Source organism: Ruditapes philippinarum, unplaced genomic scaffold (genome assembly GCF_026571515.1).
Source record: "Ruditapes philippinarum isolate M1 unplaced genomic scaffold, ASM2657151v2 ctg2228_1_1_1_1, whole genome shotgun sequence".
Lineage (NCBI taxonomy): Eukaryota > Metazoa > Mollusca > Bivalvia > Venerida > Veneridae > Ruditapes > Ruditapes philippinarum.
The window spans coordinates 143,693-215,781 of record NW_026867324.1 but is presented as its reverse complement, the minus strand read 5'-3'; the positions used below and the strand labels follow the sequence as shown (position 1 = coordinate 215,781).

General features: G+C 31.6%; 1 protein-coding gene and 5 non-coding genes across 7 annotated transcripts; 5 read left to right on the top strand and 1 right to left on the bottom strand.

The window, feature by feature from the left end:
* Nucleotides 1–49,242: 49,242 nt before the first annotated feature.
* Nucleotides 49,243–49,315, top strand: Trnar-ucu (transfer RNA arginine (anticodon UCU)). The gene has a single exon. It is a non-coding gene; the product is annotated as a tRNA-Arg (tRNA).
* Nucleotides 49,316–52,638: 3,323 nt separating this feature from the next.
* Trnar-ucu (transfer RNA arginine (anticodon UCU)) lies at nt 52,639–52,711 on the top strand. Its single transcript has one exon. It is a non-coding gene; the product is annotated as a tRNA-Arg (tRNA).
* A 921-nt stretch (nt 52,712–53,632) lies between these two features.
* Trnar-ucu (transfer RNA arginine (anticodon UCU)) lies at nt 53,633–53,705 on the top strand. Its single transcript has one exon. It is a non-coding gene; the product is annotated as a tRNA-Arg (tRNA).
* A 1,544-nt stretch (nt 53,706–55,249) lies between these two features.
* Nucleotides 55,250–55,322, top strand: Trnar-ucu (transfer RNA arginine (anticodon UCU)). Its single transcript has one exon. It is a non-coding gene; the product is annotated as a tRNA-Arg (tRNA).
* Nucleotides 55,323–57,553: 2,231 nt separating this feature from the next.
* Trnar-ucu (transfer RNA arginine (anticodon UCU)) lies at nt 57,554–57,626 on the top strand. Its single transcript has one exon. It is a non-coding gene; the product is annotated as a tRNA-Arg (tRNA).
* Nucleotides 57,627–58,973: 1,347 nt separating this feature from the next.
* LOC132735715 (uncharacterized) lies at nt 58,974–65,481 on the bottom strand. 2 transcript variants are annotated; one of them, XM_060722701.1, is made up of 4 exons: nt 64,830–65,473; nt 63,495–63,567; nt 62,738–62,815; nt 58,974–59,406 (listed from the first exon to the last, which is right to left on the bottom strand). In XM_060722701.1, the coding sequence occupies exons 1-4, from the start codon at nt 65,217–65,219 to the stop codon at nt 59,345–59,347; spliced, it is 603 nt and encodes a 200-aa protein (XP_060578684.1). In that variant the 5' UTR covers nt 65,220–65,473; the 3' UTR covers nt 58,974–59,344. The 2 variants fall into 2 exon arrangements, with proteins under 2 accessions (XP_060578684.1, XP_060578685.1); XM_060722702.1 differs by lacking the exon at nt 62,738–62,815 and having other exon boundaries at nt 64,830–65,481.
* Between the last annotated feature and the right edge of the window lie 6,608 nt (nt 65,482–72,089).

Here is a 72,089-nt window from a genome sequence, read left to right as displayed (position 1 = left end):
ATTTAGAGCTGAAAGGTAATTATTAAATGAATTAAAATTAGTACAGGCATACGCATCCCCTATTTTCCTTCGATTATATTTAAAGAAAATGTAAAGAAGGGACATAATTAAAAAAATTATGTATTTTATTGTTTATTTAAATATTTTCACGCAATTTGTTTTCCATCTTTTAAAGGTATTGATTTAACTATTCAGCCATTTTCAGAGCACGCGCGGAAAGCATATTAATTTTGCCATGACGTCATCGCGAGGCAGACGACCGTCTCCCAGTCAATGTCATCTAAAACCACTGATGAATTTGGCGGTCAGATATCAGTTTATCTAAAATCTTTTAACACAAAAGCTCTTCACCCTATCTGTGACTTCTTTAAATGGCCATTTCACCTCCAATTACCCTGTGAGCACGTCGTAACAAGCGAGTGCACACATTGTGGCAGGAGACGGTTGAAAATCATCTGCCTTGTAACGATTGTATACAAAACTCGCAACAACAATTGTCAGCGAAAGTGACAGATTATTATCGTCTGTTTTGAATATGTTGATGCACTAAAACGTCTATAAAAACTGTTGATGTTTTGTTGTCTTTTTCAGATACTTTTCATTGTGATAATATTTTATCTTATAAAGCCATCGTTGTGTTGCATTTCAACATTCTTACGGCATGATGTTCCGAATTTGAAACCAGAAGTAAAAGACAATCGATGTCACACTACAATAAACAACTTTTAAATCGTTTTTCATTTTTTGTTATTTTATTGTTTGTTTTGATGAATACTTTTATGATATTCTTTGTCTCTTTGTTATTTTCTAAAGTTCATAAAAGGTAAAGATGTATTGAGATAACAGTAGGAATAAAGGTTTTAACTGAAGTGATTCAGTTATATTCTAAAACAAAAATTTGTAAAAGAAAGTTTACACTATCATAAAAGTAATTATACTTCTCCCATTTATACTTTAAACAGTTGTCGAGTCTATTTGAGCAGGAATATATCTCTCATATGAAAATAATTCTAATGTTATATTTTTCTGGTCCTTCGGGATCATTGATTTCAGTGCAATTAAGTATTGAAAATTGAATACCGCTCAAGCCGGTGCTAGGGGCTGAAGTATGTTGCGCTTTTTCATTATCCCTCATGTACATTATTAATCAAACCGCGTCTGTAATTTTCATGTAATTTTGTTGTGATTTATGCTTCCGAGGGATCACATTTTCTCCAGATTTTTATATCTTTTCAGTAAAACGTTATTTTAATGTGAACACTCGTAATGACTTTAAAATCTATTGACCTTCATCTGGTGTTAGCAATTGTCTGTACTCAGGGTTTACTTTAACGTATCAAATTGAATGTTATTTATTGTCTAGTATGACTGTCTTTGAAACAATAGAGTTGAAAACATTCGCTTTCACTTATGTGTCACTTTTGTAATGCATAATTCATATCAAAATTTTATTTTATGAATTTATAGTGATATAATAAAGATCGTTCAGTGCAAATAAATTTAATATCATTAACTGTTGCATTTTGTTTTCTAAACACATTATGAATTGCTTGCCTTTTGTCCTTGTTGTGTATCTATGCTACTGCCTCCATGTTCTGCATGCATTAATGCATTTTATTCTAGCAGTTCTGGGAAGTTTCCTTGACCTTCGTTTTAATTGCTTCTGAGTTTTTCTCTCTTTTTTCCAAAATATAAAATTTTTAGTTTTTAATATAGGAAATAATTTTATGGTTTCCATTTTTGTTCGGGGCATATAGATGTAGATTGGTTACTTACGTTACATGTATAATCATTATACATGTATGAAAAAAACGAATTCAACGTATTCACAAATTAATTATCATTGTTGATAATAATTTTTGCTTTAGAACACAGGGTTAGTTAAGCGTGAAATGTAATTAAATTAACAATAACGAATTTTAAGATTAATTTTTCATAATGATTTATTATCTTCACGGTGAATTAATTCTCATTTGGAATTATCCTTGTGGGAGATATGAACGTAGAATTGATTATTATTCCTTCTAATACAAAACACATACATTATTATTTATTCATCAAAATGGTTCTGTTTTACTTGAAACTGTATCAAAAAAAGAGAAAAAAGGAAAGCAATAAATTACCTACTGACGTTATTTTCACAAAGCATTACACACTCCTATTTAATTGTTTACAAAATCTTTAGTTATTTTTAAAGTTTCGACCGGAACAAATCAACATTAAAATGATAAATTGTTTTTACATATTTTGCTATACTTTGTAGAAAGCTATTGTTATATCATTTGACTGGTTTCCTAAATGTTAACCTATTTTTTTGTCTCATCTATAAAATGCATAGCATAGCACTTTTCATTTTTATGCTTATTTTGTTATTTTTGTCCAAAGGAAGAGTCTTGCATCAGAAATAACATTTTATTGCATTTATTTTATTGCATTATCTAGAAATACAGCGTCAACTTAGAAATAGACAGGACATAGATGTAATATATAATTTTTCAAATCGTTAAATACTATTCTTTTAAATATTGCCAATTATTTGTTAGCATTTTTACTTTTCGAAGCTTGTTCGTTGCGGGTGCGTCGACGCTTTTAATTTTCTTCACATGTTAAGAGTTTAAATTGATGCTGCATGTATAAATGCAACCATTAATTTCAATAAGAAAGGACTATTTTCCTTTGAACAAAAATGCTTACATAAAGTATTCGAGCATTTGGCTTATGCTATTTCATTTTCCTTACGCATGTATTCAATGGTAAGACCTAGTGTCAAGTGACTAACAACAAATTTAGAAAGAAATGTAGTTATTTCTTTTAATTGGGGAAAAACAAAAACAAATTATCTAGTATGATCTCTTTAAATTCATTAAAGATGCTCTGCTAAAAATGAAATGATAAACAAATAAAAGTAACATTGGTTAATAAAATGGAACAGCACATATAATTGATGCTTATTATGTATTAAAATATGAAAAAATGAAAAGCATTGCCAGATATCCTAACATACTTTTTCAGAAACCGCAAATATGATTTTAAAATAGTATGCTTTGTCGGAAAAGTGCAAAATATGACGCAGCAAAAAATCCAATTATTTTTTTCAGCGGGTAAAACATTGTCAAGTAGTTATAGTTATCCAATCAATTTAAAAGCAACAGACATTTCATGAATTATTTTTTTTTGTAAAAATGTATAAATATTAAAGAATCTTGACGACTGTAACGTAATTATATAACATTAATTTGACTTTGGACCACACCAAATATGAATTAACCTTGTAACTTTGGTGAATTTCTATTGAGTTTCGTGCGTAAAATATTTTCGGTAACGCGAATGTATCAAATAACGAATTATCGTGATTGTTTGCTAATAATTTTAGCGCTTTCCATTGAACTGGTATACATGTCTCATAAACAATGATTTAAAGTGGTTTGTGCGGTAGGAATTAGCCAGGCATAACCTAATGAATGCTTATACTTCAATTTTATCACTGTCATTTTAGCTTATCTTTTTCTGAAAGATATACTATGCTCATCTTTAGGTAAAATACTCTTAGTGCAGAAATTTATTGAAATCTATGACATTCTCACTGAATAAGTTTAAATTTAATAAGAGAATGCGCAATTTATGCATTGGAAGCTGCATTCCATATTACAGGCCAAGTTAAGGTGGTCCTTTCTTCTAAAATTTTTTTTACCGTCTTTTACCTACAGCGTGCTTCAAACATTAGACAGTACTTCCCTGTGTGCTACTTACAACATATCTATTTTGCCATTACATAAAAACTCTGAAGTAATTATCATTATCTTGAAATATAAAATAAAGTATACTATATATAAAAGTTTAAAATGTAAACATGTATTATATATCAAACACAAAATTTGATATGTAATTTTAAGCTGACTTGTTACGTTTCTATATACGGGAATGATGATAGTGCATTGTAATTCTATATGCGCGTATTTTAATAACATGAATCCTGTGAGGTACGGAAGCAAAAACGTTAAGAAATATACAGTCATTTAAAATTATACAAAACTGTATTAGGAGTAAGCCCACAAGCTCAAAATAACTTCGTTTATTGAGAAATAGCCATAGAACTTTTAATAAAGCTTTGAATGATACGAATCTTAAAATTGTGCCATAAAAATTAAAATTGTAATAAACATAAAAATGTTTACAATATGATGCTTTTTAATATGTAATAGTTATAGTATATGAAACGAGTTAGTTACAAGGATATAACACTGGCTGGGCGACATCAAGGGATGTTTCTGCTAAAAAATGGCGAGCCGTAAGGCCGAGACAATTTTTATTTTCAGAAACATCCCGAGATGTCGCCCAGCCAGTGTTATATCCACGTAACTAACGAGTTTCATAAACATGTACTACTATAACATTTGTATCGCAATGGCATAATGTTTTCATTTTTGTAATAGAAATAAATAAATAAATAAAGTACAGTTATTTATGATAAGGCAGTTTTTTCAAGTTGTTTTCGCTGCCGCAAAAAAATAAATAATAAAAATACAAAAGACATCCAATGGTAGAGGCGGATGGAAAACTGTTACCAATATTGATCCAAAATTAAAGGGCTTTTTTCAGTGGAAATAATTCATTCAGCGGATATACCTTTTGATTAAATGAGAGTAAATTTCATTTCATTTATTATCTTTGTTAATATTTTTTATTGTACTTATTTATTTTTATTTTATTGATTCAATTTTTTTTGCTGCTACTGGGAATGTTCGTTACCACTGCCCCATTGGAGCCTCTGTGAAATAAACTACACTGATATATACAAGGAGCGAAAAAACTCAACCGCTATATAGCAGTTGAGTTTTTTCAAAAAACTGTACTGCTATATATCGATACAGTTTTCAAATGCTCATTGAAGTTTACTGAGTATAATGGGTTAGTAAGAACAAAGGAAAAGTTCTAAACCATGCGATAAGGAACAAAATCCAAATAAATTATAAATGCTTGGAATATTAAATTTAACAATTATTCGAGAGACTAATGGTTCATCATGTCTGGCTTCCCTCTACATTCTTGTTTCACACTTTGACTTTAAATTGTATCTTGAATAAGTTAATATTCGGAACTATAGAGTTGCATTATCAAGGTTTAGAGTTTCGGTACATAGGTTATTAATCGAAACAGGAGATAGCACAAAGCAAACAAAATTTCAAGAAATAAAAAAAATGTATCACATGTAAAAAGCTCGAAGGTGAATTCCATTTCCTTAAAAAATGTACTTTCGGAAGAGTTATACCATATATTTTTTACACATTTCAATACGTAAACAAAATAAAATGTTTGACAATAAAATATCATCCTGCTATTCTTAATTGAAATTTCTTGCTTGTCCCATTCAATAACAATACAAGTTTTCTATCACTCGTCTGTTATTGGATATTTTGGATTTGTTTTTTCTCTTCAAAATTTAAATGATAATGTTGTTAACCACACACAACATGTATATATTTATAGACATTAACATATTTTGTGTACAATGTTGGAAGGCTGTTCTGAAATAATTATTTGTTTGACATATTTTTAATATTTTCTTGGAATATCTGATAGTTTTGTTTGAAATTCTAAAAACAGACCTTAGAAAAATGAAGACCGCTTTAGGTTATTTCATAGCTTAAGCATCTTGTTCCGTTTTGTCCATTGATAAGGACGTTAGGTTTTTGCCAATTTGACGCCTGTCGACCACCTTGGTTTTGTGCTGTCTGCGACAACTTGATCCCGTTATTAGATTATAGATTTACCATACATGAACAATTGTTAAATAAATCAAGTTCTGACATCGGCACTAATCGAGCACGCCTAAAATTTTAAAATCATACAGTTTCTTAACCTGACAAAGCGAATGCCACGTGCAGACTCGATTTTCTGATAAAAGTTCTATGACAGAAGAAAACGAAGAGAAAAGATTGGACAGTATTAACTGATATCTATTGAGCATCGTGAAATTAACAGAAGTAGCGATATCATCTCAATACAAAAGATCTGACAATCCCATTGATATCTCATTACCGGTGATTAACGATATTAAACAGTCTGTATAAATTCCTTTTATTGAAATATAAGTAACGCGATTCCATGAATTACTTGGACTTATTCTGTTATTCAAATGCTTTGTTACATTGATAACGCATTTGTCATCTTAATTGTGAAATTGTGTTATGGAAATTAACATTTTGTATGGACGCAGACGAAAAGACGAACGCAATATGATATTCAATTACAAAATGGTTATGCTGACGCTTTTAGTTGTTGTCAGCTAGGGGTATTTCACTTGATATGTTAAACAAAGAAAGTTAAAAGGTAAACAGATTATAGGCAAAAACAATTCCTTTTAAATTGAGAGAGAAGGGAAATGTAATTATTGTGTCTGGTGTCAAGTCTAAGTTAGAACAAAGGAAACTAAAAACAGCACAAGAAGTTATATTGCATATTTCAGTGTAAAGAATATTTTGAAAAAAGATCCATTGAGCTGGTTGATCAATTTTAGAGAGTTTTATGTTCGCTTTCCATTTTTTTCACATTTATATGTTTAGAACCGAAAAAAACCATGAAAGAATTCCATTCATTTGATAGTAGATCAGGTTTTACGGAAATACGTTTCACGTAACTAATAAACATAATAATAATTATAAAAGATTCATGTTAGCCATACTGATTGAAAAATGTATATAATATATGCGTAAACACTTGGAATTCTGAAATGAAAAGTTATGGTTTTCGTATTTGGTTGGTAGCTTATGAGTTTTAAAATTTAAAATAGCTGAAATATCAGGTTGTTAAAAATCATGCAGAATCCAAATGTATGACAATTATGACAATAAATTAAAATACTGAAAATTCTCCAGGTCCTGACCCCTCTTATTTCTTTCAAAAATGTATTGTTAAGATGGCAGACCAAACGTTTAATTTTGATCCAATAATTTTAACAATTCAATGACATAATAACTCTACCACATTTTGAATCTGTATTTACTTTTGCTTTTATTTCTCTTTTTCTAAGAGATTTAAACGCAGTAAAGCGAAGGTTAAAGGAAATTCAAATCTCAAAACCTTTGAACAATGGAAGACAAGATCGTTGTCATCGTAAACATTAACGGGACAAAGTAATGTAAATTTTGTTTTATAAGGAGATAATGTTAGATTGCATACGTATTCATGAAATAACATGAAAAAAAATGTTGGAAACTTTTATCAATGTAATCAAATATACATTATTAAAACAAATTGTTAAAGTATCAAGACGAAGGGGAAATGCGAGCACAAAAAAGATATTAATTATATTAATCGCCATTTTTCCTATCTGGCATTTCAGCTCAAAGAATATATCAAAACTAATTAGAATAAATTTATAATTTAGGGAATATGTGAAAAACTAGTCATCTAACCTTATACCCTTAGCAATGAAAGACGTTAAGAATATTTAAGCATTTTGAGTTAATCTTTGAAAAATAATCGGGGTTTATATCAAAATGTATTCTTGAGTTTGAAACAAGTTTGTTGGATTGATGAATAGGTTTTGTAGACAAACTGTTTAATTTTGTAGCTGTAATGTTGAGAAGGGTGTGAACTGAAAATATTAACGAACTTTAACGTTTTGTCTCTAAAAAAGTTGTTATATTAATGACATATTAATGGAATATTAACACATAAAAACTCAGCTTTAACGATTATATGTCCGCCATTTAAAATTTTTTGCAGATAAATGTTGAATATTTAAGGGATTATTCATTTTAAAATGATACGCAGAAATATTTGTTTGTTTTGATGATATCTTTCTGTAAATATGAAAGTATTTGTTAAAACGCTGGCTTTTTATTATTATTTCTGTCAATCATATTTGATGAGTAGAACATAAAAGAAATAAAAGAAAATTTGTGTATGGGTTAATGCCTACATCTTATTGCCATTAAACATTACTTTGTGTACTATCTGGTACAAAATGTATATATTTATCTTTGTTTCACTATTTTTATAAATATTGTTACACAATGTAGATATATTCATCTTTGTTTTACTAATGCTATAAATAGTTTTTACATAATGTAGATATTTTTACCTTTGTTTTACTAATGCTATAAATATTTTTACATAATGTAGATATATTTGTCTTTGTTTTACTAATGCTATAAATAGTTTTTTACATAAGTAGATATTTTTATCTTTGTTTTACTAATGTTATAAATATTTTTACATAATGAAGATACATTTATTTACGTTTTACTAATGTTATAAATATTTTTACATGTCCGAGACAAAACAACACTTTATTAAAACAAAAACAAAACAGATTTAGCCTATGACTCTGCGTTTTATTTAGATTCTAGATATGAGTATTAGAACATAAAAGAAATAAAAAATATTTCTGTTATGGGTTTAATGTCCTACATTCTTACTTTCCATTAACATCTTTTGCTGTAACTATTGTACATAAATGCAATATTTATTATTGTTTTACTATTGTTTAAGACTAATTGTTACACGATGAAGATATATACTTTTTTTACTAATGCTATAAATATTTTTACATAATGAGATTGTGCTCCCATGTCATCTTTGGTCATACAAAATAATCGTTGATTAAAAAAGAACATTTTTTTTAAAATTCTCATAGCCATTTAAGAATACAAAATGAAATAGCATGGTGAAAATACATAATTTATTACATCAATGAGGAAAAGGAACGCAATCAGCAAAACAAAACAATATGTATTGTTCGAGGCTGCACGCAACAATTCTTGTTTATTATTTACTTTAATATTTGATATATGCAACTGTGTCTATATCTGAATACTACAGAATCTCTTAGAAGCCATATACGTAAATTATAGAAAAACTAATATGCTATATAGTGTTTGAAATTATTTTTTGTCCAATAGGATTGCAGTATTTTAAATAAATCTTAACATATTTACTTTGGTAAATCGGCAAACTGTTAGTCAGTCTAGTAAATCGACTGTTTATGCACTAAGCCGGTTAAAATTTATTAGTACATGTACGCATTTACAAAAATAAAGTGGTCGCGCGGCTATGCCGCGCCTGACCAATTTATTTTTGTAAATACGTACTAATAAATTTTAACCTATACAGAGTGCTTAACACTTTTCAATATCGCCGGCTGTTATGTCATTTTCTCTTAATATTTAATTTATTAAATGTCTAAAAGGTACATTAATGAATAACTATTTAATGGACAGACTTCTAATCAAACATTTATTATTAATAGAGATAAAAAAGATTGAAATGCACAATATTACCATATATCACGTTTTATATCGTGCGCTCTTTTTGATTTATGAGAAAGTTGTTCATTCCATAATGCGTCTAATCTTCGTCTTTAATTATTATTTACTAAATTATTATTTTGCAAGTGTCACAAATAAACTTATTCTTTAGAGTCTTTATAATAATGCATTTTAAGTATTAATGATCACGAAGTCTTCTAAATTAACGTACCTTGATTGGTTATAAAGTGATGGCAGTTACTGGATGGCACGGCAGGATAAATATAACCCATTTTATAAAGTATTACCATTCATTCATTAATTATATTGTACAAAAAAATAAAAACTTATTTCAACAGCCCTCGAAACACGTTTAAAAAATAATAATATTTTGTTACTCATTTGAATTTTGTTTACGGACCATATCAATCTAAACGTCAGTAAGTAATTAAACTTGTTAAAGAACTTAATGTTGCAGCAACATCATTTTTATATATCCACTACTTCATTAGTTATTTAAACTTTATTACACGTACATTAAGGGGTATCATTAAAATAAATAAAACTAGATTGAATTATATTATCAAACTGTGGAAGAAGGGTGATTTCAAGTTAATTAAATTTTTATCAGTGAAATTATGAACTATAACATGTGTACACGTCACATATAGCATTCGCTCCCGAAGACAGTCACCATTATATATTAATTATATCTCCGTATGAACATATGTGCTAATATATACACTCTTACTTGCAGAAATCGTGTTGAACCGGTGCTAGGGGCGTAGATATTTAGTTTATCCGTGCAAGAACAGCCGTCTCACAAGTAGTCAAAATTAAACAAAGCCTGTAACATTTTCAGTTTTGTGGTGTGGTAATATGTACCTTTCAATAACTTCATATTGGACCCTTATTCTAACACTTTCTTTTGCAACGGATTAAAATAAAACTACAGTTTCGAAATTTGTTGACAAAAGATTAACACAATTTACTTTTAGAGCTCATCATCTGTTTGAATGAAAGGCATATAAACTATGTAATCTAAAAAAGAAACAAGCATTTATATGTGACTTTAAATATTGTAAACCGTGAAGGAGGTAGCAATATTTTTTTTGTGTCAAACATCTTGAAATAATGCACTGAGAGAGACCGTTGAATACCTGACATCTAAAAAAATGCATATGTAATGATTTAGCTTTTAAACAAATAAGATTTATAGTTTGTCTTTTCTAAATATTTCATAAAAAAATATGATATGTCCCGCTCCCAATTATAATGATTTAGGATAATATGTTAATTTAAAACACTTTCTTAAATGTACCTTAAATTTCAATTCTTTATTTCTTATAACTTTAAATGCAAATGCCTGATTGAATGAGAATGGTTTCAAGCGATCATTTAATTTTCAAATACCAATTGTTAAGAAATTGATATATTTATTTCGTTCTTTTGTTCATTTGAGTTAGATTACGCATGTTCAAACCAATCATGGCGACCATTACTTGGCAATAAATAACTCATTTATTTCCTTAAATGCATTGCAAGGGGTTAGTTTTACCCATTATAAGTTTCACACTAATGCATACACTTTGATCTTTTAAGAGAAATGGATAAAATGGACACACGCTTGTAAATACATCATCTCATAATGTTAGATTTGAATGAAAACATATAAAATATTAATCTTCTAAAAGGACCTTCTATTGTTCACGACGACATACGAATATAAACGGGTAGCCGATTTTTACTGTTAAATATTGAAATTGAATGGCAATAAAATGGTAATTTCTGATTCTGGTCCAGTTTAGATAGACATTTGCTCTTTGACAGCTCCCCTGACTTGTCCATTTATAAGTTAATGTTTGCACACATGGAAAATGATATTATTAATGATAACCTTTCAGTAGTTTGTTTAATTTATTTGAATTTTATGCCGTTATGTTTATCTTATTATTCAATCTATTTCTGTTTTCTATAAATTACAGTAGTTAACGATCTATCTATTAGACACTAAGTAAAAGTAACAATGGATCAAATATACAGATGGGTTGCTAATGTACTCAAAAAACCCAAAGGAATCTGTTTTATCATAATTTCTTTTGATATGTCCTGTGACCAATACATGATGAAAAAATACAAAATTGAAAAAAATAAAAAATAAAAAGAAATGTACACAAATCAAGCAAGTAGTTCTAACAGGTTGCAGAGTTGTTGCGATAGTCGATCGAAAAAGATAGCAAACAACAACAGCCACTACGGCTATAATCATGTAAATGTCATTACATAAAAGCATACATCTTCCCATTAAAGGAAAAGAAAGAAAAGAAAGAAGTAACAAACGGACAAACGAACAAACGGATGAACAAACGAACCAACAATCAGACAGATATACTAATGCCGCACCACCACAAACAAAAGCAACATGAAACCCCTTACATACATCAAAAATAGAGAAAAATGGAATCCATAAAGAAAGCCCAAAACGACAATATTGAAAATGTTGCAGGCTCGGTTTGATTTATATTTATTACAGTTTATAAGTTTACAACTACAGAAACACAGTAAATCTGTGGTTCACTAAAATCCTTAACTCGGTATTCTATTTATATTTTAAAAGCTTTTAAAGAGGTGATTATTTACAAGTACCAGGGTAACATTATTCAATTTTTACTACTTTATAACAATGAGAAGTAGCCTATCTGTTTACAATGAAAGTATGTGTTATGATAAATGGTGTATGCATACTATAATGAAAACTAAATTTATCATTTGCATAGAAAGCGCTATATCATCTTATCTGATTTCGATTTTCAAAGTTAGTATAGTTGAGTTTAGATCTTTAGCGTTTTCATATTGCCTGTTTTAAAGTTTTATGAATCTAGGTGGGAGAACAAGGTTTACAGCAACTTAACATAAGGAAGAGTTTCAAATTTCCGGCATGAGCAGAATAAAATCATTTTAATGGGACACATTTACTAGTTAAATTGACACATTTCGTCTTTTTCCTTTTCTGCTTCTTCTTCTTTTTCTTCAGGAAAAAGAAACAAAAAGGAAAGGAAAAAATATCATAGCTGAAACCGGCGCTGAAGAGGGGGGGGGGGGACTGTGCGGCACATTGCACTATTCACTGTTGACATTAATCATGCTAAATCAAATACAGTATGATAAATTGATAATCGTTCGTTGATCTTCAAATGTCCTTTTCTGTTATTCTATCACCCGTTTATGAATAGGATTTAATCAAAGTTTTACAGTAGTTTTTGTCCTCGATAACTTTAGAAGCACATACCTTAAAATCTTAAATATATAGATAATATTTTTGTAAGTAGGTTCGTATACCTTATACGAATTATAATCAGGGTAAACGTTTATTATAAACGGTATTGATTCTTGAAAAATACTAATTTCTGAACTGACCCTTCTAATGATAGTACCAACAAAGTACCACAGACAAATATATTTTCACAAACAACTACATGTATTTACTTTTTATTAATGTTGATTTTTATTTTCACAATTCACATTTGAAACATCTGCATGTACGATTTGTCTTTTGTTCCTTTTTACTTTGACGCAAAATATCGATTTACTTTTACTAGTGGATGTAGACAAGGTGCACTTTGACACTACATCAGTTTAAGTGAGGTATCACCAAACAATACCGTTCGTCTTTTTTCAATTGCAATGAATAATATTATATTAACAAATACAGGTTACTAAATTCTCATACCATACTATAAGTGTTACTGAAGAATAGATACACACGAATAGTTTGTATTTGGCAGAGTAGATTGATGATACAAAGTAAGTATGTTTATGCAACCAAACCTAAGACTGTATGACATATGACGACAAGTTGACTCAACAAAAAGGCAAACCTGATATGATTTATTTTATGTTACTTTTCACTGTCAGTATTCGGATATACCGTTATCATTAACAAATGTAATTTGATAATAATGTTTTAACAGACTCCAATAAAAGACAAGTTTTCACCATGCTGTTAGAACGGTTTCATTTTCCGAGTTTAGAAATAATGACATCTGTTTTGCATGCAATCAGATAGAAGAAATATGTTTTGGATATCGGTTAGGGTGTTGCCAAGGTAATGTTGATCTTCGAATATCATATTTTACAACTAAGTTTTAATTAGATGCGCACATAATTGAAATTAATGTTTAAAATTGAGATGACTTAGATAAATTCGTACTCTTTGGGAAACAAATAAGTAGACCAAAATAAGAGTTATTACCTAACTGTATTTTTACTAGGTCATAACCTTAGCAAACTTTCTGTTACATGAGCTAGCTGAACGTCGGTGGTTCTACTCACGTACCGCTCTTTTCTGAAATAATGCACAGAGGGGCGTCAGAGCTCTTCTGCTACCAGGAAAGCTGGAAGGTCGCAATATTACCATTACAGTTAACGTAAAACCCAACCAAATATTATCAAGATTTAAAGTTACGATACAAAAGAGTTATTAAAAAAGAAAACATTATCATTAAGAATAATTTGCAAGCCTGCAAAGACTGTCGGTTTCATGTTTTAAGGTTGAAATCCCCACTAGTCAATGTTCATAACATAACCTAAATAGAACGTTAAACCCTATTTTCTCTTGAATCATATGGTTATTATTGATACTCAGACAATTAACCCTTAATTAGTAATTATTTTTACGAATATGCCTGAAATGGTTAAGCAAATTTGCTTTAAACATATGCAAATAATATATGAATGGTATTTTCCTAATGTGCCAATTTCAGTGCAAAGTATAAAGAAGCAAAAGGCTTCTGTTTCAGTGCAAAGTAATTACTGAGCCAAATGCTGCTATTCAAGAGATAAACATACTAGGACATAATTGAAATGTTGAATAAAATAACGTATTATAAAGGTGTCTTGGAAGACAAATTGTCAGTGTTTTTTTAAACGGATGACACTTTTTTTTATAATTAAACACTTAATAATTACCTTGGACATCTACAAAAGGCTACGGAAGACGGCATTAGAGGTGCGAAATTATCTCTTTTTAAACATTCTATGTAATCGCCTTAACGGTCATTGTTCACAAACAAACATTATTCTTCTAACTTGAATGTTGTTTTCATTTCAGCAATGTTTATATTGACTAAATGGCATTTCACAGATGGTGACAACTCTTTGCGTCACAATGTCGCTATGGAATAAGACTATTGATGTTCAGTTTTTTATTTCATTTTCATTGTTTACACAGATAATTCGCCTAACGTGTTTTAAAGTAGCTTTCTAAAGACAAAATGATAACATTTGTATTTATAATTTGGAATATGATGCCAGTTATTGGAAAGCTGTGTTCATTTAATGATAGCTTTGATACAAGTAATCAATTTTCATATCTAACGTTTCGACGCGATGGTTTTGATAAATTCATCTATTACTGTACAAACAGTTTCTTAAATTTCCTGAGGAGAGGAATAATTGAAATTTAATACCTCAGTTGACTGAGTAATTAATTGAAAAGCAGATTACAAAAGGAAAAAGAATAATATCCAGATTTTAAAGTAGCGTATAAATATTATGCAACTAAATATTGTCATATTGTAAAGAAAACAGACATTACCTGTTCCTCCACAAAAATCGACTGGCAAGTTAAAGATTGGATTCAGAATATTTTATTTGGTAACGTAAACATGACGTTTCTCGCCAAATAAAACACATACATACAATGATACAATAAAACTTGTCAACATGACACAAATTTATAAACAATTATATTAACAGAAAATATGATACATACAGTCAAACAAGAGAGGAACAGAAAGACAGAGACCAAGACGACTAATGGAGAAATTTAATTCAGAGGCACTTATAACCCGACAGTTATTTTTTTCTGTATAAATAGGTTATTTGTAAATGGATTTTGTTCAAATTTTGACCATACAAAATTCAACATATCATATGTACTACTTAGAATTATATTTACAATTCATTGATAAGAAAGTAGAGAAAATATCAAAACAAATATGCTATACGTTTGTTCAATTCAGCTGATAAGTGTGATGTTTAGATCTGGTGACTTGGGAGGCAGGATTTGCTGGAATTCAAGCAAGTCCTTATTCAGGAATGGAGAAATATTCTCTAAGCTGTAATGAGAATCCATGAGACAGTTGCTTACGTTGTTATAGCCATAGGAGGACACACAAACTATTAGATCTGTTTAACATACAGATTTAGTGGGATTCAGAGACTTTTCATTTTGTTACGATATTTACAGCCAGTCTGTGATTTTTCATTTTGCAAAAGCATATTTGTTTTGTTATTTTCTCTATTTTCTTGTCAATGAAGTGTAAATAAAATTCTAAGTAGTGAGTATGATATGTGTGAATTTTGTATGGTCCAAAGTTGAAAAAATCAGTTCACAAATAACCAATTTATATCGAAAAGTGTGTCGAGTTAAAAGTGCCTCTGAGTGTATGTTAAATGACTTACTAAAATAAATACATGTAGAAGCTTTAATTTAAAGCAAGCAAGGGGCTTGTATTTACAATTTACAGATGGATTTGAGTTATATTATTTCTAATTTATACGTTCTGATTTTAAAATGATTTTAATGATGTTTTCTAATGTTTTTGTGAGCCTTTGACAGAATCAAAATTCAAAAGAAAGCGATAATTATTAGACATATATCATGTCTTTGTTACATAAGTGTTTAGAGATAACAATGTGAAACTAGCATGTTAAATGTTCATAGACAATAGTTACACTATTGAAATTATTAGGAAACAACCCGCATCTTTAACCGAAATGGTCAGCCTTGTTAAAGTAATAATATTGTTATTGCATATTTCATTTTATGTTGTGGTTCCAGTATTTCATCCATGTTGCATGATTTTAAATTTGTCATTTGACTTCTTGTCTGTATTATTCAGGCTACTTTACCTTTATCCCCTTTTAAAATCCAATTTTATTTAGTTCCGCTCATTGTTTTCTGGTTTAGGTCTGGGGAACGCATGTCACTTTTCATAGAATGGATTGAAGTGTCTCATTGAAGGTTTAATGCTGACCGCCGTTTGAACACATCTGCGGATTGTTCAAAATCCTAAATTTCACAACATTCCAGTACCGTCTATGAAGAGGCTTAATCAAACCGAGCCTTAAACATTTTTGTTTTGTGCGCTCCGATAGGATTCCTTTTTTGTGTACTATAAAAGTTACGAAATTGCTCCCTGACCCGCTTAAATTGTGCTCTGTGAACAAGATATTTAGTTGTGTGTGTATAAACTCACGTTGATAAACGTTTCACTTCCTTGTCAAACTTAACTGTCATATTCTAATCTTAAATTTTCATAAATAAGTTTTAGAATCTGACATATGTAAATTACACTTGATAAACAATAGTGTATCATGATTTACTGCACAATATATGTATATTCTAAATTGAATAAAGTTAAGCACATTTCTTACTTAATCTACAAATGTGGTCTTGCCATGCGTGCTGTCGTAAATGGTGTTTTTTCTCCCCTTTATTATTGGATCCGTCTTCCTTACAAATTTCCTTTAATCCTTCTCCAATTTTACTTCCTCTTTTCAAGGACCTGTCCAATTGTCATATGTAACTGGGCATCGTTACGGGCTGCATTCCGTGAACGTCACTCGTCGCTTCCTTTTCTTTCTTACATTAGCTTCGACATGGTCATTTACGAGATCCCAATTAAGACTATAAACTTCTCTTTAGTTTTAAATTTATATTTGTTCGAATGTGCTGGAAGCTAAAAGCTAATTGAAACACTCTCGAATCCGTTCCTGTAACCAACCAGTACTAAGCAATGAATATTCTTAGCATTAACTATACAATTAGGGCAAGCCTATGAAATGATCTTCTTCCAATTTGTGACGAAATTTCACTGAAAACATCAAATTCACAACACGAACAATACGAATTTGCCATCGTGTTAATAAACCTGTAGTATTTTAGAAACACAATTGTCTACTCTCTCCTTTTCTTGTTTGATTTCCTCATCTGGAAACTCTCGAGTAGTCTTATTTGTCTCGGAGTTAATGATAAAGTCACGTTAGAACGTGATAATTACAGGTTTAACTTTCTCTAGCCTTCAAACTTGGTTTGAAGTGTTTGACGAAGCACGTTCAATATTATTATCAATTCAGATCAATTTTAAATGAGTACACTACGCAGAATGATACAAGTTTTAACTTCAGTTAATTAAAAGTATTTAATCTTGCAGACTAAACTAATACTCGAATGATTATGTGCAATTAAATTTGATTACAATAGAAGCAAGGTACTTATAAAGCAATAATCTCTTACCCGTACAGACAAATCATCAGCCTTATTCTATACATACTTGAATCAATTAATAAATCAGCCACAATTTCCGACAATATCGGTACTTTTTTTCCATAAATTCGTATTTATTTGTGATGATATAGAAAATTGTTATGTAAAATTTAAAAATGATGCAAACTTTAAAAAAAGCACAAATATAACGAAGAGTTGGATAAGAATATGTCAATCTAATATATAAGGAATGTGGAGAATGTAGATCAAACGCCACGTTTCAGATTTTACAAAAGGAGAAAAACAATTTTATTTTACTTATTCAGGTACAAGTAACCATACATGTATATCTTCTCTAACCAGCTATATTAGTTTGTTTCGCGAGTATCTTATTTTTGCTATATCCGCATGTACAAATAGTGCAAAAAATTGATCTGCAAAAATTTAGTACAAATAATGCTGGTTGTGGCGCGCAAATAGGTCGAATTCCCATTTTCGTGTTTAAATGTTGAATTCTGCTTAGGTCGGTAATAGGGGGCGTGGACGGTAACTTCCTCTTTCCATTATCGCCCGTGAACACGCTCAATCAAACCGTGCCTGCAACATTTTCAATTTTATCGCTTTAAGCATTCTTTAGGGATTCTGTTTTACTCTATTTTATATAAGTATCACGTGCACATAACCCAAATTTCCGAACATAACGTTAAATATACACAAGTTTGACAGACCATTTTGAAACGTAGATATGATACATAAAGTAAGCATTTTTATGTAACGAGCCTTAGATATTCCAACAATAAGATGATGGACATTAAATACTTCATTAAAACTTTTGAATGAAAAAAAATAAGGTTTATATTTGAATTTAAACATAATCAAGGAATACCGAAGATGGCGGAACGTAGCTTAAACACGGGGAAATGTCAAACTGTAACCTCTTGTTAACACTTTTTTATACTTAAATTTAAATTTGCAATTCTATCCTTATTTTACTCAAGCAATTCATCTGAAACTATAAAAAGCCTTATATTCATATCTTTTATAATATAATTAATTTCAATTTCGAACAGTGGCGATCGTAAAACACTCAAATATTTACATTTTATGATAATTAAAAGTGTGAATATCTTACTCATGATTTATGATTCAAATCAAGTGTTTGTCTATCTGCAAAGCAAAATATTTAAACAAGATTTTGTATAACGTGAAGAGCTTTTTCATAAAAGTCCATGTTACAAATGTTATTAACGCCCAGTGTTATTAGATATTAATACTCAAACGATTTACTTTCATCTTATAAAGTCGCCTTTGAATGATAATAATTTTTATTCATTTAAATCGTTACACGCTTTTGTACATCATTTGTATTGAGTATATAAATTCAGGGACTTGTGCGACAAAAAGCAAACACTTTTTTTTTTGCTGCGAAGGTACGTGACTTCACGCTGCTATCATTATTTCAAACACCTGGCTTATAGGAGCGTTCCGCAGGTTTTCGTCGGGACCATGTTGTCATATTATTCATAATTTTGAAGACTTGCTTAAGTATTTACTTTACACAGAGGAGGCCATAAATTGACTTTTTAGACATTGTCGTAAGGTCAGTAATACACAGTTGCATATGTATATTTTAATTCAAGCGTGTTAATAACTTTTGAAGTAGTTTTACCACATTCGGCTGCAGTGTCTTTTCTATTCTATACAATGCGTTTTTGATGTCTAAACTGTTAAAGTTAAACTTTAAAAGATCTAAATGTTGGTGTAGTTAAATCATTTTGCTTCAATAAATTTCAGAATGTCAAGAGTTAACATCCAACAATGGTGCTTACACATGTATATACTTATTTCTTGTACGGGTAAAGCATTTCCAACATGATGTAGACTTATTTTAGTCACGGCACCCCGGAATAGAATGTTGGGGTACAGGATCATTCGCATTATGAACAAAATATACCTAAATCCTCTGGAAGGATATTTAAACCATAATAGCCCAATAAAATTGTTTAAATAAACACATCTCAATTAGTAAAAAAGGAAATACGAATATTCGTTTGATACACGTCGTTAATGCGTAGTTTAGAAATACTAGAACACTTGTAACAATTTACAGCTGTCCTCAATTAAACTTTAATAAAGCCTGTTTTGAAGCTTTAGGGTAACAAACACAAGGATGGAATTCGCAAAAGGTCAAAAATGGGAAAATGAATTAATGTTTATAAAGCTAATCTGCATGGGAATTAAATAATGATAAATAAATTTCTTACAAAAATGAACAAGATTTTGTCTTGTTTAAGTTGTGTTGTTATTATTTCTAGTCCCTCTGAAATATTGTTTCCATTATTTTAGTTTTTATATCACTTTCTCTAAAATAAATCAGACTCCATTTGACCAGCGTTAAATAATAATTTTAGTGTTGTTCAAGGCTTTATGTATTTGTTTTCTTCTTTAGATTTCGTTTCATTATCTTCAGTCGCCTAACTAGCGAAAGGCCACGACGCCACGAAAGTGATAAAAATGTCTACATGCAACTACTAATATCCCTAAATATACATTATTTTGTACTTATTATACACAAAAACTCACACCTCTCACACTTCAGGGCAAAAGGAATATAAAGTGGTACATGGCAGCAAACCACTATGAAAATCAAGAATTTTTACTAAAGAATAAGAAAACATCTGCAGTGTACATGAAATAATATTTGACCTCATGCTATACCTATAATTCTCATTAATGAAAATAAAATACTATGCATATCTGTCTCCCATTCAGTTGCTTTTAAAGAGCCTTAAAAAGAAGGGGCGACTCTCAACCATCATTTAATGTATACACAGCTGAACATGTTTTTAAACGTTCCAAACATTGAATAATATAATAATATAAATATAAATATAAAAGATGAATATGTACGTTAACGGACCGGCCTTGTTTCATCTGGATCAAATAAAACAGGGCATTTTAAAAATAATCATTCGGAATTTGATGTGTTATATTGTACATCTGTTTTTATTTGATGATTTACGCAATTTACTTGATATGCTACAGCAAAACAGCGTTAATTATTCAAGAAATTAAATAAAAGATTTATTTGCAGTCATACAAAATTAGTTACTTTAATGTCCTGCAGTTAGTCACAATTGAACAGTATTTGTGCAATGCTTGTAATTAATTAAGACAGAAGCCAAAGAGATTCTCATATCAGGAAGAAGGATTGCTGCGTCATCTGTTATTATGGTTGTAAGCTACAATAATAATTATCTAATCAATTAATAATCCTTAAATGCTGATCAGTTATTAATCCCTGAACTGCTTCTTTCGTAATGACTTTGTCCTTTGGAGTATAGGCATTGACTTTGATATCATATCATTGAAAAATTGAGCCAATAATAGTATGAAGCCTTGTCAGATTGGCTGAAGGCCAGTCAAATTTGGTTCCAGCAGGTTAATTAGTAACTTATTTGTAAATATTTTGATGCAATGATGTTTATGTTTTAGCAGTCGCCAACAATTTTGCCGTGTTGAGCAAATTTTACGTTTATCAGTTTACTTCTCTTTTATTCATAATTTATATTTGCATGCCAGGAATGGGTTTACATAGCTCCAACAAAGTAAGTTATAACAACGATATTTGTTTCAGTATTTTATTTGTTTACCAATGTGTCTATTTCGAATTGTACATTTGGAAAGCAAAGTTGTGGCCAATAAGATTCATTTTGTAATTTAAAAATGACCAATAATAACTCTTCTCATATTCAGTTTGGAAAAGATCAAAAGTGTATTTTCAAAAATAACACAAAAAGTATGGCAACATAACGAAATAACACTGTTTTATGAAGGATATCGTGAAAATCATTTTAAACAAAATGTAAAAGACAATCGCTTATTAGAAAGTGTCGACACATTTTATGACTCGGCTAAATTGATCCACATTTGAAAAAAAGTTTTATCTGAAGAATAAAAAAACAAGACAAACAAATATCTAAAGGAATACGTAATGCTGAACACCTTTTGTCTAGTTTGATATAAAGGTTTTTCGTAACAATTTAATTTTGAAAAGCACAACAGGATTGACAACGCACGCAATAAATGAAAATATATTTGTATTGCCAATTTAATTTTCTGTTCTAAGTAAAGATAAAATTTTGAGTTTAGGTAAATATTCAAAAGTTACTCAAAACGTCGATCGGGATAAAAATGGAAGAGAATTAAACTAAAATACAATTTATTGTATATAGTTTTCTTACATATACGTATTCTTTTTTTACTGATGAAGGTGCCAGTAGGCCATACATAATTAATGATATACAAGATAATTATTTATACTATGTATGGGCTTTAATGGTTGGCCAATGAAAAGGATTCCCAGTGCATTTAACTATTTACTACATTAAAATACATTAACTTTATTTTAACAAATCACAGACCATGTTGCGAGTGCATCTGTAGGATGTCTATTGTCACATGTCTGGATTTTGTCTAAATTAAATTCTCTTTAAAGTATTTTACATTCTTGCATCGTTCAAATTTGTCAAGTGTATACGGCAATGAAAAAAAAAACTTATAAATTCTCATATTTGTGTTTTGTACGGATTATTAACGCCAATGAAAACAAAACTCAAATATTTAAATTCTGATATAAAAATGTGTGAATATATAACTGAATGATTGTATAATTCAATCAAGTATGTGCTTGACAATATTCAAGCACGATTTTGAGAAAATGTGAAGGAGTTTATAACTTTAGTCAATGTATCAAATACTATTAATGCTCGGTGCTTTTGTAGATTTATCAAGCACTCGTCATTTTTCTTTTCATCTTTAAAATTCCCTTTAACACGCTATCCTTTTCATTCATTCAATTCGTAACATTTTTATTTCATTTGTGTTATTTATTAAGTGTTTAAATCGGAGGACTTGTGTAACGTAGAACAAATATTTGTCTGCTACGATGATACACGACCTCATGCTGCTAACGATCATAATCAACACCTGGTTTAAGGAGCGTTTTGCGGGCTTTAAGACAGGACACATGCTGTCACAGATTTCATAATTCTGAAATATTTTTTTCAAATATTTCTTTTAGTACTAATAGTGCACAACGTCGTTTATGACACTATTTAGATTATTGAGTACTTCACAGTGAATTGTCTGCATCTTAAACAGCAGAATATTTATCGGATTTGAGCGTTGATGTCAAATTACGACTTTTGGGTATTTACGTGATTGTTTTAATTTTCCATATTACATGTCTAAGTTTTAAAGGTCAAATGTAAAAAAACTTTAAATTTTTATCTCGGCTGTTCATATGTTCATTATACAATAAAATACCCAATGCATTTAAAACTGAAACACATAAATTAAAGATGTGATAAGTTATACAGCGATCCCCTACCGGTTTCTTCTTCTGCAGATGCATGCAATAAAGTACATTAACCCTCTATTCTAGTTGACAAAATCTGGTTGTGTATACGGATTTTATGAAATATTTGAGATAAAATGTCATTTTTCCCGGATAAGAATGATTATGTTGCCTTCATTGGACGTCACCTTTCCTTGTTGATCTTGTTTACCATATTTTATGTTTATATTCGATACTGACAATATGTTTCCGCATTTTTCTATCGTTACTGATAAATGTAATTCGAGTAATTCTGTAATTATGTTTCAAATAGTTACTAAAGTTTCATTTTAGACCGGACAATGGCTTGTAATTATATATTTAAAGCATGTGAGAGAGTGAGTAGAGACTGAAAAATTGGTAAGACCAGTCTAACAATGACAATCTGGGATAACACTAGCTGATAACAATCTGACTGATTGATTAACAATGCGATGTATGTAACATATGCTTTAACACAACATTGTTTGTCCTTTAAGTAAGCGGTAACCTGTAATCCCCAAAGATTGCACTTTATTATGATTTTGTTTAAGAGAATAGGTCTCAAATTGATATATTTTCAAGTTTTTTTTTCAAATATGGATAAAAACAATAGACGTGTATCATTTGAATATTCATATGAAATATTTTATTGATGTATTGTGATTTATGATGCTGACTATTGTCAACATAAATGAATGGTATTACAAACATTCCATGATGGACCAATCAACTTTGATAAAGCATGATGTACATTTCAACGTCCGCATGTGAAAGATTTTTTCATTAGTGATGTAAAAAAATAATATTTTCGAGAAAGTATTAGTAAACTGAAAACCTTAATCACGGACCATAATGCTTTAATGAAAATGATGCAGTAATACAGATCAATGCCACGTTTTTAGAAAAACTTGTAACTGATCAAATAATTAAAATTTAGTTGGATGACTTTTATACCCACACGAAGGGGCTTTTTTAAAGGTCGCTTTATCTCAGTGCCATGTATATTATTTCGGTGTTGTGTTGTTATTTGTTTCTTGTTCTTCGGGATCTTCGACTCCAATTCTTTCAGTGTAGAGTATGAAGCCGGTGCTGGAGGGCGTGAGAGATGCTGGATACTGCCTCTCCCACTATCTGTCTTGAGAGCAGGCCCAATCGGCAATATTTACCTTCTTCTTAAAATTGTTGTCATTGCTTTTGATGGATCTCCCTTATATAAACAGCATGTGTCAATCGATGTATGGCAGCTGTAAAATGTTGCCCCGTAATTCATCTAAGTGTTGTTGTATTTCACTGTATTCTTTTGGATTACTGAGTCCGATACATTTAGTGCTGGGGATAGAATATTGCTTACTTACTCCGGTGCTAGGCGGTGCTGCACCTTTTACTTTATTTCATGAACAGACACTTGTCTTGTTATCTCTGTTTATAATTATTGTCATTTTTTAAAAAAGGTGACTCCTCTCTTCCAAATAATTACCGCCCTATCTCTCTTCTTAATACAATTGAAAAAGTTTTTGAGCGGCTAATATTCAAACATCTTTTCAACCATCTCCAAGCTAACAACTTTCTTACTCCTGTTCAATCCGGCTTTATTCCTGGCGACTCTACTGTTAATCAACTTGTTTTTATCTATGATACACTGTGCAAAGCACTTGACAATGGTCTAGAAGCTCGGGTTATTTTCTTTGATATCAGTAAAGCGTTCGATAAAGTCTGGCATAAAGGTATACTTTCAAAACTCAAATATGCAGGTGTTTCCGGCAGCCTCCTCGAATGGTTTTCTAACTATCTCACTAATAGCGCCAACGTGTAGTTATATCTAATTCAAAATCATCTTGGGTACTCTTTCAGCTGGAGTACCACAAGGTTCTATTCTTGGCCCTCTGCTATTCCTTATTTTCATAAATGATATTGTTCTAGATCTCCAATCATCTGTCAACCTTTTTGCTGATGATACAAGTCTCTATATTGTCATAGAAAATCCACTAGTCGCAGCTCAACAGTTACAAACAGATATACAGACAATCACAACATGGGCAGATAATTGGCTTGTCACATTCAACCCATCAAAGACAGAATCACTTATTGTATCTAGAAAACATAACGCAAACCACCCTTCTTTATATATGCTCAATCAAAATATACCAGAAGTTAACGATCATAAACACCTAGGAATTATTCTCTCTAATAACTGTAATTGGCATTCACACATTGAATATATAACCGAAAAGGCTTGGAAGCGCGTCAATATAATGCGAAAGTTGAAATATTCTTTGGACAGAAAATCTCTTGAGATAATTTACACTTCATTCATTCGTCCTATTCTTGAATACGCAGACGTCATTTTGGGAAATGCTTTTCAATATGAACTCGAAAGCTTAGATAAGATTCAGAATGAATGTGCTAGGATTGCTTCAGGTGCGACAAGATTAGTTTCTATCGAATGCCTAATTCAAGAACTTAATTGGGAAACATTAGAACAAAGACGGTATAATCACCGATTAATTTTGTTTTATAAAATGCATAACAATTTGACTCCCGACTTCTCTCTTCCTTAATTCCTGATCAAACTAACACAAGGTATAATTTACGTAACTCTGATAATACTGCTGGAATATATGCGCGAACTTCTTTATACTACAACTCCTTTCTTCCCTCTACTATACGCGATTGGAACAACTTACCAACCGAAGTTCGGAACTTACCAACACTTTCATCATTCAAGAACTTCTTAACACGTCACAAGAAACGCACACCAAAATACTACTATTCTGGTAACAGAAAATTACAGGTTCTCCATACACGTCTTCGCACAAAATGCAGTTCTTTAAATTATCATCTTTTTCTAAGAAACATATCACCCTCACCTTTATGTGAATGTGGTCAAGTCGAAAGCAACTATCACTTCTTCTTTGAATGTTATCGCTACAACTTGTACCGAAATGAATTATTTATTAATATTCAAGCTTTTGATATCAATCTCGATATTCTTCTCTTCGGAAACCCTGGCCTATCAGATGATGATAATTCAACAATATTCTCTAACGTGCAGTCTTTTATAGCAAAAACTAAAAGATTCCTTTAACGATTTAACACATAACAAATAATTATGAGACTCTTCTTCCCCTTTTTCTCTTTTGAATTACTACTTCTTTCATACTCCATATATATTTGTTTCTATTATACATTTGGTAATATATATTTTTCTCAGAAAATTTTAGATCACCAGTTCGACACCGATATATTTAACAACTAAACGGAGAAGAATTCTATAAGACCTAGTCTTTCATTCTAATCCTCTTCTTTGAATATTGTCAAATTTTGTATGTGTATATATTTCAAATGTTATTATGTACATATTCTGAGAATAAATATGTTTAAACTAATTATTGTCATTGCTCCCTGAAGCTCTCGATACAATGGCCAAAAGAACATATGAAAGTTAAACGAATAAAAGAATAACTTGCTTGACTTAAAATAATTAATTGACTTCTGAAATGTCATATGGCGTTTACAAATATGTAAATATAACAAAACGAATTGTTAATGCTAAAACTCTGTTCTTTGTGTAGGGTCCTTGTTAAATTGTTTAGGTCATTTATGTCATAGCACTTGGCGTATAAACCGTGGGCTCAAATCCCGTGATGTGACGCCCTTAGTTCATGTAAGCTTAGGCGCCCGTTCGTGCCTGCATGACTAAACTAATTTTCCTTTACCAGTAAATCTGTAAATATGATATTTCATATTTTTGATGAGGTTTTAGTATTATTGCCAGATAACAAAATTTTAGTAAAATAAACATCACTATTGTAACTACAAAGCTTTTACCTCCATTTCACTATTTAAGCATGCTTTCTAATCATGTCTACTTCTTAAACTTTTATTACTTCATCTCAACTATTCTAGGATATGCGTGCAGAATGACATGTAGGCAGTAAATGAGAATTCTTTTTTAATATTTATTTCATGTACGATATCATTATAATTGATAAAAATACAATCAGTAACAATCGTAAAGCACTCAAGTATTTGGGTGATATGTTGATATAGCACTGTCAGTATGTTATGTATGATTCTTTATTCAATTCAAGTATTTGATAATGTGCATAGCAAAATATTGGAACAAGATTTTGAAAATATGAGAAGTATTTTTTGACAATAGCCCATGTTACAAATGTTATTTACACCCGGTGTTATTACGAAATTTATAATTGTCGACTTGCTTTTATCTTTAAACTGTATTTTTCTTTTCAAACACTCAATAATGTTCGTCAATGATTTTTTTTAATGTAATGTGTATTTTTATTTAAATTCAAAAATGTTTTTTTTTTGCGAAAAGTAAATATTTAACAGTTACAATGATACTCGACAACATACAGTTAATGATATTTACAACACCTGGTTTGCAGGTATACTATGAACGCTATATTTGCAGTGAAGCTCACGATTTTCGTTACATGTAAATTTGGGGTTTGACATTGTTGGTATTCACTCTTTAATGTCTTGTCCTTAACAGAAATATCTATATAATGCATTGCTTCTTACATTATATAATTATAAATATGTTTTGACGGGTAAATCTTGTAATACATTTTGCTCCAAATCATGAAAATTATTACTTTAATACCCATTGTATGATGTTTTTTCCCCTTCTTGACAATAATGTCTTTAAGTATTGGCCGGAATTCATTTCACTGCATGCATATACGGCTTATGACAATTACGTCTTTTGTAATGACTTCTAAATTAGAGGGAAGAAAATAAACTATACATGTACAAAATGTGAATAATACAGCTATAATGCGGTTAGATAATTGTCAGTAAAGAATCAGTAAAAAAAATAATTGCTAACTTGTGGATGTATGAAATTCAGACAATGAATGTTAATATAAAATAAATTGGATTTAAACGTGTAGTTCTTGTACCTTTAATGTATTAAAAACTGCTACATTAAATTGGGCGCTTGATCCCGAAATACCCAATTTACAAAAGAAGGTATTTACGTGTATGTGAAAACGAAAGAAAAATTGAAAGTATCGGGATACTTTCTATAAGAGTTAAAATACACTTTTTCATACACTTTTGTTCTTGACATATCTTTGATTTTAAACTTTAATAATAATAATAATAATATATATCTAATAATAATAATTATTATAATAATAAATTTATTCATGTCGCTTGATTATGTCATTTGAATCTTAAATTTGTTTGCTACTGTCGACAGCTCATTCAATAGCAGCAACAATCTAAAAACACCAGGGGTCATAGAAATAACGACTACGGATGCGAAACGCCCATTGGACGTTTTCCATACCCTGACTCGTCTATCAATGAATGCCACACATTATCTGGATTCGTCAGTAAACATTGCTAACTCTATGAAGACGGTTTCTGATTGGACGACAATAAAACGGTCTCCACCCGACCCTATCACGACAACCACCAAGCTACGGCTGTCATTTCCGTGAGTTCGAACCCGTTACACATCTTTGCCACAGTGCTCTCAGACATCTGTTTTACTTTCATTATTTTCACACAATTTTTACGTGCATTGATCTTGTTTATCATATTTTACATATCTAATGGTTTGTCCTCAGCACCAAAAAGACAATACGTTGAAAATCATTTAAGTCTTTACGATCTGAAATATGAAGTGTGATATTGGAAGATTGTGTTCATTAGATGAAAGCGGGATAAAGATATTGTGTTAGCTTAAACAACTCTGTTGATTGATGCACTTCAATTGATCCATCAATAATTATACAAATAGTTACTAAAGTTTCCCGAAGATTGTCACTGTTTGATTGTCAATCGATCTGTTTTTTTGCTTCTACGGTATTCAATTAATTTGAATAAAAGTGACAAAAACCAGCGTAGATACTGTAAAATTAGACAAATTTATGACATTCTCATCTGCTATACCGATGGCAATCTTGACAAATGTTATCAACCTAAAAACGTTGTATGTAACATATGTGTTGTTACAGAATTGATTCTGTTAGATGCAGACGATATAAAATATGAAGGTAATTAAGTGGTATTGTTCTTCACAGGTGTTTTCTATAAATATGGAAATTGTTCGGCACAGGATTATCGAATATGTAAAACAAGATCAACAAGGAAGGGCGGCGTTCAATGAACGCGCGCAAATCCCTACACGACGTAGCAACACAGGGTCACCAGCAACAGGCACACATCGCCTTGCTCTCATGCAAATCATAATATTACTGAACCTATGCTAAAGAAAACTTTATTTACGTGTACCATAATAAAAAAAATCATTTATACGAACACAAAACACAAAGATTGAAGGCATAGGAAACTATGAGATGTTAGAATAGCCTTCAATGAAAAATAACCCTGACAACAAAATCTAAACATTATGAGTTTGGTCGTATTATTTCTGATGTCCTTGATTTTGTATATGAACATCATGTTTTATACTCACCTTGCAGCACATATCTGCTTGACAATATTCCCTTATCAAAAGGATAAAGTTGTCAAGTGCATTAATACATTATATTTGCACAGCATAGAAAACGAATGCTCACACGCCATATGACGTAAAATATGACGTCAATGAATCAAATGACGTCAGAAAAATTACTTTTACGCTCAACGTTGTTCAGGAAATTAGAATGGAAATGTGTATTAATTTTTTTAGTAATGTAGTATAATAATGCACTGTTTATCGTTCAAATGCTTTATAATTAATTACTCAGGCCTATTGGCCTTCGTGATTATATTTCTGCATATTTGAATGCGGACCGGGCATCAGCATACGACAATGCACTCACAATTGATAACTATTTCCTAAGTATAACGCAAGTTTGCTCCTTTATGTTATGAAACTGATCTTTTTTTTTTCGTAACATCATTCACTTCTAAACGTTTTTATTTAATTGTAATAATTTTTTTTAAAATCATATATCAAAATAAATTACTTAATGAACCAACTATGTCACCTAAATTGATTTATACAACATTACAATTATGTCATTATTTAAGTTGAAATCACAAAGTACGTCAGAATGCTACATTTTATGATGACTGTTAGTGGAAATTGCATATTAATGATTTATAATTGAACTAAATTTTTTGTTTGCAAGGCAAAATATTGAAACAACATTTTGAGGGTATAAGTAAAATAGTTTTTGAAAATATTACATTTTTACGAGTGTTGTTAGCGTCTGATGATATTGTTTATATTTCAGACGTCACCTATGTGATTTGTAATTCTGAAGTTTTGCTAAAACCTTTATATGTTTATAATAAGGCTGTAGGCTCGCTTGTAAAGTGCATTGATAACAATTATACACAATAATTTTTATTAATAATAATATGTTAATACTTTTAGGTATTTTTGCATGTTCTTTTAAGCTTAGGCATAATAATGAGCAAGGAATTTTGCGATTAGGCTTATTTCTAGCTACGATGTTTCAACAAGATATCTATTTACTTTAAGGTAAATGGCCATCAGAATTAACGTGTTACATTCTATTTATGAAAAGAATGCGTCAGTCTTTTCTATATTTAATGCAAACTTACATTTCATCTTACACATTTTCCAATATTAACGTTTGAAATGTATAGTCGATTCAGCTCCATTTGACAATTGAAACATTGGCATAATGTCACTTTAACTATTTTATAAAGTGTTGTAGAAGACATTAATTATGATCAGAAGTATTACACAATTAGCACAATAATCTGCTTGTGGTTTGACTTAATACTCTTTGATTACTTCGTCATTTTATACAAATAATTCAGTTTCTTATTAAATATCATTATTATTTAAACAGACACTTCATAATGACTTGCAATCAATAAACATTGTGGGGCATAAAGCTGGCAGATTACTGTTATATTAGTATGATTCATTGCCTTTGCATATATGATATGATAATGGTAATCAAAAGGTGTTGAGTATGTTACATTTGCTTTGGTTTCAGATTAATACTTGTCATTGAAATACAAGGGCCTGTCATCAGGCATATTGTTATGTTGTGAATGGGATATGGGCAGATAAAAAACACTCCATTATGTAATTAATCAGCAAATTGCTCATCTTATTTATACGTTATTTGAATCAGCCGTGATATTTTAGTTAAATACGGCATAGTTTGTATCCGCTTGGCATGAACGTCGTGTTAGTGGGGTTTTTACATCATATATAAAAATAGCTCTATAGTCAGTCATTGTTCCATCCCTGTTATTTACTTTGAACTTTACCGTTAGCAATGTATTCTATGAATTACATTCAATGCGATAGTAAACAAGTATGTAATAAGGTATAGTTAAAATATGTAGAACAACAGTGTCTCTATATCAATGTAGGTTAAATAGTTCAAAACTAAGCATAATTTATTAAAACATGTTTCGCTTTTAAAAGCTTCATCAGTTGATAAATATATCAAATTACAATATCAGAACAACACACATGTGCGAGAAGGAACATGCAAACGGATATAACGATGAGTTTGAACAATCAGTAGAAGCAAATGCTGATTTGTTGATCTTCAGTTACATCAACATTATTATTATTCATTTTCCGAGTTCCAATTATTACTAGATGATTGCAGTTGTCCATTCGTGCAGTATGGGAACCAGTAGAATCACCGACTGTATGATATCAGAAAGCAACTCACTGTACATATGTCATGGCCGATAAGAGTACACAAAGTACACCATTTTCGTGTTTTAACGTTGAATTTTGCCTAAGCCGGTGCTAGGAGGCAACCTTTTAAACTTTGTCTTTATTGGCGTTCTTTAGGTATTCCTTTTTTTCACTATTGTATAACGTACAAATGTATCACTATTAAGTGTTTTGCCAAAGCGCACTGGTCTCTCTTGAACCTTCTTTTATCAACAAATCCTCTTCTAAAAGTTTTAAAACATTCTTGTTCCTTTCACATATCTCTGATAAATTGGCTAGAGTAAAAAGAATATTAACATTTAATTCTATATCTTTTACAACACAATTGATGTAATTATACAATTGACGGTTGACGGTAAATTCACAAATGTTTACTCTTTATGATAATTAAAAGTGTGAATATCTTGCTCATGATTTAGCATTCGTTTCAAGTATTTGCTTATCTGCAAAGGAAAATATTGGAACAAGAATTTGGAAAATGAGAAGTTTTTTTTTATAACTTTCCATGTTACAAATGTCATTACTGTCTAAAGCTATTGAAGGTACTTATACAAGCTGATTTTTCTTTCATCTTTAAAATTTCTCTATAAATTATATCATTATATTTCTAATTCGTTACACGCTATTGTACACCGTTTGTATAGCAATGGGTATTTATACTCTAGGTATTGTGAGACGAAATGAAAGCGTTTATATACAAGATGATACGCGCCATCATGCAACTTATTAATATTTCTAACACCTGGTTTTGAGAGAGGAATTACGGCTTAAGTCGGAACCCATGCTGTTATATAATCTTTATTTATGATTTTTGCTAAAATATTGATAGTTTGCAACGTCGGTTATACATTTTTTAACAAAAAAATTAATAACCGTTACAAAGTTTTAGAGAAAGTTATAGAAGATTTTAACTATTTATTTATGTGTGATCCATGTCGGTATATAAACATTTACAGCTTCGAAATATGTGCTTTTGATGGTTAAATCAAATTTAGAAACATTTTCTCATTTAAACAATTATTTTATTATTATATTGTGTAATGCTCGTTGTTTCGCTAATTTATGCAGTCAATATGTAAATTGTAGATGTGGCATCATACAAAATATTAATTCACTTTATAACCTATTGCCAACAGAGCAAAAAATGCAACAGATGTTTAATCTACATGGCATTTCTTTGTAAACTGTAACAAGGTACCAAACATCATAAGATGTTTTTTTTTAGAAATAAAGCGATAGCATTTCTGGTAATACATAATTTGCCTTTCAAATGCACTTAGGCTCAAACTATCATTGAACACAGAGGGACACTGACCTACTTATGGTTTCTATTTGAACATTGTCATAGCGAGATAAAACCTACTACTTATTTGTTATATAAATTGAAAAGTGGCAGTTTAATTTTTAATTTTGTTTACATATCGATATCATTGAAAATTGATTGAGTGTGAAAATTAAAATAAAATCAATTATTATCTTTAATAACATGCGGGAAATACCTGTCTTTGTGTCTATCAAAATATAATTTATGTGGTAATTATGAACAGAGCCCAAACGCTATCTTTTATTTGGATTTCACGGCGAATCATGCAAATCGAATATTACTTTAATGCTTCTTTTGAAATAACTTCTCCTGCATCACAACAATAATGTGTTTAATTTGTAATCCGTATCTACAAAATGTTACTTTTTCAGTTGTAATTTTGACAGGTGATTTTAATTATGACAATTAAAGGTATAAATCATAAGAGCAAATGAAAACCTGACTCTGAAATTATCAAACACGTAAAGATACAAATAATTTTGAAAAGAACGTGACGATTCATGCAATAAAAGTTCTTACCTGCTTTCATAATGCAAATATTGCATTTGAAAAAAGGTACAAAAATTGGAAAAATGACTGTCATCACTTTAGTGGCATTTACCCTTGCATTGAATGTCATATTTTGAAAAAAGAATGCTCTATGCACGTAGAAAATCATAAATGCCGGAGTTAAATTTCTTGTTGTCGTAAAGTCGTTGCGAATTACATTACAACAGTGAATGTAAAATAACAATTAAGCATTTCCCAGTCTTAAGAATATCAAAATTTATTGTTTTGAATAAAGGTCGATTATAAGAGGTTTCTCAAATTACTTTTGATTGCAATATTCGTCAATACTTTCGTTGTATTTCGGTATTCAGCGGAAGCCATTGTAACAGAGACATTGTGAATTGTGTGGGGCTGTCTTTACCTGAACGTTGCTATTCTTTGTTTTTCGTCATTATAAGAACTTTGAGTATATACGGTTTATATATGATATATACAGTTTTACGTGAGAATGATTCTAATTTAATATTTTCGGCGACATAAATTAAACAGTATTTGGCCAATTTGATTACATGAAAGTTCATCCGCCAAACTAAAATTAATGAAATCAATAACACAAACACAAATTACTTTTCAAGGATTTGCCTAATTATACTGGTCCCTTGAGAAGTCCGTTTTGAACAATGCAACCTCTTAATGTTTAAAAGGATCTGGTCCTTTTAAATAATAACAATATTACAGTACAAAATATTAACATTTAATTCTTTCTATCTTTTATGACACAATGCATTGCATTATACAACGATTGTAATCATAAAGCACTCAAATATTTACATTTTACGATAATTTAAAGTGTGAATATCTTCCTAATGATTTAAAATTCAACTCAAATGTTTGTTTCTCTACCAAGCGCTATATTAAAAAGGATTTAGGAAAATGACAAGGGACTTTTGACAATGGTACGTGTTACAAATGTCATTCATTTTTTTGGATATTGTAGGCACTTATACAGGCCGATTTTGCTTTCATCTTTAAAATTACTAATTGAATGATAGCATTTCGATTTATTTAACTCCGTTACATGCTTTCACATATCATTTGTACTGAATATTTGTTCAAGGATATGTGTAACGAAACACAAATACTTATTTGAAATGATGTTACGCGACGTCATAAAAATTTCCAACACCTGGTTTTAAGAGCGTTTTTTGTTAGGTTAAGATCGGTGCCCCTAATTTTGATTAATTAAAAAATCTGCAAGATCTTTTAAACTTTATATATAACACAACGTCAGACAGTAATTCGGCTATTTGAACTACATTTACTCGGAATAAAAACAGTACCATACTTGAAAAGGTAATATAATACATACTTCTTCAGGCATATAATGGAATGCCCCAGGCCGTCCGTTCGAGAGAGAAAGTGGCTGATGGTGTCAAACTATGTTGCTTATTATCAGATTTTTCAATCTTAAAGTCCAAATTAATAACTCAAACTTCCTATTGTGTATTGGACTCCTAAATTACATAAAAAACCTAACAAAGCCATATTCGTTGCTAATTCTACATCTTGCACTACAAGTAAACTCTTAATTTTATTGACGTCTTGTTTGACTGCCATTAAAACTCATGTAATTAGATATTGTGATAAAGTCTATGAAAACACAGGCAAACATCTCTTTTGGTCTATTAAAAATTCTGGTGAAATCTTGGATAAATTCAAAATTAAGAACTTTCAAGCTTCAACTGTCAGTACATACGATTTTTTTACACTTTATACAACTTTGCCACATAAATTAATCAATGAAAACTAATTTCCCTAATTCAGAAAACTTTTGCACTGGAAAAAGTTACCTTTCTAGCATGTAATTCTAAAAAAGCTTATTTTACTAACGGTATTGTTAAACATTATACTATGTGGACCTGTGACGTAGTTTGTAGAGCACTCTCTTTCCTTTTAGACAACATTTATGTCAGGTTTGGTAATACCCTATTTAAACAGATTATAGGAATTTCTATGGGTACTAACTGTGCACCCCTGGTCGCCGATTTGTTTTTGTACTGCTATGAAAGAGACTTTATGTTGAGTCTCTCTGAAGATAAACAACAAGATGTTATAGTAGCTTATAATAATATTTCCAGATACCTTGATGATATTTTTACTTTTACTTTAGATAATTCTTATTTTGATCAAATGATGTCTGATATTTATCCCAATGAACTACTACTTAATAAAACAGCCACTTGAAATTTTAGTACATCATGTTTTGATCTTTATATTACTGTCAACAACAATTCTATTCACACGAAATTCTATGATGAAAGAGATGATTTTGACTTTTGTATATTTAATTAATCCACATTTAGATGGAGACTTACCCCATGCAACATCTTACTGGGTGTATGTTTCTCAGTTAATTAGATTCGCTAGAGCTTGTAGCAACGTAAAGGATTTCAACGAGCGGAATATTTTTATTACCAGCAAGCTTCTAAAACAGGGCTACCGCTATCATTAATTACGGAAATATTTTACAAAATTTTACAATCGTAATTTTCATTTAATTTCAAAATTCAATAGTGATTTAAAAACTATTCTGCGACAAGGGATTAGCCAGCCTGGTTTTTATGGCGATGTGATTTACAAACTTCGTAAGATTTGGATCATGGTAATGTTTCTGCTGTTTTTACTAAAATTATAAAACGTTATATTAAAAGAGGTTATGACCCTACTATTTTAAGACATACTGCATGCTTAGTTTAGTGTTCAACCCTTTTACAGTTGGACACTACGCTTTCCTCTTTTGATTACATCTGACGGACCAAGTGGGAGACTCTATGATGGACAGTTCTTAAAGTCCTTTGGGACTGAATTGTCTTAATGTTCGTCTTCCGCCTTGCTTCGTCGGGCCCTTGTAGGTGATTTTCTTGTTGCTCACATTGAGTACTTTTGTTATGGTCATTGGGTTTACTTTTAAATGTGCTACATGATCATTTTGGTGTTTTACTTATTTAACCTTTTGTAACCATAACAACTGTTAGAATTTCACTTGGCGGCGATTCATTTTATTTACACTCAGTCTGTCTCGTTTATAGGAACATGGTGGGGCTTAGAGTGAGGTTTGGTGCACCATCAACCGGTTTAAACTCCGCAGCAGTACTTGTGCTGCTGACTGTTCCAAGGCGGCGCCCCTCTGTGTTCCCCAGATGTATGTCTACGTTGTTTCATACTGTTTTGTTGACACTTTTGCTTGTGTGCCTTGTTGTTTTCTCGTCTACGGTAAGTATCTTTCCCTTTGCCCCTAGTTTTTATTTCTTTGATTTACCCTCCCCCTTCCCCCGGTCTCCTGTGCCCTTTCTGGGCCTATTTTTCAATCATTTATTTGTTTTCCTAATCAGTTACAAATTATTTCCTATCATTCAATCATTTATTTGTTTTCTTTGAATTGTTTATCAGTTACAAATCATTTATCATTTTAGTGATTACCCTGTCCGTGCCATGTCCTGTTTTTGTTGGGTCCGCTTAGGCTCCTTGCCACTGGGTCGTATGGGGGTTGCGTTCATTGAACGCCGCCTTTCCTTGTTGATCTTGTTTATCATATTTTAGAGATAGATATATCAAAGGGGGACTACGCTAGATTTAAAATTTCCTACCTTCATACTGGAGAGTACATTTATACAATAAGATAACCTCAGTTGAACTCGGAGGGATAATGGATGATTTCAAGCACATGGGGCTGACTGCACTGAGCTATTTTCATGATGTCTGGAATACAAATAATAACATACACAATTATAGAAAAAAGAAAACAAGACTAAAAATGTGTTAACAAGATTTTTCTATTTTTAGCTCCTGTGACCTAGTTTTTCATTCGAGATGACCCATGTTCGAAATCATCCGAGCAATTACCTAGATTAGCATCATGACCAAGCTTGATGATGATTGAGTCAAAAATGTGACCACTAGAGTGTGAACAAGGTTTCTCAATATTTGGGCTGTGTGACCTAGTTTTTCATCCGAGATGACCCATGTTCGAACTTGACCTAGAAATAATCAAAACAAAATTTCAGACCAAAATACAGGATATTTGGATCAAAACAGTAGCAACTAGAGTGTTAACAATTTTTTTTTATTTTTAGCTCCTGTGACCTAGTTTTTCATCCAAGATGACCCATGTTCGAACGAGCAATTACCTAGACAAACATTCTGACCAAGTTTGATGACAATTGAGTCAAAAATGTTGACCAGTAGAGTGTTAACAAGGTTTTTCTAATTTTAGCTCCTGTGACCTAGTTTTTTATCCGAGATGACCCATGTTTGAACTCATGAAGCTTTCATATCACAGACAAGACCAGGGCTGGGAATCAAAACTGCGTCGTATCCTACAAAATGTAAACAAATGCCGCCATCTTGGAACGAAAAACGTATGTTTTTGTTTATAACTCTTTTTTCTTGGAAATGGCTGAAAACCAGATATATGTATTAACACGCTACACTATTTTCCGCTTCGTTCGGTATATGTTGCTTGCACAACTATTTTGTAAAACAAAAGTTATAGCGAACTTGCAACTCGAAGCGGGGCAGAATTTTTGTGAAAATGTGTGGATACGACGCAGTTCATATTGCTTTATCTATCGTTTTTTCCTTCAAATCAATTATATATTTGTTTCAGAGTTCACCATAAACTTCGAAATATAATTTTGCATCATTTACTAAAAATTTCATTAAAAAGAGATGTTTATTTTTCTAAGAAAATAATGATATTTACGAAATGATACGACGCAGTTGAAAATAAAATATGATACGACGCAGTTGTATTTTTGGCAGTCTTTTCAACAGGGGTAATTTTGGCAATATATTTCTATTTTATGGAATAATCACTTGCGCTAGATAAAAAAACCCCAGACAATTGCGGTGTATAGCGATGTTCTGTTGCTTTTGATTATTTAGAATACATTGTGGCATGTTCAATACTAGTATAACATTTCATTTGAAAGTTTACATTGCAGAAGCTAACTTTTCAGTTAAACATGAACATGTTACGTAATTGATCATAATATATGAAATAAGTTCTTATATTTTCCTGTATGTTCAATATTATCCCGATTTTTTTCGCAAAAACAAATGTAGAAATCTATTGACTTGAATTCATTTTGGCTAGCTACGCTCTAAGTTAACTGTAGTTCTGCATGATCTGGATAATGACTACTTTTTTGTGGTTGTTTTTCAAAACTTTCACTCTACACATTAGCTTTACTAGGGGCGAGGACCTCAGGTGCGCTTTTGGGCATTATTTCAGGCAAAATGTTGCACCTGCAGTGAACCATCGACATTTTGAAAACTAGCTTGATAGGTTTTCCACACGAAAGAATGAAAGTCTCTGGAGGTTTTCGAATTCATAGCAGTCCAGTTCAAGTGATTTGAATTTAGTAAACATAAACAGCTCGGCCTCGGTGGTAGACACCTGTCTGATTAGTTTTTTTGTTGTTTTTTTTTTTCAACAAAATCTGTTAACATCAGCTGTACTAATAAGCAACTTTTTATTAACTTCTGGCGTGAAGTTTTAAGATTATAAATATTTGAATTAATTATAAAGAGAATAACATTTAAATTTCTTATTTCGGTTAGACTAGCAGAGAAATTTTCATTGTAAACAGGGGGTAATCCTCTGTGAAGTCATTTTCTGAAAACTTTTGTTTAAGTTTTCAGGCAATTCATTATCAAAATAAAAATCACACTTTAGTATTGAAGGTCTGTTAAGATGCCATGTCTCTAGTCTGTTGAAAATTCTAAATTGTGAAAAACTTCTTCAATACTGTTGAAAGATCATGTCTGCCTATACCTGTATCAAATTTATCGGTGCACAGCGTAAAAATACCTTTTTCAAAAACGGACACCTTCTTTACAAAATAATTTGTAGTTTTATCATATGTAACTCGATTTTGAAAATTTAAAGTTTTTTAATGGAAAAGAATGATACTTAAGTGCAAAAATAGAAAATACATTCCGTAGACCTGTTCTCAATCGGCGATAAAGAAATGCAATACGAAAAAATCGGCGGTAAAGTTCCGCGGCGCTGAACACGGAACGCATAACCTACTTGTAAAAATATATTGTAGCTTAAACCATTTATAATATAATTTTAAAAATCTAAAGTCAATTTCAAATTATAAAGCTCATCTGTTCTCACCGATTATTAAGAAAATGAAAATCAATAATAACAATAAAATCGGCACGTAAAAGACATAAGTCATAACGGAATTGACGGAAATTATTGCTAATTACAAATTACATAGGTAGGCATGCAATTTGCGCATAGCTCTCTCCGATAGCGAGAGACCTTTTCAAAAATTTGTAATTCTTTCTCTTTTTTAAAAAGCCATTCCTGATTAATACAGGGTCCAGGAGAGGTTACACTGGAATATTGAATTTTGTATCAAAACTAGTAATCACTCCCATTTCGAACTCACGGGAACAATTTTAGAAGCATGCTAAGGCAACACTGGAACACGTTGTTATATGGGTGTGCGATCATGTGTTTCAATGTATATTGCATTTGATACGACTTTTCGGAATTTGTAGATGCTTATGATAGGAACTACAATGCGACCGAAAAATGCAGCCTTAATAGAATTGTATTACATTTCCATTTTTATGGAACCAATGGAGTGACCTCTGCTTTTGACTTAAGTTGTAAACAAGAAATATTGTTGGACGTTATTAGCATACCTAGCACATAATTTATGCAGCCTGCAATAAAAATACAACTGCGTCGTATCATATTTTATTTTCAACTGCGTCGTATCATTTCGTTAAAATTATTATTTTCTTAGAAAATAAACATCTCCTTTTAATGAAAGTTTAGTAAATGATGCAAAATTATGTTTTGAAGTTTATGGTGAACTCTGGAAACGAGTATATAATTGATTTGAAGGACAAAACGATAGATAAAGCAATATGAACTGCGTCGTATCCACACATTTTCATAAAAATTCTGCCCCGCTTCGAGTTGCAAGTTCGCTATAACTTTTGTTTTACACAATAGTTGTGCAAGCAGCATATACCGAACGAAGCGGAAAATAGTGTAGCGTGTTAATAAATATATCTGGTTTTCAGTCATTTCCAACAAAAAGAGTTATATACAAAAACATACATTTTTCGCTCCAAGATGGCGGCGTTTGTTTACATTTTGTAGGATACGACGCAGTTTTGATTCCCAGCCCTGAAGACGTCAAAAGACAAATTTAAAAAGCAGGCAACATATCCTCAGGGTGATTATACAGTATTAAAGTAGGAATACTGGAGCCACCCCAGTTAAAAAGGCCAAAAAGAAGAAACCAGAAATACCACATAACATGTATACACAACGATAATGTCGTGCTGAACGATCATCAAGGATCGAAAATTAGCATCATTGACTAAATGTACGGTGAGTCTGCAATTTTCATGTAATTTTGTTGTGATTAATGCTTCCAGTTATCACTTTGTTTTCAGATTTTTATACTTAAAACAGCAGGTGTCAAGTGTCGTGTGGCAGCTGTAAAATGTTGCCCCGTACTTCAATTCAGTGTTGTTATAAATTCAGTGTTGTTATATTTTTCTGGTCCTTTGGGATCATTGATGCCAGCACGATAAAGTGTTGAGAATTGAGTACGCTCAAGCCGGTGCTAGGGTCGTGAGGGATGTTGCACTTATTCATTATCCCTCATGTACAGACTTAATCAAACCGAGTCTGCAATTTTCATGTAATTTTGTTGTAAATAATTCTTCCGAGGGATCACTTTGTTTCCATATTTTTCGAATTAGCTACAATCTCTATGTGTACAGGAGGATAGCTTAAGGGACATTTTTGGTCGATCGTGGCTGAGTGGTTAAGGTTGTTGACTTTTGTTGACTATTATTCAATCATTTATTTGTTTTCTTTGAATTCCTTATCAGTTACAAATTATTTACTATTATTCAATCATTTATTTGTTTTCTTTGAATTCCTTACCAGTTACAAATTATTTACTATTATTCAATCATTTATTTGTTTTCTTTGAATTCCTTATCAGTTACAAATTATTTATCATTTTAGTGAGTAACATGTCCTTGCTCTGTCTTGTGCCCTGTCCTGTGTTTGTTTGGGGTCCGGCTGGGCTCCTTGCCACTGGTTCTTGTTGCTGGGTCGTATGGGGGTTGCGTTCATTGAACGCCGCCTTTCCTTGTTGATCTTGTTTATCATATTTCAAATCACTTGCCTTTTACCGCTTTGGGTTTCTTATCCCGTCAGGGCCCTTTGATTCTTTCATGTAAGGATAACGTCGGTGATTCTACTCAGGTTGATTTTACGTCACAATTACGCTGTAATAATCATATTGCAACTTTTCAGCTTTACACTTTACTGGTAGATAAAGACCTCAGGTACTTCTCCATGCATTGCATTGTTTCAGTATTTGTTCATGCGGAGTATACAGATTAAGCAAGTATTTTATTGTTTTGAAGTTGTCTATGGCATATATACATGTACGTGTACTGCGAAAAGGAAAAAAAACAAATCCAGTAGGTTTTAGCATAGCGAGAATGTGTGACTTGAAAAGACATATATGACACTTTCGTATGTTTTATTGCTATGCAAATCAAAAAAAGCTTTCTGTCGTGATACAGAGAGTAAAGTACCAAAACCACCACTTCATTGCCCTGCAAGTGATCACGCAACATCGGGAAACGGAACATTATTCGTCCAAAATGATTAAAAGAACTGTGCATATTAAATGTGTAATAAAAATCGTGTCTGGACGGAAAATAAATACATATACTTAAGGCAATATTCGTGTAGACAAATGTACTTTAAAGCTAAGTTAAAACATCAAACGTGTTCATACAATACATCTAAAGTTTGTTATAGATTTCTTGATTAACAACATAGGATTTTTCATTTTATAAAACCTCTTATGAAAGGCGTTTCTGTCTATAAATTGATTAAACATCAACGTTTAAGTGTTTATAAATGAATTAGAATTAATCCGGTCCCCTGGTGCATGCCGAGGATAATATAATTCATTCCAAACTAAATATTTATTCTGGATACCCCGTCATAATACACAAGTAGCATATGTGTGTTTCAAGAACGCTTCGCGTCCTGTTCAAATAATATGTAGTATTTGCTGTTTCAAAAATAGATTGTAAGTTGTGAAACATGTTGCATTCTCCTTTATGCGAATCGGCTATCATTCTTTCATCTAAAAAAAACTCTCCTTTTGAATATAACGCATTTAGTTACTAATTCCGTATGCGATACATTGCGTCGAGGTATGTTACATTAGCATATTAATGTATGTTGTTTTAACCTTATATTCGCACGTGTATTCAGTCAAGACGATATGTTACCTGATGCATGCTTAACCTCCGAAAAGAATTGCGCAATTTTAATCAATCTATGCCTCGTTATTGTACAATGTTGGCATTGAAATATGTAGAAATAAAACTTTAACGTGAGATCATTTATGACAATTTCAGACAAAGTCTAAAGCAAAGGTGAAAATAAATTATCTCTTAAGTAACGCTGTTACATCAAGTTACACAGTGTCATCGCACAATAGACAGTGTTTCCTCTGTTAAAGGTTTTATTTCATTAATCTAACCTTGTAGATCATCTCTTGTAGATAATTAGTAATTGTTGTCCTTTTAATGTCCTTATCGAGTCATTAGTTGACTTAAACAATACGACGACTAAGGCAGTACGACGACTGAGGCAATATGACGAGTAAGGCAATATGACAAGTTAGCCGATATGTTGAATTAGACAATATGACGAGTTGGGCAATGTGTCGAGTAAGACAATATGATGAGTTAAGCAAATGCGCACGTGAGCTGGTTAGAAACACGCTTCCCTATAACCATAACATGCAAACGTTATCTTTATCGGTAACTGTTACGTAATTTGTAACATCATTATTTCAATTTTGTTAATACGAATATTATGATATATTATACAAGAAATAATTTTTGATAAAAGTTTATTCTTAAATACCTTTAAAGATATTTTACATTGAAAGCAATACGTGAGCGGGCATAAAAAGGAAATTTTATTTCATCGATAACTTCAACAGATATATTTTATTCCATTTCACAGTTTTTCCTGTTTTTGTTTGGGGTCCTCCTGGGCTCCTTGCCACTGGTTCTTGTTGCTGGGTCGTGTGGGGGCTGCGTTCATTGAACGCCGCCCTTTCATATTGATTTGATTTATCATGTTTTAGGTAATTTGTATCTTAAATCTCAATGATTCGTGGGTGACAGTCATTTAATGGAATACAAATACAGTATTGATATTACTTTCTGAATCAATAATACTAACATATTTTAACTAAAATTAAATCAGATTGTTACAATCATAAACCATATAAAAATGTAACCTAAAAAGGCAAATACTGACAACTGAAAATTAGTTTGATTTGTAAAATAAGGTCAAACCATTTGAGCAATGACATTACATGCGATGTACATAATTATTCTATTTAAACATAGAAAAAGATCTATACAAATAAAGATCATATTCAGTAGTTAATTTGTCAATATTTGGTAACATGTAGACCACGAGTCGAACCTGAACTTACATTTTGATTATTTAATTTCAAGTTCAAATCTTATTGACTGTGTTTAAGTAATTTGTGAGCCAACAATAAGAGATCAAATAGTCCGGTCTTATTATTATCTTTAATTATATTTTATTAGATACAGTAATGATATGTTATAATTGCTAATTGTAAAAGCACATGTTACAAGTTTGCCACCTTGTCGTCATTATAGAATCTATGATTTGTACTAATTTTTGTATGCTTTTTGACATATGGTTTATATCTAAAATGCTTCAATAACCAATAATTACAGCGATACAAGGTATATATATATATACCTAAAAAGTGTTTAAAAAATAAACTAGTCCATATATTACACCGGTTGAATTGAAATCAATCATGTATAAAGTTTGAATACTCCTCAAGCCGATGATGGGGTTGGGGTTGATAGGTGGACAGTAGTTTAAGATTACGCTACCGTCAAGAAAAAAAACAGTCTCAATCAAATCCCTAGCATGCAACATTTTCAGTGTTGTCGTTGTGTGCGTTCTTTAGGTATTCCTGGACGGGATATATAAAGTATAAACTGTATTTTGTTCCTAAAATCCGGTAATTTCATAAATAAATTTTCGAAAATATTACTACACACAAGTTATACTGACACCTAAAACCCATTATCTGCTGTATTTCCAGAGTATAGTTTTCAAACTAAGCTTTTAAATAAAAAAAAAATGAGCCGCGTCACGACAAAACAAACATAATGGGTTTGCGACCAGCATCCGCGCAGTCTGATCAGGATCCATTCTGTTCGCTATCGGTTTCTCTACTTGTTATAGGGTTTGTAAGCGAACAGCATGGATCCTGATCAGACTGCGCGGATGCGCAGGCTGGTCTGGATCCATGCTGGTCGCAAACCCATTATGTTGGCTTTGGCGTGACGCGGCTCAAATGATGATGTTTTTATTCTGTGTCAATGTTTGAACTCATGATAAAGGAAAAAAAAGGTAAAATATCTTGCATAGCAATCAGCATAGTTCTGACATTGAAAGTAATGAAGAGATTTTTTTCTCCATTTTTACCTTTTTCATGAGGATTGAATTTAAGTAAGAGGCTTTATTGTTCTTCATGGTTTGTTGTTTGAAATACAATCAAGGTAAGAACATTCGGCACAAAATATTCATACAACCTTTGTCTTGCTGTTCTTTATTTTCATTCTTTTTGTGACAGTTAAACCATCTAAATCAAAAATTATAAAACTTAATTCTTCCAAGAAAAGTAATTCACGTAAAGATCTGAAATTAAATTGTTCTGTAATATATAATTCAAAATAATTGTTCGAGTAAGGTAAAGTGAAATGAATATATATAAAAACTTACAAGCGTTGGTTTGAGATTCTCGCAGTCTTTAGTTTATTTAGGAAAAACGTGATTGTATGTATCAATTTTAGGTGCACTGTTCTAGAATAATGTACTGTTCGAGTTCAAATGCACAGGAATAAGCACACGAAGACCGGTAGGCCAGAATGATCAATTACAAAGACTTTGCATGATAATATGTGCCTTCTTTTACTAAAATGCAAGAAAAAATTACGATGTATTTCTATTCAAACATGATCATAAAAAAGAGAATTACAAAAATATCTTGAACTCCATTAATCGCAGAAGTAAATTTCCTGGCGTCATTTATTTTTTGTATCACATTTGACGTCATATGACGTGTTAGCATTCGTTTCATGTGCTGTGCATCCTAATATTGTGTTATAATGCACCTGATTGCCCTATCTGTTTGGTAAGGGAATAGCAAAAAACATAAAAAGCATTGCATAATAGATATCAGACAAAAAAATCGCTTGCGTAAATATCTGCTTTTTACATGCATTATATTCACATAAAACGTTATGAAATTGTTATTTATTATTTATTCGTTTGTTTATAAAAAACAGGGATTTTAGAGACAAGTTTGGTGTAGTCATCTGTCTGTCATCCTATTAAAATTAGCGAACAAATATGAAAATTACAAATAGCATTTGATTTCTAATAAACGAGTTCTTTTCATACATCGATGCTATCACTGGCTGAAATTCTTTCGCGAATGCATGCCTTACTAGTAAATGATTTAATGCCATTGATATCTGAAAAATGAGTTAATCACTCTTTGGTGTGCTTGACAAACTTGTCCGTAAATTTGATAGATTAACTAGCTGATTATGCAAATGTAGTGGGCCCTCATTTAAAACGTTGACAACATTTCGCGCCTTGTTATTCTGTTACCTGAAAGGTTGGTTTAGACACAAGAGCCACGGCCTCCGGTTTCAGGTTGAAATCGAGCAATGTCTGTTTCATTTCTTTTACAAAAGTGTCCCATCTTTAGAAAAGCATTTTGGTAAAACGATCCATAGATGAATAAGATTAGTATATGATTTATTTATTTTTTTCTGAATTTATCTCTCTCTATTAATTTGATTTCATACTTTCTGATAATTTTTGCATTGTAAAAAGTATGATTCAACAATAAGGAACGAGGTGGTTTGCATCTGTTTAATAAAGTATGACATCTTCGACATCAATCATGTCTATTCTGTAAGTCCAATTTGACGCCATCTAAATTATATTTTGCTATTTAAAGCCGAAACTCTCAACAGCTGAGATGTTGAAGTAGAACTGTTTTGCCTAATCAATCACCCACAATGTGTAATATTTTCTTTTCTCTAAATGCGCTCCTGGGCCCTACTCTTTACTTTGTTGACACTACACGATCCGTTTGTTTCACTTTGGTTCGCTGCGTTGGCGTCATTGTATATTGAGAGAACGTAATGTTTTACAAAATAGCTGTAATATGAAACGAGCCTGCTCATATTGAAAAGTAATCAATTTACTGTTAATATTTCATACTCAAACTTTCTATGTTATCATTAATGTCTAAATATTGCCCGTGTTTATCAACAATATATAATTTTAACCCCGCGCTCTTTTGTATCTATCTCTGTCGAATTAAACACTACCCTTACATTTGCATGTTTTGAGCTGCTTCTTCGAGGGGGGATAGTGTTTGACACAAAATAAAAAGTAAATTGCTAAATGATTTATACATAAAAAATGAGAGAAAAGCAGATAAATATCAAAATTCGAGTCATCGCCGTGTCATAAATGATATTCTGTTCACTTATAGAGAATAATCTATTTTAAATTTTATCTAATGCGTTATTGAAAATATAAGCATTTTGACGTGTGAATAAGAACGTTAATGAAGGTCATTTTTATCTTATTTGTGTCAAGTGTCCGTTAACCGCGTTGTAATTTGACAACAGTATTCTTTGCAATATGAAAGATAAAAACTATTGATGAATGTAGTACCATACAATGTCCGTTATATTATAATGATACTGCTGATGGTCAGTTTAGTAAAAACTTTTTCCATAAGTACTTGTTTTACACAAGGAGATGACCATTTCCCCCAGTCTTTGGTATAACGCATCTTTAGATCCGACATGGAATTATTTTGTAAGCGAAGTAAAATCTCTGCTAATTACCCATTGGAAGAACTAAACTGTTACGATTCAGCGCATTGTTTCGATGATGTAAAAATGGTAAGAACTACAGCTTTAAGAAATTTTCTCATTTTCTTATATCATTTCGTGAGATCTGAAGATGGGTTATATATACATAAATGGCATATTAAATACATTCTTCTTTTATATGTGGAAATAGGTGTTTCAAACCTTGCCTTTTGTTTGTTTGTTAGTTTTGTTGGGTTTAAGACTCACCGCTTTTTAAAGGTAATTATTTACAAGATTCAAATCCCATTTTGTAGTCGAATTTTCATGTCCACCTTAACACGTTTAACGACTGTATTTTCATAACATCTTATAAAAAAAAAGAAAAAGAAAAAAAGAAAATAAACGCATGTTCACATTGGTGAAGCAAAGCAACAGAGCCGACGACACTTAAACGGAAATAGTAAATGGTAGAATTATACATTAACATTGGTCTATAACAATAGTTGTGCCGATATCTGCATTTCTCGGCCCTAGTACGTGTTACTACCGTTGACGACCGTTGGTACTTCTTACGTAAAAAGTGACTGAGTTGGCATTTCTTAAGGTTTTATATTTTCTGGTTTAGGTACAGTTTTGATCTGTTTTGTTGTCTACTGCACATAATTTCATTGGTAGATTATTTTTAAAAAGTAAAATTTTCAACTTTATATTGTGATGACGAAATCTTATTATTAATTAAGATTCACATAAAACTCTTAATAGATCTATATCTTTTTCATTCTAAGAATGTAGTTAATTCTACATTTGAGCCGCGTCACGACAAAACCAACAAAGTGCGTTTGCGACCAGCATGGATCCAGACCAGCCTGCGCATCCGCGCAGTCTGATCAGGATCCATGTTGTTCGCTTTCCAACCCAATTACAAGTAAAGAAACTGATAGCGAACAACATGGATCCTGATCAGACTGCGCGGATGCGCAGGTTGGTCTGGATCCATGATGGTCGCAAACGCACTATTTTGGTTTTGTCGTGACGCGGCTCATTCTATGTTATTTTTATTGTTTTTGGTTCTTTCAGACGGAAACGGAGTACAATTTTAACTTATAGAGAAACCTTTGATGATCATTAGAGTTTTATTATTCTTCAGTCATTGTAACCAACAGCCAAGAGTTCTGTATGATTGCGGGGACAGCAAGGAAATTAAGTCGTGATTTAACATCCCAGCTGTCACTGAAATTCTGTGTTGAGTATTCACGTCGTCAATACTGAGGATTAAGACTTGGCAAGAGAACTGTAGACTGACCTTGTGAGTCTTGGGATTTGTACAGACTTAGCTAACCCTGCCCAGCATACAACCTATCTCTGCGTTATGTGAACATTTGTTGAGATTTTCACATTCGTTGTTTCCCCTTCTTCAGGAAATTTGTAGATCTCAGGCAATGACCTCACCATTTTTCAGTGACAGTTAAGGTTCTTGAGATAGTTGACAAGGATTGGCACCGTCAAGTTAGTACAGTGGGTAGACCGATCCGGGATCGATTCCCTGACGGGGCAGGTCACTTTCAATGTGATTGATCATGAAATCCTTTCTACAGTCATTCGCCCTATAACTCTGCTATAGCATGTACAGAATGTACCAGTTCCTTGCGAACGGAACTAGTACTTGTTAATGGCTTGACAGTCTATCAAGGAACTGGGTGGTGTGGTAAGTACTATCGTGAACGTGCTCTGGAGTGAAAACAACCAGCACCACGACTTAAGCACTGTATCTGCACTGTTATTGATGAAAACAGTCAAAGAAAATAAGAAACTTTCCGAAGTGTCCCCGTAGCGCAGTGGATAGCGCGCTGGACTTCTAATCCAGAGGTCGCGGGTTCGAATCCCGCCGGGGATGATTTCTCTATTTTTATGTGATATATATCTTAAAGATAACGCCTCGTTTGTCTAATAATAGTTTCTCCCTCACTTCGTTTGTCCGAAAATAAATTATTTCTCTCCTAAACCATATAATCCAAACCAAATATAAGACAACTCAGATAAGGTTCTATAGCTTGGGGTTTACTAAAGCTCGTTATGTGAACATTTTGACAAAAATACATCACACAATATAAAGCCATATCAAAGGAACGCCTTATATATATATATATATATATATATATATATATATATATATATATATATATATATATATATATATATATATATATATATATATATATATATATATATATATATATATATATCTGTAATAGCAACAATGTTGATTATAATTATACTGTAATAAATATACTACATTAATTTTGATAAATTTGAATTCAATGGATCAATACTATGAAATGGGACTTTTTTAATCCTGCCGAAAAAAAAATACACAAAACAAAAAAACAACCATTTTAAAAATAATTATTCATATGCTGCGAACCGGCTGCCCCAACCCCAACTCTTATTATTATTTTTATAATTATTCTTTTTTAAATAATTTATTGTTTAAGAGGTGAGAGGTAGGGAGAGTCCAAAGCTCTGACCAGCGAACAGGTTCTCCGCCCCCTGCTTTCCGAATATTCTTTTTATATTGAAGAATTATTTAACAATTGGATAAACTTTCAGAAAAATAAATCAATTAGACAAATCCTCCCGATACAATTATTGATCAGTGGCATTGTAAAATCCAGTCTTTGTAAACTAACTTGAAATATTCATTTATAAAAAAATCTATTAATATATATACATGTATAAATATATAACATGTATCAACCGTTTCCCCATGAACATACAATTGATAAAATTAAAGAAATTTGGTGAACCGTGCGTACTCTATGTATTAGTAAAGCTCGAATTATTTAAAACCGCGAAAAAAAACCTCATGATAATCTCGTGCCCCGTGCATTATTCTACCCAAATATAAACTAAACACCAAAAAGATATATTAAAAAGTACCGAAAAGAAAAGAGTAATAATATTGCATCTTTGTTTGCGGTGAAGATATAGTGGAGATTTTTCTTGCCTCGTCTGATGAAAATTAAAAGATCGAAAATTCAAAAATAGAATGATTCCATATCCAGTTCTTAAAACTTACACTCTTTGCTACAGTTATTATGGAAGTCGAGGGAGGAAAGGTGCGGTGCAATCAAAAACTGTTAACATGTATTGTAAAAAAAAGAGATAATAAATTATTGCGAATTTGTTGAATTATTTTGAAGGCTTATCGGTATATCAAATACAAAAACCCCTAAAATATGATTGAAAGTTTCTTGAATTCAATTTCAAAAAACCAGCACATTTACCAAATGTTGATCGATACAAATGGAGTAAGATTAAGATAATACATTTATATATATATTGTTTTAGAATGCGGTAGATTGTTATTTTATTTTTTAAAGTTTTTATTTCTATTTTCATTTTGTTTTCAATCACGTTAAAATACTTGATTTTGATAATAGCCAAGTATTGTAGATGTTTTGCTTTTGAAATCTTTCTTCGGAAAGTGTAAGGGATAGCATTGTTGAGAGCTGGGTAATGAATTGGGCATGGAAGACTACCCGTATTTTCAATTTAAAAAATCAGTCCGGATATTAGCTTTTTGCAGAGACCTATGAAATAGGTGTTAAGCAAAAAAAAACTCCCACGTTGTTCGTTGCAGAGCTAAAAGTTTTTGTTGTTGTTTTTTATTTTGCCATCATTTGAGACGGAAAAATTCGCCTGAAGTCCCTACTTTATCTGTGGGGATTGGTGCAGGGTAACAAATCACTAGTAGCTTTAACTAAGAGACCCCGTAGCGCAGTGGGTATTGCGCTGGACTTTTAATCCCGAGGCTGCGGGTTTGAATCCCGCCGACGATGAATTTTCTGCACCTATTTACCTAAATCAGAATTATATTAGATTACATATCTTTTTTTAATGGTCCATCCATCAGATTTTTTAGTTATCAATAAAATACAGATTCGGTGAATTATTTATTTTTATGGAAGTCAAAATTCCACTGTGACTGTTATTTTTGTAAATACATCGCTAGTTTCTTCAGGTAGCAAGCATGTTGCATTATTTTAAACCAATATTTAAACATTATAAAATTCATGTTTGCACCAATTCTAAAAAAGTAAACATTTGTATCTGGGACATAATGTGTCTTTTATACTTGTAGGGTTTCTTCACGATATGTTTGTATATATTTATGAAGTACGGGACATTACTCTCGTAAGCATAACCTCGTACACAAACGGTTTTATCTCCCTTTACTCTGAATGAATATAATGTGTGATTCAAGAATATATTCCGCATTTTGTCAATGATTATTTAATAAGCTTAGGAATTTACATCTAAAACAATACCTTTATACAAAAATAATTACGTCAAGTAAAAATAAATAAATATAAATAAATAAATAAATAAATAAATTTATTAATTAATTAACAAATAAATAAATAAGTAATTAATTTATTAACATATAAATAAGTAAATAAATAAGTAATTAATTAATTAATTGTTTGACTTATTTAATGAATGAATTTAATTGATTAATTAATTAATCAATCAATTAATTAATATATGAATGAATGAATTACTTAATTAATCAATCAATTAAACAATCAATTAATTAATTAATTAAGAAATAAATAATTCAAAAATAGCTTAATAAGAAACAAAATAAATAAATGAATGATTTGTTTATTTAAATGAATTACTAAATATTTGTTATGAATGTTTTTTGCAGCTTTATTCACGGACTTTAATTACATCCTGTGCTTTAATACAATGTAAATCGGTTGAATACATTACGAGAAAGTCATGTAAGGTTCCCTTCATTGTGTTATACTCTATGCATAGGTGTGTCCTGATTAAAATAACGTAATTTTAGAACTGTCAATAGAAACTAATGTACAAGAAATAAGAAAAATAATTTAAGATTTAAAAATGTTTTCTGGCGTTAAGTTCATAAATGTTGAAGAGGTAATGTATCTTTGCTCGTAAAAATGTTTGTTTATTCTAATAATATATGTGTGAAATATATTACGGTTTAAATTCTTTATTTTGTCAAAAGTCAAAGATTTAAAAAAAACGTAATTAAAGCAAAGATTTTCTTTTCCCATAATACCGCTAATGGTGGGTCAATAGCGATTACCTAATAGTATAGGAATCCGTTAAATGAATGGATGTTTAAGCTTGTCGTGGGTTAGAAGACTACAACCCGTTCATCACATTTCCGGTAGTTGATACAGCGTCCCCGTAGCGCAGTGGATAGCGCGCTGGACTTCTAATCCAGAGGTCGCGGGTTCGAATCCCGCCGGGGATGATATTTTTATTATTCTTGATATTAAGTGATCCATTTGTGATTATCAAAGTACGGCTTGTAAATGCTACAGTATCATGAATTGACTGTCTTCATATAAGGGAAGCTACTGCTGTAAAACTTAAACCATAATCCTAAACGAATTAACGTCCTTTTATTTTTACATCGAAACGTGACTAGAATAAAGACAGTCCAGGAAGAGAATGATCGTCAAACTTTTTAACAATGTACAAATTATAGTATGAAACTTACTTAAATTGTATATAGACAACTAAACACTGTTTAAAGCACCTTGTCATTGGCACATAGATAAAAGTATATAAAATTATCAACATAAAGCAATAAAAATGATAATGTTTTTAACATTTTAGCTTTACAAATTTTACAAGTCACAACAAATATCCAGGGTCCTCGATACTAGCCCTTATTTACAGTAATTTGAAAATTTATTCAGTTTTTTAATAAGGAAGCATCACTTATAAAATGATAATTGTTATAAGACGCTCGTATTATTTATATCAAAAATATTGTGAAAAATTAAATAATAGAAAAATTAAATTCCTTCGTACTTCAATATTGAGATAACGAATGTGCTGGCTTCACAAAATAAAATCATTTCATCTGCGCCTACTGAAAGTTTATCGTTTGACTCAAAGTTCATAAACACGTGCTACTTAAAACGATTCAGGGTAGATATGAAATTTTATCAAGTGTGTCAAATAATGAGTTACTTAAGATTTAAGTTAACTTTCATTATATAAAAAAAATGAAACAATAGTAAAATTGCCCTCAGGCACGTGGACAACCACATACCGATATCGATTTATAACAAAATGTTTGTTAATACTTATCGCAAAATAGATACAGTACAATGCGTGTTAATACTTTGTACTCTCAACAGGTAAAACAAGTTTACCTGTATAAGTCCCCGTAGCGCAGTGGATAGCGCGCTGGACTTCTAATCCAGAGGTCGTGGGTTCGAATCCCACCGGGGATGATTTGTTTTATTTTTTTTCAATGTTGATGTACATTTTTTTATTACCATGTCAATATCAAATTCATCAATTTGGATGAACTTTTATTTAAATATATCTATTCAGTGTAAGTTATTTTACTTGTCATTTTGTTTAAACATATGATTACCTGATTAACAAATGTTCCCTTTATGGTCTGTTTTGTGCTAACCTTAGTTAAGTACACCTATAAATGAAAGAATCTGTTATGCATAGATGAATATCATTTTATATTAGAATGTAATGTATATGATGAATTTAGACAACGTTTTATCCCGTCCTATTTTTGGATACGTCCAAATATGCAAAAGGTATTGGAACTGTTAAATACAGATAAAGTAAAATTAACTCGTAATCTTGCAAATTTTGTATCTAGTGCTTTTCAGATTAGGAGGGAAATTACATATAGTTCTAAAGCAGACTTAAATAGTTATGTAGCTTTATAGTTATTTATAGTTAGTATACAGATATTGTGTATGTGTCTTGATATGTGTATGTTTCTTGATTTGTGTATGTTTCTTGATATGTGTATGTTTCTTGATATGTGAATGATTCTTGATTTGTGTATGTTTCTTGATTTGTGTATGTTTCTTGATATGTGTATGTTTCTTGATATGTGTATGTTTCTTGATATGTGTATGTTTCTTGATATGTGAATGATTCTTGATTTGTGTATGTTTCTTTATATGTAAAACAGGTACAATTGATAAAATATAAATGTATTTAAGATACACTAAGAATTTAAAATGAGTTGACTTTGTGTTTTCCTATTGACAAGGTCAACTTTATCATACATGTAAGGTATTGTATCTTACTTATACACAATCATTCTTTTTGCTTTATATATTGATTGTACCTGGATTGATATTAAATGTGTAAATAAACTTATATTTCGGTGTGAATGTAATAGTAATATGTTGATCTTGTGTTTCGTTTCGACAAGATCAAGATAATTATTATTATAGTCAAGAATCACTCACTTATTTTTGATGAAATATCTTTGAGAGTTAGAGTTATGTATACAGTATAGGGGCAGTTGCGAGTATTCATAGTAGATATTTTTTCACGTAATGGGTTGAGTTGGTATGCTATTATATTGCATGTCATTATCAGATGCCTAAATGTGCTTCGGTTTTCATTTTGTTTCGATGTGAAATTTCACATGGGTATATGTTACATTTTCCTCGGAATTAACATTATATGCGGTACAACATGATATAATTTTAATTAACAGAAGCGTATATATCTTGTTAAAAAATTTCTCAGTGTAAAATTAAAGTTATACCCAAGTGGAATTCAGTAAGAATATCTGATGTCATATACTAATTATGAAGACATTTAATTATTTGTAAACCTTCTCCGCTGTTTAAATTGTTTTGTACATTTATGCTATATACTGTCTTGCCGTATATAATGCATTGTATATCCTCATGGGCTATATAACCTTATGGAATATTGAAAATAAACTTATCAAACTTATCAAACTTACTATGTACTCTCAACAGGTAAAACGACTATACCTGTATAAGTCCCCGTAGCGCAGTGGATAGCGCGCTGGACTTCTAATCCAGAGGTCGTGGGTTCGAATCCCACCGGGGATGATTTTTTTAAAATGTTGATGTACATTTTTTATTACCATGTCAATATCAAATTCATCGATTTTGATGACCTTTTATTTAAAAATATCTATTCAGTGTAAGTTATTTTACTTGTCATTTTGTTTAAACATATGATTACCTGATGGACAAAATTTAATGTTCCGTGTATGGTCTGTTTTGTGCCCACCTTGTTGTAGGGTTTCATGTTTAGAATGTTTATCTTTTTTTCTTTCTTTTTTCTTTCAACATGATGATATTGTGATGTTTTTGGGAAGTTAAGATAGCCGTTGTTCGAACCTAGACGGAAAACTCCGACCTGTGTGTACCTTGATAGAATAATTTCAGATAAACTATACAAAGAGCTTGTTTTAAGAACAAAAATAATTTATTTTATAAAGTAATCCAAGAATGTGTTGTAAGATGAAGTAGAATCTATAAATAAATTATCAATAAAATGATAATTGCTAGTTATTGTTAGTTAAAGTAAACGTTAGTAAATGTTAGTAAATGTTAGTTACATTCGTTCCATCATGAACTCCAATTAAGAAAATACTAAGTGATGAAAATAAGCTCAGCTCTTGTAAGTTGTATCCAGTTGAATGTAGTATCAACTAGTTGTAGATCTATAATGTTTAACTGAGGATTCCTATTAATTAACCAAGTAAGTAAAATGATTAGACTCAAATGATCTATCCAGTAAGCTCAAGGATAATGCCGTACCGGCAATATATTAAATTCCCGGCGTTAGGAACTTGTAAATTATTGGGCGCCTAAGCACAGCTAACGCTCTCATCCACTCAGATTGCGGAACGTCCATTTGGCGCCAAAAGCCCTCCATATCGACCAATGGCTTGCCGTTTGACTCCTACATTGAACAGAAATAGATCCGAACAGGCCACGACGATTTCCAATAAAATCTCCATACCTGGTTGTCTAAGTGACCGATATTATTTACCTAATTTAGTACTTTTAACCTAAACATTCTGTTCCAGAATTGATTAAGATTTTAGACAAAACCAAGCATGCACTGTGACGTCACTATTGACACATTAAGTTTGCATTTCCTAATAGAAATAAAGAGTGACCGTGCATGTCATCAAATATTTGTTAAAGGTATATTAATTGTCTCTGAAATATATAGTTTGTATACATGCATTTATTGCATCATATCCATTAATTATTAATATGATAATACGAAATGTCATTAGTTTTCACGATCTGTCAAATTCTGCCAGTGTTCTGTGCATAACCTGAGTATCATTTAACCAGTAAAAAACTTATCCATGTTATGGTTTTAAGTGTTTTAAGCATTTATAATTTATAGTGAGTGTTATTTGTGTAAGAAAGAGTTCTATAGCTGTAAACAAAAAAAAGGGGGGGGGGTATTCATATTACAATATTATAATAATAAAGATGCTCTTATAAAAACGTTTGCTATAATTTTCTGTAATTCTGTAATTAACTGTAACCAGCAAAAACTAACAACACTATTTTACATGTAAGATGTAAATTGGCCAGAAATTAAGGTCGACATAATTGGTGGGTGGACCCTTTTTAAACTTAGACTGTACCGAAGATCAGTGGATATCGCACTGGACTTTTAATCCAGAGGTCGAGGGTTAGAATCCCACCGGGAATTTGCTTATTTTACTACTTTTGATGTAAACATATAAAATGAAAACCTATATTCCTTACATAGACTATAAGTAAGAACTTGATTGGCAATATTTTGTAAATCAAAGGGTAAAATGGAATTATCAGAAAATTAATGTAAAATATGAATCACCAAACACTTTATTTAATTATTTAATTCAATACAAATGCGTTGTTTTTAATGTTTACTGTTTTATTGATTACTCTACGATTACAACCAGGCAATATAAGATGGTTTCATTTAGAAAAATAAATTCCTGTATATCGTCCTGTGGTTTAAAACTGATGGTATGAACAGGTAATTTTATTGACTGTGAATTGTGATACCTTTACTTTACAAACAGTATGAAATTCGCTGTGAAAATGGTCGAAATAGTATAAGGCAAATCACTGTAATCTTTTGTTGTTCCACGATAAGTTTGATAATTTATAAAATGTTGCGTTTTCGTGACAGACGGTCATTAAAAAGTCTCAGAGAGGTATACATACCAATTTGAAGCACATTGAAGATACTGCTTTTCGCCCGGCGCAACAGTATCATTATCATCATCATTATCATCATCGATATATATATATAAGCAGTCCCCGTAGCGCAGTGGATAGCGCGCTGGACTTCTAATCCAGAGGTCGTGGGTTCGAATCCCACCGGGGATGTTTTTTTATTGGTTGTTACTAATAGTCTAGACTTGATGAATGGTGATATTGATTGGTAGCTATGTCCCAATAAAAATGAATTATAAACCGACCTAAATCTATCGTGGCCACAAAATGCGAACATTTGAAAACACAAAGATACAACGAAGACAAACACTGTTGCGTCGGGGAGAAAAGCAGTTTGTAGATGATGATAATGATGCTGGTGCTGCTGCTGATGATGATGATGGACAAAGACAACATTGTTTTACACAGAAGTTTACATATTTAATTTTACTTAGCATTGATAATTTTACTCCAGAAACACAAAACTCTTGCTTTCACTTGTAGGACTAATGGAAATAAGCCTTACTCACCATAAACCATACAATTAGGTATTGAAGCTTTTAAATTCAAAAATAAACTTACGAAAATACAACTGAAATTTCTCTAAAATTTGAACATGTACGAATCCCCAAACTTCACTTCCATAAAGAAAGATAGTAAAACCATTGAGTTGAATAAATGTAGTTGCAACGAAATGGGTGGACATAATTTACGGGACTTTTGGATAACAGATAACATTGCTCTTCTAGCATTATCAAAAAAGAATATTTTTTGATTTCAAAAATTTACAATTATAACTAAAAAGTACTTCAAGGTAAGTAAAGTTATCTACTAAATCAAGCTTTTTACCATTGTACACAAAATCATAATCATCTTTAGGTTTTGACTTACTTAAAACCTATATTTTATTCTTAGCTTCATTTACAACAAGATTCCATATATAACAGTAATCGCTCATAGCATTTAAGGCATTTTGCAAATCAGTTTTGCTTTCTGCTTAAAGTATTGTATCATCAGCATATAACAAAGAAACAATTTAACATAAACATCAATGACATCGTCACTAAGACATTCACGAGTTGCGTTAGAGATATTGACAAGTCCTGAGTATTTATAGATACAAATTCTGACAAATCGCTCAAAAAGATAGAAAACAAAATTGGTGAAAGATTTTCACCTTGACTTACACCGGTAAAACTAGTAAAGAAACTAGTCAACTCACAGTTTACTTTAACGCAAGATTTAGCCTTACTGTACATATTGTGGATTATACCAATGCACTTACCATCAATATTATGTGACAAAAGTTTGTGTCATAAATTAAATCGATTAACAGAATCAAATGCCTTCCTATAGTCAACAAATGCACAGTAAAGCTTGAATAATAATCAATTAAAATATATGTTCAGTGGTACCATATTGTGATCTGAACCTAGCTTGTTCTTCGTGAAGTATCAGTAAGAACTAACAATATAACATTTGTTTAAGTAGACGGAAAGTACAAGTATTAAAGTTGAACTCTTTTACACTAGACACTTTATACACTACACATGTAATCAAAACATTAAAGATACACTATGCTCATATTTGATTAGAAATATAGATAATTGTTTGACAGTTTGTTTGTAAATATAAAATACAAATGTTTTGACTTCACACAAGGTAGAAGTCATGTTGAAAATTCTACACACTAAAATTTACATTTCTGTGATTTCTTTTTTTATTATTCAAGGATAAGCATTGTATATTATATAACAACAACAAACAACAACAAAATCAATTCACCACAACTGATCAATATGTGAAATGTAAAACAAATGTCAGTCAGGTTGTTTCTTAGGTTCGATAGTATACGTTAATATAAAATTAAACTTGTTTATAACGATACAACTCTACATTCTGAACAAATCTCTCACACTTGGTGTCACGTGTCCTATAGGTGTCTTTGATCGACCTGTAAATTATGTGAGAAGAGAAAAAAAAACTCTGAAATAAGTTTTCTAAAATAAAATAATATTATAAATACTGAAAGTGAGAAAACAACAAAAAATAAATGGTTTCAAAAAGAAAATCTTAGAAATTGTTTACTTGATAAACTGTTCAAAAGAGACAATTGTCACGCGCTGGCATATGATAATACACCATCACAAAAGATAAGCTTTGCGGCATGGCCTAGTGGTTAACGCGTCGGACAATTATCTCATGCTGCATATGCTCAAACCCCATCAGGGAGAAGCCGTTGTTTCATTAAACTTTACATTTATTGCTCAATACTGGTTGGTTCCGGGAAAGGATCAAATAGTGTGTTTATTAGCTTATTACACAATCGAAGTCTAAATTAAATTCTATAAAAACTAAAACGAAAATTCTTCAGTACATGTACAAGTAATTTAGTTATTATTTTATGCTTTATATAACATAACCTCTTCATGTTCTTAAAAATAAATGACTGCTCTTACTTTATAAAAAAACCATTTAATTCAGACAAATTCTAACAAAAAATGAGATGTTTTGTTCTTTAAAAACAAGGAATCAAAGGTCCAACAGACAAGAGACTGAAACACTCACGCGTGGTCATTTCAATTCAAATCACATACATGTATCAATAAAATAATAATAATAACAATAATAATAATAATAATAATAATAATAATAATAACAATAATAATAATAATAATAATAAGAAGAAGAATAATAATTATAAGAAGAAGAAGAATAAAATAATAATAACAAGATATGTTTGTAAAACATGTATGCCCTCTATCGGCAGCCAATTTGTCATGTGATCAGGTTATTATGCATGACTTCTGACCCAGTGAACAAGCAATTAATTAGAGGTTAATACTTGGTTGCTGCTCGCCATTATGCGATAATGGCCCGAAGATGTGCATAATGGCCTGAGGGCCGCAGGCCCGAAGGACATTATGAACTCAAGGGCCATTATCGCATAATGGCGAGCAGCAACCAAGTATTAACGTCTTTAATACCTATGTCCGAAATACGGCGTTTAGACATCGCCGCTAATCTTTGTTGTCGCCCTTTCTAAGAAAAGGACAGTTGTCAATGTAAACAGATATCTGTCAAACTGTTACACAAAACAACACAACATAAAATAAGAAAATGTTGTTTTATTGTTGTTTTATCGATAATACAGAATACTACTCTTCACATTTTTGTAAGAATTACATTCACATCTAGTGCCAGTTATTTTTATGAAGTTTTGTGCCTTCAAGAACGGTTTCTGAGACTGAAATACGAAAGATCCGACCTTTTCGTACAGTCAATCTAAAATCATTTTGGAATTTCTGAAGGTCGTGTATTGTCTTAAGTTTATAAATCTTTAATGATAAGCTTTGCTGATTGTGCTTAATTATGTCGTTTAAACTTTAAAAAAATTGTGTGCAAGTGACTAGAGTTTATTCAACGTCAGTAGCCATATTGAAAGTCACTGGGAGTTGCTGACGTCATTCACTCGCCCATTATCGAAAAAAAATGCCGAGTAGCAAGGCGGCCAAAATTGCATAGTGACCTAGATCTTGCCATAATGGCCCTGAAATACCCTAGATTTTGTTACTATATATAGTAACATAGGTATTAATAAGGGTTATCTAGTATCTACTGATCATGACTAGTCACAAGGTAATAATTATTGTGACCCCATAGGTTTTGTGCAGCAATTAAAGTTATTAAAAATCTTACCAAATAATATATACATAAATTTTATGAATCACATAGGCCTCATTAATGACAGCCAAGTTGTTACATATTACATAAGACCTTCAAATGCGTATACCAAACAACATAAAAATATCAACCAAGGCAACTTGAGTTGTTGAGTTATTGGTCAGAAACGGTCATTAAGTACAAGGTCACTATGACATTGACCCCTTGACCCCAAAATCAATAGGGGTCATGTACTGGTCATGACCAATCATCATATCAAGTTTGACGTTCCTAGGCCTAAGGGTTCTTTAGTTATTGATCGGAAACTGTTTTTACCTACAAGGTCAATGTGACCTTGACCTTTGACCCCTTGACCCCAAAATAAATAGTGTTTTTCTGCTGGTCATGACCATTCATCATACCAAGTTTGAAGTTCTTAGGACTAAGGGTTCTTTAGTGATTGATCGGAGACCCTTTTAACCTACAAGGTCAATGTGACCTTGACCTTTGACCCCTTGACCCCAAAATCAATAGGGGTCATCTGCTGGTCATGACTAATCATGATACCAAGTTTGAAGTACCTAGACCTAAGAGTTCTTTATTTATTGATCAGAAACCGTTTTAACATACAAGGTCAATGTGACCTTGACCTTCCCTCTTGACCCCAATATCAATAGGGGTCATCTGATGGTCATGACCAATCATCATACCAAGTTTGAAGTACCTAGGCCTAAGCGTTCTTAAGTTATTGATCAGAAACCGTTTTTACCTAAAAGGTCAATGTGACCTTGACCTTTGACCCCTTGACCCCAAAATCAATAGGGGTCATCTGCTGGTCATGACCAATCGCCATACCAAGTTTGAAGTTCCTCGGCCTAAGGGTTCTTGAGTTATTGATCGGAAACTGTTTTTACATATAAGGTCAATGTGACCTTGACCTTTGACCCCTTGACCCCAAAATCAATAGGGGTCATCTACTGATCATGACCAATCACCATACCAAGTTTAATGTTCCTAGGCCTAAGGTTTCTTTAGTTATTGATCGGAAACCGTTTTTACCTACAAGGTCAATGTGACCTTGACCTTTCACCCCTTGACCCAAAATCAATAGGGGTCATCTGCTGGTCATGGCCAATCACCATATCAAGTTTGAAGTTCCTAGGCCTAAGCGTTCTTTAGTTATTGATCGGAAACTGTTTTATTATACAAGGTAAATGTGACCTTGACCTTTGACACATTGACCCCAAAATCAATAGGGGTCATTTACTGGTCATGACCAATCACCACACCAAGTTTGAAGTTCCTAGGCCTAAGGGTTCTTTAGTTATCACTCGGAAACCATTTGGTCTACGGACCGACGGACCGACAGACCGACGGACCGACAAGTGCAAAGCAATATACCCCCTCTTCTTCGAAGTGGGGGCATAATGATAATAGTAGGCCTAATGATAAATAGAAATAAAAATCATTTAAATTTTCACACGACGATTCGTCATATCATGGGATATTGTATATCAAAGCTACAAGAAATCAATATGTCATATAAATATTTTTAACATAACAGAACCCGTTTGTTTCTACAACAGAAAAAAACCTGAATAATAGCAATAAAGAAGACTTACAGTATGAAACATACTCATCTGGTGGTAGTGGTCTACTTGTAACTAAATAATTGTTCACGAGTGGATATGAAGAGCTACCTTAAAAATGAAATTATACAAACTAGTAGCAACATTCAAATGTAACATATCCAAATATATGTCAAATGTCAGCAAATAGATTACATTAAACACATACATAAAATTTGATTATCAATATCTACCTATTGAGTTCTAAGTGATTAAGTATGATATTTTATAATTCTAACACTCCTATTGGTTTTGTCACTATAGACAAAGAAGAAAAAACCGGTGTTTAACTGCCAATAAACACTGGTTCGGGACTACTTGTATACGTAGCTGTTATGTTTTCTCCCTCGATGATATAGTTTACTAACAATAAAAGAAAATTTTCATTTATGTTTTCAGTTCTTATAATGTTTTCTTTTCATACAATACCGAAATAATATCTCACATACACTAACGCCACAAATTTGATCCATATCATTTAATAGATATTTTGACAAAACGGCGCCAATCCGTAAGCAGTGTAAGGACGTCATCCTAAGTATACAACTCATTCATAAACGCTGACGTCATTTCAAACATACTTTTATATGATCTAAAACAATTTCATAAATATGTAATATCGTAGAATGTCACTCACACTGAGCATCAACATCCATATTTAATAAGTTCGTGATTTCTGTTCATGTATGATAAAACGTGCTATCAAGATAGCGATTTCACTTAAATAAGGAAAAAATACACGATAACGTACATAGATCCTGGTCGCGTTTTCCATGGAAAGAATAGCCAGCAAATATATCATAGTGACGCATCACTTCTGAAGGCTTAAAATACAAGACAAAAATACAAGAAGCATAGATTCTATATGTTCTTTAAAAATTAAAGTTTTACCACTGTAACATTTATACATTTCATAAAAAGCGTTTAACTTCTTTAGTAACTTCTTTAAAGTGAAACAATGTGTTTGGCCTAAACTAAAAAAGGGTAAATAAATGGGAGTAACGTTATACAAAAACTGAATATTGAGGAGTATTCATAGCTGTTAATTCCTGTGTACAGTATTCAATTTTAAAATCCAAAATATCATATGTGGTGTTCTTTGTATGGCCACCTTGCTTTAAGCGAGTCATAACGGTGCATCTAAATACACCGTTTGAATATCCTAGATCGATGCACTTTTATTTAATTCTATCAAGGCCCAGGTGGACTTTACATTATGACCTATAAAGGGTGTGGCAAGTAGATCTCACAAATGTACGACAATTAACAAATGTTGAAATTCCAATGTCAATGCATTATGATAAATGACCACTTTTGTTTTGTTACCACAGGACCTATCTAACCGTTTGACCTGAAAAAGAATTGATTGAGCCTGTTCATGGATAGTACCTTTAAGTGCAATCTACCGTCAACGCCCCCTAACACCGGCTTAAACAGAATTCAAAATTTAAACATGAAATTGTAAAATTTTGAATTTAGTAACGTCCGTAGAATTATTTGTAAGCCTACAAAGTTTGAAGTTCTTAGGTCAGTTCACTTTAATAAAGTGACCTGTAATATGTTTAGTTATTACATGTCGCAGTGACATGTTCCTTTGCCTTTGTCGTTTTGATCTGAGAAAGAATATGGGATAAATAATTCATACACGTGCATCTTAACGATTAAATGTCCCATGTCAATGCACTGTTGTTACACATTAAGTTTTATCTTCTGTAATTACATGTCCTATTTACCTAGACCTTTGATAATGGGTGTTCAGAATTCATCAAGATGCATCCACATATTACGATTCACTGTTTTGTACGAATTGATGTTAATGATAACGAAACCAAAAGATAAACCATCGCCGACGGTTGTGTCATGTTATCAGCTCCGCTTGGAGCTTATAACAAATAAGGAGATACCGCCCGATTATGTTTCAATAAGTGAGGAGACAAAAAAGAAACCAAACTGCGTGATAACAATCAACACTACACACGTGTATTGAATTGATATAATGTCCCAGCCGTTTCACTTTTTCTAAAGGAATTTTCATATACCAGGAACAATATTTTGATAAGAATTTCAAGAGAACAAATTCTAATACCTCTCCCGTTGTTCTGCTTCGGGATATTTCGTTATTTCCATTTTCTATGTCATTCTTCGCTTCTCCGTTTTGTAAACGTCTATAAACTGTCTGTTCTTGGCGACATTTTAATGCACTCCAATGACATGCTTTGTCATTTTCCAAATTACAATCTGTAAGCAGATGTCCAGTTTCGGAAACACCGTTATCGCATTTTGAACAAGACTCGTTTTCTACCTTATTTGAATCTTCTGCAACGTCGACAACTTTTTCTACTTTCTGAAATGGACAGTTTTGTACGTGCATCCAATATTCAGCTTTGTTCTTTCCTGTGAATATGTAATCACAGCCGTATTCCTCATTTAGAAATTTAACTGTGCTATGTTTGTGTAATATTTCCAACAACGCCATTAAATACGTTGTTCTTGTAAATTTGTAAACTTAAATTCTACATTATATCAAACGAGATAAGTTTGAGTATAGTTTTAAATCAAAATGTATGTACTGCAGAGACAGTATTTCGACACAGTATGGCTGTCGTAATTGTAAACATGACGGATAAAATATTTTGATAGCATGATAACATTATAAATGTAAGATATGCTGATGGCTTTCGTTTTAGTTTAGCCTTTTTGCAATTATTTAGGTGAAAATATTATTAATAGTACCTTTTCATTTGATCAATCGAGAGACACGAGTTATGGATAGATGCTAATTTCAATTACTTCATGTTTGTAACATAGCGAAACATTCGAATGGATGATGGTGATACAGCTCATACCTTCCAGTTGAGCAATCAAGCAAAGCCTCTACTTAATAAAATAAACAGCGTATATAAATATAATAAGCTTACAAATTTATAAACCAATGTACATGTATAATCTTTTGCTACGTACATTAGATAACGCAAAGGTAACACAAATAGATAAGATTATATTGATCTTGATATACATAATCATATTTACAGCACGTTTTATTATAACTCGAGGACGAGATATCGAACTGAAAACAAAATGGCGCGCTGAAAATTAAATTCACATTTGACAACTTACAATTACAGACATGGAGTCGTCTGTTTCTTTAGGATCGGACTTAGTTCAGAACTGCAACGTTTGCTCAGATGAAAATAAAAATGCTGACGGTTTTTGTGCTAATTGCCTGGAGTACATGTGTTCAAAATGTTTTACTTACCATTGTAAATTCAAACAAATGAGAAATCATGAATTTATCGGCAAGGATAAAATGCCATCACGGAACATATCTAGTGATACTGTTGACAGTAAATGCGAATGTGATAACGAAGATGACGTACAGTTTTACTGTGAAGGTCATGGAAAACTTCTGTGTGCAAATTGCATTACGACGCATCATAAGTGTTGTACATTCTTTAACTTATCTTATTCCTCAAAGGATATAGACAAATCTGAGGATTATTCTAAACTACTAAACGAATTAACTGCTGCTGAAAATGTATATGAAATGAACAAAGTTAATTCCCAGAAAAACAGAGAGATGTGTAATGAATCGTTTCAAAATGTGTTTGATAAATTGCAGTGTTTGAAAAAACATTTGCAAGACACACTGCATGCAGTTGAGGCATTAGAGGAGAAAACTAAAGACAAACAGAAACAACATGAACAGCAGTATCAAGATATTGAAAAACTGAATGGAACCGCAATAAATAATATAAGGTTAAAAAAATATGATTTAACTCTGCTGCAAGAAATGTCCCAATGCAGAAATCTTTTCATTGCTATGCATAGGACGAAGTCATTTCTAAACGATCTAAAGCTAAAAATGGAAAATATAAATAAAGATAATATTAAGAATACATACGGATTTGCTCCAAATGAACTGTTGGGAATCCGTGCTAACAAAATGGTGTTAATGTTGGTACGCTCAATACAACTGGAAACCTTCAGACAACGAAAAATTTTTCTAAACGTCTAGAGTACCCTGAATACGTTTTTCCAAAATGCATAGCAGTTACTGATGACACTATCATCATTGCTGATTATGTGCACAAGGTATTGGAGAAGGTTACTTATGACGGATCCGGACCAGAGAACCAAATTAAGCTTTCATCAGGTCCTTGGGATATAGCAAAGATCAGTGATACAAGTATTGTGGTAACTCAGCCCGAAGAGGGAAAACTTACATTTGTTAATTTTGACGAGGCGTCTATTCGTATCTATAAAGAAATAGATGTGAATTGCAGATGTGAAGGTATAGCGTATGATAGCGACAAAGTGTATATTGCTTCCACAAAGCCAGCTGCAATTGTAATATACGGTGTCAGTCAAGCTAAGGAGGTAAACAGAATAGAACTTGACGAAAATGGCCATTCCTTGTTTCAGCAACCTGCATATGTAAACATCTATCCCGAGAAAAAATTGATATGTGTCACTGACAGAAAATCAAACAAAGTTTTCATATTTAACTGTTCTGGCTCTTTATCAAGAGTTTTTGAATCAAATGATATGGAAATGCCGTTGCATGTTTCGTTTAGGAATGAAACCGTTGTTGTCCTCGGCTATCAGTCAAATACAGTGAACATTATTTCACTTGATGAAAGGAAAAAGTCTGCTTTTGATAACAGATTTCTAAGAAACCTTTGCATTGAGGAGTTATTTTCCGACTCCGCATTTGCTTCGAATGCATGCTGGAGGTACTGCATAGGAAGATATTTGACACTTATCTGCAAAAGTTCCACCTATTGATAAAATCATACGGCTTGATAGAAAATGCCAGTAAACATATCTGAGTTTTTCTTTACAAAGGACAAAAATTTCATTTGATTTGCATCGACAAGATTTATTTATTTTAAAGATTTATTAATAATTCAGTTGTGTTATCAAAACCATTAAATATGCAGTCTGTAGGGCAAGGTACAAACAAGTAAGAAGGACACACGTAAACTTGTCGTGAATGATAAATGTGTTTATATTTAGACGTACCTTGGTATATTCAGAACTACCAGTCCTTTGTTGTTTATTAGTGACTAAAAGGACGTGCTCATTTAGCAAACCGAAATTAAGCGGCAAATGTTAAATGTTTTATTGACAGGCTTTTAAGCTGTGATACTACAAGTTGTCAATTTTATGTATTTATAAAGCATTCCTGATGGCAGTGTAAATAAACTGATAGTTAAGTTTGAGATAACGGAGTTCTTGTTTATGATATGTTACGATTTATAGATAAATACGAATAGAATATTTGGGTTCAATTCAACGATTATTATTATCATTATGCAGTTCCACCTTTAAGAAGATTTCATCATACGTTCTCATTTATCGGAGGTCTATTTAAGACCAATATAAATGGAACTTTGAGAGTTTTGTTATTTTACGTTTTCTTCTGAAAACAAGGCAAATATACATTTTAGTGTAGTTTGATCATATGAAAGGAATTATCAAAATGAGAATGCGACGTAGCAGCTGCAACACAATACCGAGCCTGACAGGAAGATGATAATGTCATCTCTTTTCTCATATGATTATATAACCAGACTTATCACGTGAACATTATATAGTAAATGAAATTGACATTCTGTTACACGTACATACTTTGTATTATCATATGTTTTTATTTGTTATGTTTACAACCTTTTATTGTGTTTATCGTCCTTGAGTTTCAGCACGTTGTGCATTTGTTATCCTTTTTTAAAAATACAGGTCTGTTCTATACATACAATTGTTGTTATCTTTAATGTTGCATGTTGCTGACATATTCCAAATATACTAGACAATGATGATTTAATCCTTAAATATGAATTGGCTCTATTAAAGCAAGGAAGTAATCCTTTAGTAAATGCGCAAAGCTATCGTAACTTTGCAGTAAGAGCGTTACCTTTTTTTATTTAGTTTTTGTTAGTAGTCGTAAGTAAACACATATTTATAGCTTCACGGCACTCTTTTTTATGTTAAAAAGTCAAAGTACTGTCAACTGTTGCATCTAATAGGAAATTAGTTGTCAATGTACTCAAAAAATTATAAAAAATATTCACTTCAAATTAATAATCACAATAATTGGCATTATGCGAAATCTTGTATTTTAATAATGCTTTTTATTAGAGGGGAGATAATCATGTCTTATTATAATGTTCATTGGGTTATACTAGTTTCCTCCCTTTTTGAAATCTCTGGAAAAGGTAAAGCCGTTCTCGTAATTGCTAGAGTATTTTAATCATAATGTTTAATTTAAACGATCAAAATATTGTATGTTTGTGTAATTATGTTTTACGAATATACTATTCATATTGACATGCTATTGAAATAGTTTATTTTGCATGTGAAAATGCTGAAAATTTAATCTTTAATTTTCATCCTCAGAGCACATGTTCCAAAATGGAAAAAAATGGCTGCCAAAAAAAAAAAAAAAAAAAAAAAAAAAAAAAAAAAGATCGTAATACAACACCAATATGCTTTAGCCGATAGAAGGGTAATGCACAGGAAAATTAAATTTATCATGGAATGATTAATTATGCAATTCGCACACTGAATATGGGATAGGCCTAAATGAAATGCACTGAAAGACGATATGTCTTGATACCGGATATGAGTCATATCCGCGCGGATATGATTTTAAATACCGGATATGGCTTATATTTAATAGCGAATGTTAGTATAAATTATAAATTGCATGTTTTTATTATTATTTATTTAATTTTTGTTGCATATATTTGTATGATACTTCCGATTTCCGGAGTTATAAATATATGCACTAATGTTTGACTTGCCAATACGCCATATGGGCGCGCAGTCAAAAACAATTTTTTTTTGCCAAATGGGCCTTTATATTATGCCACATGGGCTTTTGTATGCATATATTTGTATGATACTTCCGACTTCCGGAGTTATAAATATATGCACTAATGTTTGACTAGCCAATACGCCATATGGGCGCGCAGTCAAAGTTTTTTTTGTGCCAAATGGGCCTTATTTTATGCCACATGGGCTTTTGTATGCATATATTTGTATAATACTTCCGACTTCCGGAGTTATAAATATATGCACTAATGTTTGACTTGCCAATGCGCCATATGGGCGCGCAGTCAAAAAATGTTTGTGCCAAATGGGCCTGTACAGTATGCCAAATGGGTTTTGTATGCATATATTTGCATGATATTTTTGATTTCCGGAATTATAAATATATATTCTTATGTTTGACTTACCTTTCGCCATATTGGCATGCAAAATAATAATAATAATAATTTGTGCCAAATGGGCCTTTTTATCATGCCAAATGGGTTTTTTGTTCACATATATTTGTATGATAGGTCTGACTTAAGGAGTTATAATTTATTCTTTAATTTTTGACTTGCCAATACGCCACATGTGCGAGCAGTCACAATTTGTTATAAATCCCAAATGGGGTTTTTATCATTTTATTTATATATATAGATCTAAATATATTATTTGTATGAATCTATAAATTTGGAGTAAACAGTATAATTCTATTTCAAGATATATTTAAAATCACAAAACAAAAATGTTTTATACCAAATGGGCATCAATTATAATAATCAAATAAATTCTGTAATGATTAATATAGTTACTTTTAAAGTAAATTAATATGTATTTAATTTTGACTCCATTAATGAGGTCCATTAATAATATTGTATGCCAAATGGGCTTCTATTCAGATTTATAATGTGTTATGCGTTGCGCACATAAATGGAGGTTTTTATAACATTTATTGAACTTGTAGTTATCATAACATTTATTTTGATTTCATAAACTGCCAATATGCCACGTGGAAGAGGTGCCTCACGTCGTCGTGGAAATCTTAGGCAACAGGTTGATCATATGAGAAACCAGACCCGTTCACAATCTCATCCTAGGCATGTTTCACCTTCCCAACCAGAACCACAGCACAGGGCAAACTTACATGACATGGTCAGCTTACAACAAGCACAAGATACCCCCACGTACCCTCAAGCTGTACCACAAACATGAATCAAATGCCAGTTTCATTAAATCAACCATCGGTTTCGACCATGCCACAGCAAATTCTACACCAGCAACAACAATTTTATTCCTACAAGTACATTGTATCCTTCTCAGGATGACTCAGGCGCAATACATGATGCAGTTTCCTGTGCCCTGCAACCACAGTCACATCTACGGCATTCAGCAACCTCCGGAACAACTGCAGTCTCAACTACCTATGGAGCAACAACTGCAACCTCAGCCACCCTTGGAACCTCAGCCATTATTTGAACCACACACATACGGTAACTTTAATTCTGTTTCTTCTGATATTTCTCTCCATGTTTCAGATAATTTAAAACAGAAAATTTGGAATGGAGAATTTATTGAACTTTCTCAACTTCTTCAAGTAGCTCAAAAAAAGATCAAGAAACTACAATATTTCATTTAGTAACGATAAGATTTCAGTTCTTCAAAAAAATCTAACCAACAACAAGTTGTTTCAATAGAACAGTGGACAGACTGTTTTTTAATTTTTACTGTACATTTACACAGACCGTCACCCGGACCAAGCTAAGCAACTTTTGCATTATATGCACACAATTCGTATGCATCTAAGAGACATAAGTATGGGTTGTTAATATATGATGAGCAATTCAGGCTCCGTAAGTCGAAACATCCTTCTTCAAGTTGGGCAGTTATTGACATTGAATTATGGATGCTGTGTTTGACAGCACCAGTCAATCAAACTATTCAGCCAGTAACTTTGAAGCCTTGCTTTGAATTTAATAATAAAGGTTTTTGCCCAAAATTTAAATGCCCCTACCAACATAGATGTTTGAAATGTAAAGAATCTCATCCATCCATAAATTGTATAAAATCAGTTTCTGGAAATTTCAGGGGAGGACAAGCTAGTCCAAGAAGATTCGTTGCTCCACAGAGAACTGTGGGCTTTAGGCCAAACACCAGTAAACAATGATTTATTAAAATTTCACCTAGAAGGCTATGATAATCAATCAGATGCAAAATATTTACTTGATGGTTTTAATTTTGGTTTCAAGCTCCAGTATTCTGGTCCAAGACTTCCTATAAATTCAAAAAATTTAAAAATCTGTTTCCTATTATCCAGAAGTTTAAGGATAAACTTTTAAAAGAAAAACAACTTGGTCGTATTTTAGGCCCATTTAATAAAAAGCCATTACCTAACCTTAGGATAAACCCATGGGACTTGTGCCCAAAAAATCAGGTGGCTGGCGTCTTATTTCAAATCTTTCTCATCCTAACGGTTTTTCTGTTAATGATTTTATTGATCCGGATGTATGCTCTGTACAATATTCAAAATTTGATAATG

Bases quoted from the DNA above. Each gene is read 5' to 3' on its own strand.
- LOC132735715 (XM_060722701.1), bottom strand. From the start codon at position 65,219: ATGGCGTTGTTGGAAATATTACACAAACATAGCACAGTTAAATTTCTA. The intron at 63,568-64,829 runs GTATTAGAATTT...TTGTATTTTAAG, and splicing joins GAAGCAGAACAACGGGAGAG to CCTTCAGAAGTGATGCGTCA. The intron at 59,407-62,737 runs GTAAGTCTTCTT...CATAATTTACAG, and splicing joins AGATGAGTATGTTTCATACT to GTCGATCAAAGACACCTATA.